A 72,089-nucleotide genomic window follows, 5' to 3' on the forward strand; every position below is an offset into this window, starting at 1 on the left:
ACCCACGCATACGGTGTCTGTCTACCACAAAGCTCACTTGGCGCGAGCTGGGGTCGAACCAAGAACCCCATACGCTAGAGGTGAACGTTCTACCACTGAGCCATCGGGGACGAATCTTTGGATGTGAGTGATTGAGGTTAGGACACATAATAATAATAATAATAATAATAATAATAATAATAATAATAATAATAATAATAATAATAATAATAATAATAATAATAATAATAATAATAATAATAACTTTATTTTAAGTGCTATGAACAGCTCATAAGCAAAAATACAGCACTATGTTGAAATCATTATATAATCATTTTAAACAGACCAGAAATTATATAACGTAAAATGACTATTAGAGCAGGTTAAAGCCTTTGTCAGAAGATTAATGTATTAAAATTATAAGGTTCAAACTGATATATAAAACAAAAAATAAAAGAAAGCTGTCAGTCTCAAAATATACGATTAAAAGAACTATGCAAATTAAAGTCTTATTTAACTACCATTTGAAATAATAAAACAACCTTACTTAAAATTTGACCTTGACATGCAAAAATCTCTTTCACTTATTGTCATATTTTAACGTAAAAGACTGGTTCTTTGAATAAAAGATTATAACATAAAAATACGCTGAATATACACAATAACAATAAAATAAAGATAAGCAGCTAGAACCCTTGTCATAAAGTTAAAACAGTTTAATTTTGTAAGAAATGCTCTGATATTTATCCCAACATTTGTTCATTTTAAATTGTAAGACATTGTCATCCTTCTTAGTATTTCACGTTTTAAGTTTAATGCAACCAATGTCGATTGATTCCTAACACTATAAGTCGACACTCTTATTCCTATATTTTCTAAGCAATATTCGCTACTATATTTATTTTCCAACACCATTTGAATAAATAATTTATCAGTAACTTTCCTCCTTTCCGATAGTTCTTGAAGCCCCCAAAATGTTAACCAATATCCATATTCATGTGCATAGTAATCTTTTTTCATTTTATAACACAGTAGCCTTACGAAACATTTCTGTACAGCTTCGATTTTGTTAACAAGTGTGTTGGATAAACTATTCCAGACAACTGAACCAAATTCTAATTTAGATCTAACAAGTGTCTTATACAAGTATACATACGAACTACCATTTATAAAATCAGGCCATTGATAAAATATAAAACCTATTTTTTTTTCTTCCTGATTGCACAACGTCATTTATGTGAATAGCAAATTTTAATTGTCTGTCATACAAAATACCGAGATCTTTAATTTGCTGAACTTTGTCTATTGTTACTCCATTGATTTTATACTTGCTAACAAAATATTGAGTTTTATTAGTGAATGTCATATGCTTAGTTTTCTCAGAGTTGATCATTAATAAATTATTTTCACACCAATGATTTACTGTATCTAAATCTTTCTGCAGCAGATAATTATCATACTCGTTATTAACTACTCTAAAAAGCTTTATGTCATCTGCGTATAAAATATTTTTGAGTATTCGACTTTTCTGGAAAATCATTGATAAATAGAGAAAAAAGAAGTGGCCCATAGGGAAGATCCCTGAGGTATCCCCTTCCCTATTTGACCTTGACTAGATTTTACATTCCCTATCTTTACTTTAAAAGTTCTATTTGATAAGTAACTTTGAAACCAACTAATATATGATAATGATAGGCCAATGTTTGATAACTTACTTAGAAGTAATTTGTGATCAATGGAATCAAAAGCCTTTGACATATCGATATATATAACATCTACCTGCAGATTACTTTTTAGTGCAAAGTATGTATAATCAGTAAAATGGATAAGATTTGTTGCAATTGATCTACCTTTATAGAAACCATGTTGCATATCACTTAATATATTCTCTACATTAAAATATAAATATTTGTGCACAATTATTTCAAAAATCTTAGAGAAAACACTTACTAAACTTATAGGCCTATAATTTTTAACGTCGTTTTGATCACCATGTTTTATATTGGCACTACGTATGACTGCTTCCATTTTGAAGGAAATATTCCCATTTTTAACGACCCGTTATATATGTTTACTAAATTTGACGCTACTTCATTGCTACAGCCTTTAATTACATAATATGGAACGTTATCAGGTCCAGGTGTAGTACTCCCTTTAATTTTACTAATTGTTTCAATTACATCTTTTTGCAGAACAGTAATTTCTAACAATGATGTATCATTATACTTCATCTGTTTTGGTATTTGTTTATTGTGTGATTTTTTGAAAGATCTCCAGAAGTACACACTGTCTTTACAAATACTGTTCTCCAATGATAAGAAGTAAACTTTTCTAGCCTCTAGATATTTCTTTCTGACCACCTTTCTTAAATCGGAGTACCTCTGATACCAAATTTTATTATTTGATTGTCTAGCCTTTACAAAATATTTTGTTTTTTTATTTATCAATGATTTAAGATCTCTAGTCATCCACGGGTCTCTATATGTTGTATAATAATAATAATAATAATAATAATAATAATAATAATAATAATAATAATAATAATAATAATAATAATAATAATAATAATAATAATAATAATAATATGGAAATGAAACTTATGTATGTCGCCTATTATTTTTCAATCTCTGGGGGAATTATAAATAAATATCAATCTTCTACATGTTAAAATAGTTTGTGAATAACTATTTTTCTTAATCGAGGACAAGTATTGTTATGTTGTTAGAAATGTAGTTTACATCATTGTATCATGACTTTATACTGAACTGAATTATACTAGACCCTGTCTATTCTATCTGTGCCCTCGGAAAATATGCGAAACGTACTTCGGCCCCACCTCCGCCAACCTCTGACGGAGGAATTCCTCCCTTTGTTTACGGAAAGGAAGTGAATGACCTCCGCTGTGTTGCCAATTTGTCATTCAGTCGTTTGCTCTTGACGAATGAAGATCGTATGCTACTTAGAATATCTAACAAGACAGAGGACAGCGAAGTCCGTGAAATAATTCATTTTGGTAACGCTTCCGCATCCAACAATTGAAAGATCTCGGGTGCAAGAACTTGTCCCTCCTCTTTCAAAGGAGGTACAGAAAAATACACATCAACAGCAGCGCCAGAAGGGGCACAGTTGAAATAGAACGGCTTCTAGAAAAGTTTTGTTTTCCATACATTTCGTGTGGATTGATTGCAAATTGATTGTATCTTGTTTCATTTTTAACCTCCTTTTTTCCCGTTGTATTTTTCTTCTTTCTTCAAGTAACAGAACTCAAATTTCGTTTCTTAGTACTTGATTTTTAGGAATCACATATAATAAAATCACTCCTCACAAGCACGGACTTCACAAATGACAAAGAGAAACTTCTGACTAAAAGCTGATAACACACTTATTGATGATTCATTATGCCTATTTCCCGCTCATAGAGAATTTTTTAGCGTGGATTATACATATAGCGAAAAATTCCATATGTTTCCAATTTCCACGAAAATTCCCCTTATCCCATTCCGAAGAATGAACATTAAAAAATCCCACTAAATGAGATTTTTCCACGGGGTGGCATCACTAATTGTGCCGCGCACTCTGCGTATTTTGTCATTGGTTGTAAATGTTTTTCTTTAAATTTTGATTTTAGATCAAGATTTCGATCACATATACAGATATGCTTTTAGTTTTATCCGAAACGTTCTTGCTATACCTTAACAAAGCGTTCATTACTAGAATATATTGCGTCTGTTGTCTGTTGTGGACTATTTGCTGATGAAGCTTTTACAGAAAAAAAAAAAAGAATAGCAGAGCATGGTTTCGTTCCACGGACCTCTGGGTTATGGGCCCAGCACGCTTCAACTGCGCCACTCTGCTACACTCCAGGCTAATTACCATAGTATACTCATGAGTACATGTGATATCCGCTCTTGCGTAACATGAAAGATATCAAGTTGTAAATAATAAATAGCTTTCGAAGAATGAATTTTATGCTTATTAAACATTTGCTTCGTTTAGTATTCTACTTTTTATAACTGAATGTTAGCCGTCATGTCAAATGGATGTTCTTTGATAATTGATTTCCAATGGCGTCAGTAGAAGTAAACTCAATAGTATTCAGCTTTATAAAAGTTAATATATAATTGCTTTTCAAAAACACTCGCTCGCCGGTAAAGTATAAGGAGCTCAATATTTTTCATGGAAACGACGAGTACAAATGCACAAGTTTTTAGATCTGAACTCCTTCATAGCTATATGGTTAGCGCACGCGCTGTATGCGCGGAGACACGGATTCGATTCCTGGGGCGAGTTTATGTGCCTGTTAGGCTGTAGATACACGCTTCATATAGCTTCGCTGCTGAAAAGGAAGCTAAGGCTAAACTTTAATTCATCCTTCCAGCCATAGATTTGCTAGTCGGGTCATTAAGCCAACATGTAAGGGGGATTCTGAATCCAACATTTTATGTTGGTACGCAGCCAAGGGCGCCAATCCTTGGGACGAGGGGGCTCGGCCCCCCAAAAAAAGATGTGGGCCCCCTTATTTTACTTAAGAATATACAATATTTAGCATAATTTGAATGCAATTTGTGCCTTCTGCATCTGAATGCCCCCCTTCCAAATTTACAGAGAAATCGGTGCCCTTGTACTCAGCAAAATCATTAGAAGTAGGCATAATAAAGTTTAGTTGTGACAATCGGTAGCTTTTGGGCTATTAACGTTAATTCTTTGATATAGCCTATAGAGGACGAAGGATTATGGCCGGTCACAATTAGCTGTAATTTACACTAGTAGAAGATGTGTAACGTGTCTTCTGCCCTTTTTCCTACTTTTGCGTGTCTACATTTATATACTAGTTCGAAGATTCAGGAGAGCATGGTGTACCCGAGTAAGTTTTCGGGGATTTTTACCCCTGTTGAGCAAGATCCCCAGTAGCACAGTTGATGGGCCGATGTCGATCAACATGGGAATTTTTGGTGGGATCGATGTCGCTGTCGATGACGATCGATGCAGAATGGCAAACATTTTTTCGACATTGGCCAATATCGGCAAATCTATGTCGATCGACATCGGCGTCGATGTTGATCTATGTGGGTCCCATGTGGATTCTTCCAGATCAATGTTGGCCCCACATTAATCCATGTAGCCCCATCTAGATCTGCCTTATATCAACATAATCGATCTTGGTCCCTGGTTGAACAATACCGGCCTATGTGGGATCAATGTCGGCCCATCTAGATCTGCCCCATACCCACATCGTCGTTCGAGCTCCCTAGTTGACCTATGTGGGATCTATGTTGAACCACCCAGATCTTCACTGAACCCATATCTTCGTTCTAGCTCCCATAGTTGATCGATGTGGATCTATGTGGGATCCATGTCGGCCCATCTAGACCTTCCCTATACCCACATCGTCGTTCTAGCTCCCTGGTTGACCGATGTGGAATCTATGTTGAACCACCCATATCTCCTCCATACCCACATCGTCGTTCTAGCTCCCATGGTTAACCGATGTAGCTCTATATGTTCATTGTAAAAAGAACGGAGCTATTCAAATGTATTTGAATCGCCCAGTACTTTTCACAAGGAACATAGAATAGGCGACATTTCTGATCGTCCAGCTTCTATACACAATTGCGAAACGTACGAGCTCAGCCTATTTCTTTTCACACTAAATGATTAAATATGAAAAGTTTTATTCAAACCTGAGTGCGGATATGTTCTTTTGTATTGCATGTTGTAGATCTGGGTTGGACCCATATAGAGCTACATCGGTTAACCATGGAAGCTAAAATGACAATGTGGGTATGGGGAAGATCTGGGTGGGAGATCCCACCCACATCGGTAAACCAGATGTGACCATATAATTTTTACAGATTTAACACCAGATGGATATGTCACCATATCAGATTTGAATAGGGCCATGTACTGCATCTCTGGCGCACGCTACATGCTTGTCCACCATTTTGGATTCAAGTTATGTTTTTCTAATGAAAATAATAGAAAATGACATCGGATACATCTGACATTTTTTCAAAATGTCACTGGTGCAAGTAGTTTTGCCGCACTTCTATCTATGGCGGATCCAAGAGGGCGGTCGGACATTTAGCGTGTTTCAGAGATGCAGTATTTAGACTAAACAAAACAGTATATAATAAAAACATTTTCAGATTGAAGTATTCACATTTTTATTTTTTAAAAAAATAATTAAAATAAAATTTACACAAAACATATTCCCTAACTTTTTTTTTTTTTATCGTGAACTTCACTCATTGCATAGAGGTATATATTGTACAATTGTTTTGCTGTTTCCAACATAACGAATGGAAATAAATACTTTTAAACACGTAACTTATTATCATTAATATAGAAACAACATAAAAAATGAGTGAATCTTCTCTTGCATCAACTTAATAGTTACCAAACGTTGACACTGTCTTCACCATTTTGTTTCATTCCATATGAAGAGTTCGCAGGAAGGACTATGAAGGGCACGTTTTAAAATGCTCAGAAAATTCTTTCTCAGCACCAAAATGTATAATTAAGATGGTGAAAACACGTCGTAATTCGCTCACGTGTACATTCGCGAGTGGACTACGCCCTGTTTTCACCAACTATTTTGCATCTTTTGGTGTGGAGAAAATATTTTTTGAGCATATTCAAAATGTGACCTTCACTGTTCTTAACGCGTACTCTTCATATACATCATTGTTTCCTTCCACTGAAGAAGGAACCAGCTCTTGTTCCGCGACGTGTGGAAACTATTTAGTTTATTCAAAAAAGGGTTCACTGATAAGTGGCTATTTTCCTGACCCTTATGTCAATATATCATATGTATAATAAAATTAAACACGTAAAAATCATATACACTCTACGTCAACAAAAGCCACTGTAAATAAATTTATTTCAAACATTGAATTTTTCCGCTACACATCCCGACTAGGGAAACTAATATATAATTAAAGAAACTATGCAGATAATATTTATCTTTCTACTTAACCTGAAATAATTTAGAGAAAATTTAGGAAGTTCTTTTCTTCTGTAAATTATTAGTTTCCCATAAATTTTAACTTCTCAAAAGTTTTTTTTTTTTTTAATCCCACTGTAAAATATCCGTTAATTCGCACACTGGTCTGTAGTGTGGACTCATCCCTTACACTTACACAGACAGCACGGAAGTTCGGAAAGCTCATTATATTCAGTAAAATATGCATGCCACTATAAAGTTTTAATTTGGATAGGTTCTTTGCAGTAAAATACAACATAAAACTTATAAAAATGTATCACTAGGAAATATTTCTGCAAATTAGCGAACTGAAAGTTACTATGATAAATTAAAAAAAAAAAACTATTAATAACGGTTACTTTCATGAAGTTTATAATTCTCTTGTACTTTAACATATTATTGTCTACTATTTTATTTACAATAAGACATTTCGTTCATATAAGTTTGTTTATATCGGACACGCTGCTGAGGGTTGACCACAACTAGCCGCGGGACCGATCACCCCACGGCTTTCTCTCCGGGGCGACTCTGCAAGGTGAATTCAAGTGGTCCTTGGACCCTTGCGGGTTCCCCGCGGAACGACTGTGCATCTTCCCCTAAGTCTTGAGCCTGTTCTCTTCTCCGATTACATCTATAGCCATCCCAATCTCGTGAACCACTTAAGACTTTCCCAATCCGTCGGACAATGTCGCTAGTTTGTATATCAGGAAATCGGAGTTGTACTGCTCCTGAAGAAGAAAAAATGGTAAAAACTCAATGCAATAATACTGTATCACCAGAAGGGACTACACATTTAAATAGCAAATGTCATCATTGAGAAATAACAGATTAATTTTGAAGTTACATAAATAAAATTCGAACGAAAATATAACTTTCTCCTAAAATAGAAAGAAACCTTTTATACATTGCACAAAAAACATCCATTGTACGCATGAGCGCATTATTACGTGCTCGAAAGGCTAATCTAACAGGACATTGTCGTTCGGTGTCAAACAGAGGAAGTAGGGAGTGGAAAACGATATGTGGATGGCTCAGAATATCCACTCGTTTCAAGTCAAAAATTGAAAATTCACTTGCACGGTGCGATTGACAGAAAATTACAACTTCTTTCAGAGGCATAAACAAGGAAAACAATGATACCAGAGTTACGAGGACGGGGTATGGGAGATATTACCGCAAGCTTTACTTTTACTAGGATAATGCGAGAATGGCACCTAAACAAAGGATTTCACTGGTAGTAATCCCCCTCCAAAATCCCTAAAAATATATACTAAAAAACGCCATACATCCGAAAGATGAAATTAGACTCTAGTATATATATATATATATATATATATATATATATATATATATATATATATATATATATATATATATAACAAAATTCTTTAGGAACTCAGATCCTGCACAGGCGAATCAGCGACACCATCGCGAATAGGGCTTTTCCTCAGTCTCATCCGTGAACGGCAGAATGCTAGGACCTAAAATTATTAGGGGCCCCGAACTACATCGTGGCGTGAATCTAGTGCACATATCTTGAAGTGAGGTCACTTTACTACCTGTTTAAACCATTCCATATTCGTCGCACGACAAAAATCGAAGGATAAATGTGTTGTTTCGACTTCATTAGACTTTTATACGACGCATAGAAATTATATTTACAGTAAAATTTCTAACGGACATCTCAAAATAACGGACAGTTTTCAATTTCCTGGCAGAAATACATTGGGTGCAATGTGAAAATTACTTCTGAATAGCTGACATTCTCAATAACGGACGCGGATACTGAAAACTATTCCCCAGCGTCTATGTAGAACTTCCAACTAACGGACAGCCTGAAATAAAGCTTTGTTATTTTCTTGAATTTCAAGCAATAATAGGCAGGATCGTTAATGTACCGCGCATTGTTGGATGTGATAATCGAACGCAAATGTCTCCATTTATTTGTTTTCAACATGCATTTAGTTTAGTATCCATTCTCAGCAAAAGTTTATTTAATCTTTGTCTATTTGCCTTGCTGCAAGTTGTTAATTTCGAAGAGAGAAAGAGTATTCTGTCCGAACATAATACTATAGAAAAAAAAAAAACTGTATTAGCTCATTATTAAACAGAAAGACATTTTGCCTACGTTATGTTGCTTATACGAGTAGTACGTTAAGTTTATACTGTAATTTTTTTTTAATAGCGGACATTTCCCAATAATAGGACAGTTATATTCCCTATTTGTGTCCGCTATACAAAAGTTTCACTGAACTAAATCAAACTTAGTAATTCTTCTGTCAGTCTCGTTCGATACCTAATCGTAATCAAATGCACAGGAACAGGCTGATTTAAATCATTGTATAACCATGTCGTATGTCTATTATCGAGCGATAAAAATCGAATGGTGTATTCAGGCACTTATACCGTACTTTCTCAATAAAAAAATAAATAAATAAATAAATAAATAAAAACGCCTGGGCCCACGTAGACTAGGACTTTTCATTAAATACACATTCCTAATGAGACTTTTCCAGCGATTTTACTCTTACACAAAGAAATCCTGGGATACTACTTTTAAAACTAGACCTGGATGACTTTTGCCCAATGAAATACAATTTGTACATGACGTACCTATAACTACATGGAACAGTTGTAATCCACAAAATTTTTCCTTCCCACGTAATCCGTCAATGCTAAATTTCATTGCGGCGTCCCTCGAAAATACTGTCTTCAGAATGGACAATGTCAGTTTTTTGTAGTCCTCTCCACGCCCATTGGAAAGATAATGACACTAAAAAAAAAAAAAAAAAAAAAAAAAAAAAACATAGTTAGTACATTACCATATGAAATACAACAGCAATATGAAATAAAATTTTATTTTGTCATCAAGCATTAAAAATTATGTAACATTCGTTCATGCAGTTCTCCATTCTGAACAATCTTCTATATTTTCTGCACAGGTCACTAAAATACACTAAGACTACTTTAAATGATTGCAGATGAAGTCGAGAATTGCTGAGATCGTATTGCCCGTTTGTCTTACAAGTTCGCTTCCTGCAAAACCGTGACATCATCATAGTCACTGATTCCACTTACCAAGGTGGAGATGGGTGCTAGAGAACTTCAAAGAAAGTATCCAGGACTTCCCGAATTCCCGAAAAGTGAAGGGACTTCTCAATTATTTGCAAAGCGAAGGCTTGGAGAATCCATGCACCTGTGGAAGTTGCCCTTCAGCACTTAATTTTTATGAGAACCCGCGGATGGTTGGAAAGGTTGTAGAAGATGGTACCGGTATTGCCAAACAAGGCATAACTGTAGACATGTCTACGACACGAGGAAACCGTATACCATCCTACCTTATGATTTTGTTGTTGAAACACGAAGGTGCTATACAGTGAAAGCAAGATTTTCGAACTAGTATTGGATTGCATTATTATTGGTAGTAGTAGTAGTATTTAAGATCCAATATGGACACCTAAATTATAAGTCCTAAGAATTCACAGTCCAAACTGCTACCGCTAGAGAAATAGTTGATTCGATTTTATTTGATTTGAAAGTGTATTATTAAGAATACGTCACAATCAGCTTTGGATTAAAAAATAAATAAAATACATAAAAATAAAAAAAATACGTCATCTCCAATCCAGTTTGGCTGATGTACCGTACATGTACGCAGCAATGTTATAGGCTCATGACATATCTCATAAAAGAAGTCATACCTGTTCTATATAAAAATGCATGTTAAAAGAATGTGCATTGCGTGCGAAAGGACTCTTCAAAGGCACCGAAAAGCCGAAGTGTAAGTCATTGTCGGCTTACCATCACCTTGTAAAATTAATTTTGTATGCATTGCTGAATTTTGAAACATTCATTTTTGCAATAGAACACCAACGACTTCCTTTATGAGATATGAAGCTGCACTCTCTACGTTGATTGGACAGTGTTTGAATTTTAGGCTTCTGAAATTTATTTTCCCACGCTTTCGACGGCCTGCATCTCCCAACCTATTGATCGGTATGCACATGTCACAAAGCATTTTCTTGTTTCCATGTCAGGTACCCACCCCTACATTGTTTGGTACGCATAATTTTAACAACCTGTACATCCGAAAAAGCATCTGGCCACGAGATCTATTTTTAAAGAATAAAAGTTTTCTTTTTCAAACAATACCTGAAGGATATTTACAAATACTTCGTGTCAATACGAACTTAAGAATACCACTCACCAATTTTGAAGCCATCTCTCTGTCTTTTAAATCTTCTTCTAAATTGTGAACCATAGACAAACTGCGTAAAGGGAGCTTGTCAGCTAGCAGGTTTGCATTTTCTATAGATTGCAAAGCTTCTTTACCACTACAGGGAACTTGGTGCAGCTCATGTATTTTGGCTTCCATTTTATCAACTTTACATTTGAGATATTTCATATCTAGCTGGATTCTCTGCAGTAACTGGAATATTTTTTCAACGGCTGAAATATCAAAAGAAAGAAAAAAAAGTAAATTAATACAAGACCAAGGAGGCAATGGTACACATTGTTTGAAATATTTTTTATTCTACATTAAGATAGTGTGTGCCGCAACTACCATTAACAAAAGTCATCTAGGTTCTGACCGGCACATAGCTCATATTGACCCTGAAGTCGATACCCACAGCAACATACGGGATGAATTTTAAATCACATATTGATAAAAGCTTCATAATCAATGCATAAACAGTTTTATTTTTATTTTATTTTTTTTAAGTCTATTGCAAGAAAACTACTAATTGCTATTTGAGGGCTTTCCTAATCATTACACCACATTTGGGTCAATTTTATATGTCTGTAGAGCATTTCAAGTGTCTTAATGGAATAAAATAGCCTGCTCGTGTCAATATCTAGGCATTCTACCGTATACGGAAGTTCTGCTGAAAAAGGTTACTGCAAAAACTCCTGTTGCGAGAGAATGCAGTTACATTTGATATTTCAACTTTCAACTTAATGTAGTATAAGAATGATATGCTCCAATGTTTCTCTGCAGAGCCTCCGTATATGGAACAATGTCTAAATATCGATACTAGCAGAGTAACGGTTTCAAATGGGGTGCGAGGAATGCTTAACATTCAAAGAACGTTGATCGCGTCTCTGTGGTGTGACAATTAAGACACCTGAACGGAATTTGCCTAATTTGGGTTCCTTCGAATCTCAGCCAGAGCAACAATAAAAACTTGAGTGTGTGTTGGTAAGCAAGCGAAGAAACCAGGAGCGCCACGAGAGGGCGTATCAGTGTTGCCAGACCGATCAGTTGATAAAGCAGAAGACTCGAAGATAAAAAAACAGGAGAAAGCAGTAGACAAATAAAGCGGCGGCATTTGAGTTCAAATCCAGGGAGAGAAAAATTTTGTCATTATTAAGGGGACAGTGGTCAAAACAAGCAGTCCAGAATTCATTATTACTTCCATTTCAAAATAAAACAATACATGCAAAACATAAATATGAATTGTAATTACTTCAAAATGTTTTCCAATGATAAGGTAATCTTTTGGAGATAGAAAGACCCTCATGCCCCCTTTAGATATATTAATAATGTTTGATACAAACGTGTGTGAAGTAAGACGTAGTGTAAGAACAAAGTGGGGTGGGAAAATGTCTTATCATACACCTAACTATAGTATAGCTATATGATACAGTCACACGTAAACGTAACATAAGACGGTGTTTCGCTGACGATCGTGGAGAGGTGATCTAAGCTACTTTTCCAACCAGGGGTAAAAGTGGTTCTGAAAAGGTAGGGTGACGCACCATCCCTTGTGCCTATCTTTGCCTATTATAATTTTTTTAGGAAATGGGGGGACGCTATAGATATTTTTTGGAATTGGAGTAACGACGTTCAAACACTTCCAACCCAAGTACCAATCTAAACAGCACGTACTCGTAAATCTTACAGTAAGAATTAAAGAACGCCTACCATCATGCATATAGAAGATGAGCAAAGCCCAATAACTATATGCTCAACAGAGCTTTGTGGATGCATACAGAAAAATTTCCTCCTTTCATATAAGGAAAAAAATGAAAATTCTATATTAATAATAATATATTTCTTTAACTTCTCGAAATAAGGAAAAAGCAGGAGATTGTTCACTTTTAATTTTCTTTCGCAGTAGATCAGTAGAACGTAGAAAAAGCAGGAGATCTCCTGCAAAATCAGTAACTCTGGCAACACTGCTTTGTTATTTTCTTGAATTTCAAGCAATAATAGGCAGGATCGTTAATGTACCGCGCATTGTTGGATGTGATAATCGAACGCAAATGTCTCCATTTATTTGTTTTCAACATGCATTTAGTTTAGTATCCATTCTCAGCAAAAGTTTATTTAATCTTTGTCTATTTGCCTTGCTGCAAGTTGTTAATTTCGAAGAGAGAAAGAGTATTCTGTCCGAACATAATACTATAGAAAAAAAAAAAAAAACTGTATTAGCTCATTATTAAACAGAAAGACATTTTGCCTACGTTATGTTGCTTATACGAGTAGTACGTTAAGTTTATACTGTAATTTTTTTTTAATAGCGGACATTTCCCAATAATAGGACAGTTATATTCCCTATTTGTGTCCGCTATACAAAAGTTTCACTGAACTAAATCAAACTTAGTAATTCTTCTGTCAGTCTCGTTCGATACCTAATCGTAATCAAATGCACAGGAACAGGCTGATTTAAATCATTGTATAACCATGTCGTATGTCTATTATCGAGCGATAAAAATCGAATGGTGTATTCAGGCACTTATACCGTACTTTCTCAATAAAAAAATAAATAAATAAATAAATAAATAAAAACGCCTGGGCCCACGTAGACTAGGACTTTTCATTAAATACACATTCCTAATGAGACTTTTCCAGCGATTTTACTCTTACACAAAGAAATCCTGGGATACTACTTTTAAAACTAGACCTGGATGACTTTTGCCCAATGAAATACAATTTGTACATGACGTACCTATAACTACATGGAACAGTTGTAATCCACAAAATTTTTCCTTCCCACGTAATCCGTCAATGCTAAATTTCATTGCGGCGTCCCTCGAAAATACTGTCTTCAGAATGGACAATGTCAGTTTTTTGTAGTCCTCTCCACGCCCATTGGAAAGATAATGACACTAAAAAAAAAAAAAAAAAAAAAAAAAAAAAAAAAAACATAGTTAGTACATTACCATATGAAATACAACAGCAATATGAAATAAAATTTTATTTTGTCATCAAGCATTAAAAATTATGTAACATTCGTTCATGCAGTTCTCCATTCTGAACAATCTTCTATATTTTCTGCACAGGTCACTAAAATACACTAAGACTACTTTAAATGATTGCAGATGAAGTCGAGAATTGCTGAGATCGTATTGCCCGTTTGTCTTACAAGTTCGCTTCCTGCAAAACCGTGACATCATCATAGTCACTGATTCCACTTACCAAGGTGGAGATGGGTGCTAGAGAACTTCAAAGAAAGTATCCAGGACTTCCCGAATTCCCGAAAAGTGAAGGGACTTCTCAATTATTTGCAAAGCGAAGGCTTGGAGAATCCATGCACCTGTGGAAGTTGCCCTTCAGCACTTAATTTTTATGAGAACCCGCGGATGGTTGGAAAGGTTGTAGAAGATGGTACCGGTATTGCCAAACAAGGCATAACTGTAGACATGTCTACGACACGAGGAAACCGTATACCATCCTACCTTATGATTTTGTTGTTGAAACACGAAGGTGCTATACAGTGAAAGCAAGATTTTCGAACTAGTATTGGATTGCATTATTATTGGTAGTAGTAGTAGTATTTAAGATCCAATATGGACACCTAAATTATAAGTCCTAAGAATTCACAGTCCAAACTGCTACCGCTAGAGAAATAGTTGATTCGATTTTATTTGATTTGAAAGTGTATTATTAAGAATACGTCACAATCAGCTTTGGATTAAAAAATAAATAAAATACATAAAAATAAAAAAAAATACGTCATCTCCAATCCAGTTTGGCTGATGTACCGTACATGTACGCAGCAATGTTATAGGCTCATGACATATCTCATAAAAGAAGTCATACCTGTTCTATATAAAAATGCATGTTAAAAGAATGTGCATTGCGTGCGAAAGGACTCTTCAAAGGCACCGAAAAGCCGAAGTGTAAGTCATTGTCGGCTTACCATCACCTTGTAAAATTAATTTTGTATGCATTGCTGAATTTTGAAACATTCATTTTTGCAATAGAACACCAACGACTTCCTTTATGAGATATGAAGCTGCACTCTCTACGTTGATTGGACAGTGTTTGAATTTTAGGCTTCTGAAATTTATTTTCCCACGCTTTCGACGGCCTGCATCTCCCAACCTATTGATCGGTATGCACATGTCACAAAGCATTTTCTTGTTTCCATGTCAGGTACCCACCCCTACATTGTTTGGTACGCATAATTTTAACAACCTGTACATCCGAAAAAGCATCTGGCCACGAGATCTATTTTTAAAGAATAAAAGTTTTCTTTTTCAAACAATACCTGAAGGATATTTACAAATACTTCGTGTCAATACGAACTTAAGAATACCACTCACCAATTTTGAAGCCATCTCTCTGTCTTTTAAATCTTCTTCTAAATTGTGAACCATAGACAAACTGCGTAAAGGGAGCTTGTCAGCTAGCAGGTTTGCATTTTCTATAGATTGCAAAGCTTCTTTACCACTACAGGGAACTTGGTGCAGCTCATGTATTTTGGCTTCCATTTTATCAACTTTACATTTGAGATATTTCATATCTAGCTGGATTCTCTGCAGTAACTGGAATATTTTTTCAACGGCTGAAATATCAAAAGAAAGAAAAAAAAGTAAATTAATACAAGACCAAGGAGGCAATGGTACACATTGTTTGAAATATTTTTTATTCTACATTAAGATAGTGTGTGCCGCAACTACCATTAACAAAAGTCATCTAGGTTCTGACCGGCACATAGCTCATATTGACCCTGAAGTCGATACCCACAGCAACATACGGGATGAATTTTAAATCACATATTGATAAAAGCTTCATAATCAATGCATAAACAGTTTTATTTTTATTTTATTTTTTTTAAGTCTATTGCAAGAAAACTACTAATTGCTATTTGAGGGCTTTCCTAATCATTACACCACATTTGGGTCAATTTTATATGTCTGTAGAGCATTTCAAGTGTCTTAATGGAATAAAATAGCCTGCTCGTGTCAATATCTAGGCATTCTACCGTATACGGAAGTTCTGCTGAAAAAGGTTACTGCAAAAACTCCTGTTGCGAGAGAATGCAGTTACATTTGATATTTCAACTTTCAACTTAATGTAGTATAAGAATGATATGCTCCAATGTTTCTCTGCAGAGCCTCCGTATATGGAACAATGTCTAAATATCGATACTAGCAGAGTAACGGTTTCAAATGGGGTGCGAGGAATGCTTAACATTCAAAGAACGTTGATCGCGTCTCTGTGGTGTGACAATTAAGACACCTGAACGGAATTTGCCTAATTTGGGTTCCTTCGAATCTCAGCCAGAGCAACAATAAAAACTTGAGTGTGTGTTGGTAAGCAAGCGAAGAAACCAGGAGCGCCACGAGAGGGCGTATCAGTGTTGCCAGACCGATCAGTTGATAAAGCAGAAGACTCGAAGATAAAAAAACAGGAGAAAGCAGTAGACAAATAAAGCGGCGGCATTTGAGTTCAAATCCAGGGAGAGAAAAATTTTGTCATTATTAAGGGGACAGTGGTCAAAACAAGCAGTCCAGAATTCATTATTACTTCCATTTCAAAATAAAACAATACATGCAAAACATAAATATGAATTGTAATTACTTCAAAATGTTTTCCAATGATAAGGTAATCTTTTGGAGATAGAAAGACCCTCATGCCCCCTTTAGATATATTAATAATGTTTGATACAAACGTGTGTGAAGTAAGACGTAGTGTAAGAACAAAGTGGGGTGGGAAAATGTCTTATCATACACCTAACTATAGTATAGCTATATGATACAGTCACACGTAAACGTAACATAAGACGGTGTTTCGCTGACGATCGTGGAGAGGTGATCTAAGCTACTTTTCCAACCAGGGGTAAAAGTGGTTCTGAAAAGGTAGGGTGACGCACCATCCCTTGTGCCTATCTTTGCCTATTATAATTTTTTTAGGAAATGGGGGGACGCTATAGATATTTTTTGGAATTGGAGTAACGACGTTCAAACACTTCCAACCCAAGTACCAATCTAAACAGCACGTACTCGTAAATCTTACAGTAAGAATTAAAGAACGCCTACCATCATGCATATAGAAGATGAGCAAAGCCCAATAACTATATGCTCAACAGAGCTTTGTGGATGCATACAGAAAAATTTCCTCCTTTCATATAAGGAAAAAAATGAAAATTCTATATTAATAATAATATATTTCTTTAACTTCTCGAAATAAGGAAAAAGCAGGAGATTGTTCACTTTTAATTTTCTTTCGCAGTAGATCAGTAGAACGTAGAAAAAGCAGGAGATCTCCTGCAAAATCAGTAACTCTGGCAACACTGGGGCGTATCGGTGTCGACTTGACAATTTTGTCTGCTACCTGCGCACAGGCAGTAAGAAAAAACAAATGACTAACAAGACGCTGTTTTGTACAAAAATATAAATTTTTCTGTTTCATAGTACAAACTTTATATCGTCAGCCCGTCGGTTTAGCATTCAAAAGGTTGGGAGTTTAATCGCTCCTAACATACGCTTGCCCACAAGCCTCCTCTAATATGGAACAGAATAGTTCCAAAGCAACCATTCCAACAGGATGCGCTGCAAAACAAAATGTGATAAAACTAGAATTACAGATTATATGTTCTGAATTTTAAAGCCAAGAAGTACTTCCATTACGAAAGGAACGCCGGATCTAGAAATACTTTCGGAGGAGATCTTAAACACTAAAGGTTTCACTGTAAAAAGTAAATCTTATTATGATATATATGTTTTAAAATGTAATTAGTACGAAATTTATATTAGTTACACAAAAATCTATTTTTGAGGAAGAGAAGGGTCCGGACTCTCCCCCCCCCCCCCCTTCCTTCGCACGGCTTGGAACATAACAATTTCAATTTCCAAGCATAAGTTTTACCATAATTTCGTTTTTCATTAACAAAAATTGGTGATAATCTCGGAGACTACTAGGTCAAGGCGGCCACACTAAGTGGTCGGAGAATATCGATGCATTGACTACGTGCTACCACACTCTCGAGCTAGCAGGGTTCAAAATGTCTCTAAAGAAGCAATATAGTCTTCATTTTGTTTGGTTATTTAATAATGACGACACACGTAACTAAGCTTAGCAATACAGTTTAATCTTTGGATACTTACTACTGCCAATTCCTAAACGAGCTGATGTGAAGGTACTGTCTGTATCTGCACATGAAGTAGTGGCAACTGACGACGCTGACATTCTGCATGGAGTTTGGATTTGGGAGTGGGATGGTGAAGGTCCGTTTGGACTTTTACGATGTGATGCAGACGAGCAACCTCCGTTTGAATTGTGCACCATAGATGATATGTTTACCTCCGCAGTTCCTCCTATAGATACTCCAAGCGACTCTGAAAGCAAGTAATGAAATTATACAAACATCCAGTTTTTACTAGACTGTTAGGTATACAATAAGCAGGTGACAACTTATGGTTTTAAAAGCATGTTTAAAATGTTACAATGATTACATCCAGTATTCTATCTGTAGGGGGATGGCTGGAACTTCCTCCTCTCTGTTTCTCGAAATACCTCTCAACCTTGGATATGGTGGAAATAAAACCCACTTTTTTGAGCTATTGACGAATTTATCCCCCTCTCCGGAAATCGCAGAAATCGTACATTGATTACATTAACTCACAACGTTAAAAGATACTAACGCTGTTTATCTGCTTGTTTGATCTTGTCCTAAATAGACTCCCTATCATAATTAAATGAATATTTAATGTGTACGTTATTTTTCATTTATTTATTTATTTATTGATGTATACTCATAATAGAACCAATTTAACGACACAGTTTGCATTACGAGCCCGGTTTTTCTGTAGTTAACCATCATGAGAAGATAGCATTTATCCGATAAAAGGGGAAAGTATTAACAACCTCGTTAAAAAAAAAAAAAAAGAACAAAAACAACTAGCAAGCCTTTTCATAGAAATAAATTACTTGAGACTAGATCTGAGTCTGAATGATTTGTTACGTAAGACTTGCTTGAATATAGCAAGTAGCCAATTTTGGACGCCAAATTGAAAAACTTGTTTATAAAAATAAACAAACTAGACATCTTATTTTTAGTTGTTAGGGCTTCTCACTCCAAGCTTGTTGTACACATTACAACAACTACTCTGCACATCTAACGAATAAATTGTTTTCAAGAGGTTCATAAAACATTGTAGGTTACTTCTATCTGTCTACTATTTCAGCCAGCCTTACTTTTGAATGTTTTTCAGACGAAGTAGCAATAAACTTTCTCCAAAATAGTATATAGTTTCACATTTAAGTAACGTCTGCACTGGCATAGTAATACGAAAGAACAGTGTTTCTTTCAGGCCTGTTTTTTTTTTGCCCCCCCCCCCGGACGAAATGGTTAAAACGTACTGGAATAGAACCAGCAGAGGGAAATATATGGTTTCAGTCCCTCCGAATACTAAGAGTAACCCCCGGAACATTTTTTTCTGAAACAAACACTGCGAAAGAAGGTCAACTCTCTGGCAATAAAGAATCGCCCACGAAATCTTGATAATTTTAACTTTCACACATTTAAAAAAATATATATTTAAAACGCGATTCAATACATAGTCCTATGAAACAAATCAGCTACGAGCTAAACTTTTAATTTGCGTTGAAATTACTATCAAGAGAGATATATATATGAGGAGACAAGCAGTGTTCTTGAACGAAATTATGAATATAAAATATATTTAGCATGAATATAAAATATAATTATCTTTCCGAATAGGTGCTGGGGGACTTGGAACACTACATTCGTTAAAAGTTTCATATGGTCTTTTCTTAGTTCCTGGATATGAGTCATCACTGTCCTCTTCAGACAAATATCTTTGTGGCTTTCTGCGACATCTTCTTGAATAAATTTCTTCGTCAGAAGAATCACTACTAACGTTTGAAGTCAGTAAAGCTTTGTCAGCCTTTGCTGCAGCTTTTTGAAATGAATCTGAAATGTTAAAAAATACATATATTCTACAGTTACTGATAAGGGAAAGTAGCTGCGAAATTATTCTTGGCATGAAAACCATACACGATAAGAAAGCAACATGGTTATGGATCTACCCTCAGTTGTGATTTCTTTGCTAACTGTAAAACATTAAATATTAGAATATCCCAAATAAAACAAATCTGTTTACGAACTAAATACTCTTGTTTATGTAAAGTTATTCACGACTGAAATTCGAGAGTAAGAAAGCCTGTAACAGAACTAAGAATAGAAGGCCTAAGAATACTAGCATTTTTATTTTATTTATTTATTTTTTAACTTTATTTAACGTACCTTTGACATTTCCTGCTCACGATAAGATAGTGCAAGGCTGGATTTGGAGAGAGTTATCCAGGCCTTGTCTTTAAGGTACTATATTCAGCATTTGCCTGATTTGACTGAGTATAAGATCCCGGAAAAAACTCTAGCATAGTTAACACAAACACAAACACATACACACACACACACACACACAAAGAAAAAATCCTTCTTATTTCTCTGACTGGAGTTGCTACTTTTCCCTGACTTCTTTATTTTCTTCCATATACTATTTACTTTATTTAACGTTATTTCAAAAGCACTTTGGGAATCCTATAAGAAACGTCATGGATTCTAAAAGCTAATTTAGTATATAAGGTCCTAACATAAAAAGTTCATTTTAGGTCATACAAATATATATCAACTCATACCAACTTGTAATGTAGAGGACACCATTTTTTCTTTTTTCTTCAATAAGACTGTATTCCAGCAATGTATTAAAATAGAAGACATTTTTTAAGCATATTTGTCACGAAACAACTGGTGACAGGAAGCTATGAATTTGAACAAGCTTACTTTATGAGTTTTATTTACCAACTAAGCTTCTCGAACTGTAGTCACAAGTATACAAATTACAATGGAATTAAACCTTTAAACTTTTCCTTGTTTTGACGAAAATATCCTCACAAATTTCGACCTGTAACGCTGGAGCGTCGAACAGGTGAGTTCACCGTTAGTAACCGTTATAAACGAATAAAACAGGAACAAACGTAATCCGAAACAACCTCTTGCAATTTCCCTGGCATTTATGTTTATTTCTTGTTTTCCTGATTTTCCAGAATGCGGACATGGTGTCTAGTCAGGATGGCCAGCCACCGGGCTGAAATCTGCGACCTACCAAATACTAAGATAACGCGCTACCAACTGAATCACGGCTGCTCCGTATGATAGATCTTGCTATTCAATGCAGAAAATAGTGAAATAATATTACATTTTGACTCAAAATTGAGGTATAAATACTCAAAAACACAACGAGACAGATAAAAAGAAAATACAAATAGTACTCACTGGATTGTCCATAGATTTTTATGTTCACAACTGTCCAATCAGCAGATGGCTCCTTACAGTCCCTGATAAAATTTTGAATACGCGTAACGGATGATGTCTTAGGCCAAAGGCATTCATTTTCGTTTTTAAGCCATTTACTAGGTATAACTTCTAATGCTCCGTCCTCGTCAGTGAAAGCTGCTACGCAAAACTTTTTTCTTCCTGAGCTCATGTTGATTCTGTCCACAGATATGCTCTTAAAAAAAAAAAAAAACTGAATGAGAAAACACTGCAGCGTATTTCTCTTCCAAACACACAATACATTTTGATGTCACAGAGGTAAGGGAAGCACGGGATATCTTATTCGACAGTTTGCCACACATAAACAAATATCAACTGCGAACTGCATGGGAAGGAATAATAGTCACCTTCTATCGGAACATCCAAATATATCAACCAAATGGATGGGTGATCATTCGAACTATTTGTCTCAATAATATTAGTAACTTTGCCTATTTTCCCTGTAGTGACTTGAACAAAACTGTCCTTATCAACAGAGATACCAATCATGAATCCACTGTAACTCACTGCTCTATATTCTTCACCCACAACCGCTAAACATATGGTCCTCCGCTATACGGTTTTTTCAAAGCTAATTTGCGGTATTCCTGGAAGTGAACTCACGAATAGATCAGGGTTGGCAAAAACCATGGTTTTTATTGAAAAAAAATGTTTTTTTTTTTTTGGTTTAAACCAGTTTTTTTTATTTAAACCAGGTTTTTTGGTTTAAATAATTTGCTCCATATATTCATATCATATATGGACAGAAATAAGTTTGTTTCGCCTTGATGTTATTATGCAACAACCGGGTTATACTGGAAGGGGTCACATAAGCTTAAAGCGGAATAAAAACCGCTTCTCGAGTTACATCCGAGAGAAATTGTCCTCCATTTGAACTCGGAACCAGGATTAATTGGCCACAAATGCAATACGTCTGCCGACGCACTCACGAAGGAATCCTGATAAAAATACGTTGTACTGATCTTTACATGCTTCTTAATATAACTGTCAAGAGTCATTTCAGAAGAACAAAAAGATAAACAGTTGCACAAGTGAAACCATTATACAGAATTACATATGGACAATTTCAAAGTAGTACGGAGTACAGTAATTTAGTTCAAGTTAGTTAACAACGACTTTTATTGGTCGAAATTAAAGAAATACAACGACTTAATTTGCATATCAGTAAGAAAAGTGATTAAAGATACGAATTATTTGAGTCCACTTTGGCTCAGACTCATTTATACATAAATAGATATCAAAGATACTTCTCATTTCACTAAATGCCTCTCGTGAGGTCTGTATGACCCCCCTCCCACACACACACACAAAGTACGGCATTTCGATGTATTTTATCAATAGTAAACATTGAAACGAAACAATATTTAGAATTTTTCTTTGATTGCAATTACATAACAATAACAACAACTACAAAAAAAATCACAAAACAAACATACATAAACTTACTTTAAAAAAGTTGCTTTTGTAGTATAATCTTTTTGAGTAATGAATGGGGAATTTAGGTCTGAATATAATACGAATAATATACGGGAGTGAAACGTAATAACCCACAAATGTGTGTTTATCAAGATTTTACGAACACTTACACTTTTACGAACATTTTTCGTTTTTTGGTTTAAACCAGTTGGTTTTTTTGAAAAAGAAAAAAAACAGCTAGTTTAAACCTTGGTTTAAACCAGCCAACCCTGGAATAGACACAATCATATTATCTTCGTAGCTTTCGCTTAAACATCCGCAGCGTTGTGGACGGAAAATGCACATAGATGAAACAGTAAAAAAAAAAAAAAAAAAAAAAAGTCACGTTTGTTTTTCTTCTCTACTGTTTCATCTATGTGCATTTTCCAATCATAACGTCGAGGATGCTTATTATTTAAGATAATCTGATTGTCTATTCGTGAGTACATTTCCTATTTTCCTTATTTTGGACCATTTTTGTCATTAGGCTCCGTTTTTATCCATGTGATATATCCACTCTACTCCTTATCTTCCCTTCTTAGGCAATGAAGTAAATTTTAATTCAACGACATCGAACGTCTAAAATTGTTATGACCAGACTTGCCCCGCTTTTTATTCGCATAAAAAATATAGCATCTCTAGTATCTAACCCTTATACACTATATTAACTGTGTTTCGACCTTAACAATGTATTTATACGGCCTACTGTTTCTCTCATACAATATCTGGAATATGTTTGCTACCTGTACATGATGTATAAAAGGTTTGCGGTAACCACTGAAGCACCGTAGCTCAATGGTAGAGCGTGGGTAGCATTCAGGAGGTTCTGGGCTTGATCCCAGGGGTTGTTCCCCGTAGATAAGTGGTAACACTTGCTACCTTATAATCCATGATTCCGGGTTAGATTCCTGTGGGGATAAAGGTAATTTGTATCCCACGTAAAACTGTAGGTCCCGTCCTTGGAAGCTCAACAACTCGTTCAAAACGTTAACTTGAATCCACTCACACTCAATTACCATGGTCCACTATTCAAACAGTTTTCTCACTTATTTGCCAAGATCAAATTCAATGACTTTTCCAAGTTTTACACGTCACTACCCAGAACTTCACTGTACTGTTTCCTTAACTTGTTTCATGGTTGGCACATCATCCTGTAAGTTATTTCAGAAGAGATCTAACCAACCTAGCTAGTTTTTAGGCAAATCTAGTTTCTGAGTGACAATCATAGGCTAAGTAACCTACGTGTGAATCTGTATTTTCATGGCCAATTCTAGTTTTCAAATGGCGGTTATAGGCAAACCAACGTAGTGGCAGACATAAACTAACCTAATATGACCTAATCGGCAAGACCTTATTTTGATTATTTATTTACTCATGGGAAGGACAAAAAGGGATCGATCCTTCAGGTAAAACTAGGATTTGGACAGGAAGTGGCCCTGGCCTTTCAAGAGAACGTACTTCGCATTGTGGGAGGGAGGAAAGCCTCAGGCAGGCCTGCGCAGGATTCCAACCCACGTTCGAACTACCCAAGTGCTGCGTGACAGGCGGATGCTCTTCCCCTAGACCAACAGCTGGGTTCAAGATCTTACGTTGCGCAGAACAGCGAAAGTATGCGCTCACCTAAAGTTTATTAAGTACAAGGAGCAAAATAGTAAATTAACTTACTTAAAATTGAGTTACAAGTTATATTTATCAACACTGTGTCCCTTGTACTTAACACAAATCAGTTGTGATGCGTGTGCATCTACCACTGTTTTATACAAAGTAAAATCTTGCTGATCTTAACCTAACCTGAAACTATGCGAAAATGTGCCAATTCGGTAGTGAATAACTCGATAGTACCTCCATTTGTCATAATCTCTCAATTTAAAGTACTTTTTAACGCATTTTTAAGTAGTAAATAAACTTGTTCCAATATTTGGCCGTCTCGGCCTGAGCCTCCTATGCCTGAAGACTATAAATCAAAATTATTCACGACTAAGTATAGTGATATCTACACATGTTTGCACCTGTAACAACAAAACCAGTACCAGATTTGTTGCATCGAGCGCGGACTATAAACTAACCAAAATTTATTTGGAACAGTTTATGTGGATCTCTTAATCTATAGTCGACATCGTTCATGCAAATCAAAGATAAAATATGCATTCTATTAATGGAAGAAAAATAATTTTAATACTCACCTTCAATAATAAATACGAATTGATGGTAAAACCACAACAAACAACAGTCATTCCTGCTTTTCCCTCGCTTCGCACCGCTTGTGGCGCCATACGGTGTTATGGTTTTAAAACTGTGAACAGTTGACAAACAATCTGCGTACTCCGATCGACATCGATTCGACATAGATCGAGGCCGAATCGAAAAATTACTTTTTCAAATAATTGCCACAGAACCATCAAAATGTTAATTTCATGTGTTTCAAATTTATTCATTGTAAAAAGGAAATGTTTCCATGCTTTTTTCTTTTTGGTGGGCAAGCCTATTTATATCCCACGTGGGACCTATATCGGTAAATCAACATCGGCAAGCCCACCAAATTCCCACGTGGGACCCATATCAGTAAATCAACCTCGGCAAGCCCACCAAGTTCCCATGTGGGACCCATATGAGAACTTGGTGGGTTATTGTGGGCCAGTTTAGATCCACGACGCCGACATTGGCCGATGTCGCACAAATATGGGTCCCACGTCGGCGTGCTACTGGGGATGATATCTAGAAATTAAAATTTACCATATTGATATACGTATATACACACCTGAAATTATAGGAATTTGGGAGGTTGAACCCCTTCCTCTTGACAAAGTTCTTTATACGCCACTACAAGTGAGAGAAAATGGCTCCTAGTCCTGCTATCACAAGCCCATTCCACTTCAGTGTTAATCTCCTTGTTTCCCCTTTTAGTTTGTTTCTGCATTTCTAAGCACGAGATTACGTATAAATATTCTTCTATCTAATTATTTGCAGACTGCATTCTTTACGACGACTGCAAAGCTTTGCGAAAACCAATTTAGCACTGCTCAATGCATAGATAGTATCTACATGTTTCTTACAAAATTTGTTTCAGGCAACTTATAAGGGAAGAAAGGAGCTGGGAAATATATTTTACCAGTTTTACAAAGGACATGTGCATAATCGAAATTTTTCTCACCGTCCTTTATATTATTAATAGACAAAAATAAAAGGAGCTAGCAGAGCGTGGTTTCGATCCACGGACCTCTGGGTTATGGGCCCAGCACGCTTCCACTGCGCCACTCTGCTACACTGTATATTTGTTGCCCAAATAATAGCCATAACGTGAGTGCATGCTATATCTGCTCTTGCGTAACACAAAACAAGATATCAAGTTGCAATATAGTAAATGGCTTTTCAAGAATAAGGAATTTTATGCTTATTAAACATTTGCTTCGTTTAGTACTCTGTTCTTTATAATTGAATGTTAGCTTTCTTAGCAAATCAGGGGCGTAAATAAGGGCCCCGCATTGCGGGGGTCCCCAAGCCGTAAGTGGGCCCCAAATCGTGAAGTGGGACGTAGAGAAGAGGGCCCAATCCACACTGTCTGCGGGGAGGCCCCCAAGCCTTTAGTTACGACACTGTGCCAAATGGATGTTCTTTGATAATTGATTTTCCGTGGCGTCGCTAGGTGAACTTACAAAGAGCATAGACAGGGGTAGACTGTCTTCATGAAAAGGGATATTGGGAGGGTGCCAATTTATCGGAGAGGGGACTATTAAGTCATTTGTATATTAAAAACTCAATTTCAAGAACCATAATAATAGTTTAAAGAATAAAGTAGAATGCTCTTCTTATTCTAACACTTTAACCGAAGCATTAGTTTCAGAAACGTTATTAGAAACACAAGATCTCAGAAACCCATAAGTCAATTTCGTATCATATTTATTTTGAAATGAATTTAAGGTATGTTTCGGTTAAGGTGTTAAAAGAAAAATATGTCATTCTCTGTGTTACGCTCGCAAGAGTTCAGTGATCATGCTGAGACTAAATATTTACCTTTTATTTCATTAATGAGTATATTTGCATTTACAGGAGATTTATTCGAGTTTGTGTTGGAGGCAAGCACTCCAGTTGTAACCAAACGCAGAGCTGTCAGCATGTCTGGCGCGAGAGACCTGGATTCCTTTCTGGTAAGAACTCGTGTTTCGGACCCCATACTAAGCTGTAGGTCTACGCCTCATATAGCCTTGCTGACACGGAAGAAACTCAAATCCAAAGTTAATTTATCGAAGTGCCATCAGTCCTTTAATGCATTGTTGTATCTTATCAAACGTTTTCACTGTATTCATTCTTCAACTTTACTGAAGTAACCTGTCACTGGAATCAAGGTATTTATAGATTGATTTGGTCTTTAACAATAATGATCTCGACATTAATTTCTTTAAAGTGAAAATTTAATCTTGGAACCCAGTGTACAATTACGAATCACATTCATTTTAAGTACACCGTGTCCCAGAATTATCTATACAACTTTACGACGTTATATTTAAAGAAGTTAAGGTGATATTTACATGCGGTTTGTTGCATTCAATGCAGAAAGTCTTAAAAGTTTTTTTTTTTCTTTCTTTTACAGGCAGTTTTGTGCATTCAACGCAGAAAGTCTTACAGGTTCTTCTTTTTGTCTTTTACAGGTTAGCAAACAATAAATGATGTGGACACCACAAGAAAAAGCACAGTGTGTTGCCTGGTACATAGAAACGAAGTCGGAGACTCAGGTGCAGCAGAATGTAAGGACCAAGTATGCACGTGATCCTCCAACCAGAGCTACAATTAAAGCTTGGTATAAACAATTCATGGAAACGCGAAGTGTTCTGCACCAGAAGGGAGCTGGAAGACCAAGTACCAGTCAGGAAGATGTGGAAAGACTGAAACAGGCCTTTGTGCGTAGTCCAACAAAATCTGTTCGCAAAGCGACGAGAGAATTGAATATGCCCAGGGCTACGGTTCATGATGTTCTTCATAAACGGCTGAAGCTGCACGCCTACAAGGTACATCTCTTTCAGGCCTTATTGCCAACAGACGAACAAAGACGTACTGACTTTGCTTGTCACATGCTGAACCGCATTGAGCACGATAACCAGTTCCTGCAAAAGATTTGTTTCAGTGACGAGGCAACATTCCATGTGTCTGGGAAGTTGAACAGGCACAATGTTCGCATATGGGGATCCGAGAACCCTCATGTAACACGTGAGATGGAGCGCTGTCATAAACTCATTTATTCATTATTTTGGCAATGTGCAGTTCAAGCAGTTTAATTCTCTTTTTAATTTAAAAGGACTAGCGCATCCTAGCAGACGATGTGTATGTGTGTGTGTTCTCTCACTCCGAAGATGCATGTGGGCGTTGTGACCTTGATCAACACTTTTTCAGCCAATCACAGCTTTGTCTGCTCTTACGTCATTTAACGCGTGAAACCCACGCGAACAGCGAGAGCTGAAGAGATTTAGCGGGAGAAAAACTATTCGGCGCGCGAAAGCAACTAAAAGGACAGCTTCTAACATAACGCTGCACAGAAATAAAGTATAAAAAAAGGTAACTTCTAAGTATCTTCGCCTATTTAGTTATTTACATATAATCCATATAAGTTCAGTATTGTAACCGATATCCCACATCGGATTTGTAAGTATTATTATTAACGTATTATTAAATTATCAAATCAATTGATGAGTATTTTCTGCGATTGTGCATGTCATCTCCCACGCCTCGTGGCTGTCTATTGAGTACATGGTGCAAAATTTACTTTACTTATTATGTGTGTAATTCGTTAATTTCTGAATTTAATTTCGTTAATCTTTAGTGTCTTTAAAAGTTGTAAGTAGAATTTTTGCTTATGTGTAGTTGTCGTTGAAAGGAGCTTTCTTCGGATAACTTGTTTCATCGTCAACGCTCGAGCAAACGTCCTATTTACGACTATCAAATATAATGCTTGCTCTATCTGGATCACCATCCTATGGAGTAAACATTATAGCGCGATAGCCCTAAGGTAAATGTCTGGTGTGGGTTAATGCATAATCGCATTATTGGACCATTCTTTTTCGCTGAAAATTCAATCACAGGTCAGGTCTATCTGGATTTGCTCCAGCTTTATGTGATTCCTCAGTTGGAGGATCTGCAACCAAACATTCTGTTTCAACACGATGGAGCTCCACCACACTGGTCTTTAGAAGTTCGAGAATACCTGGATGAGGTGTTTCCCAATAGGTGGAATGGTCGCGACGGTCCGATATCATGGCCTCCGCGGTCGCCGGATCTGCCACCACTGGACTTCTTCCTGTGGGGGTACCTTAAGGACATCGTCTTCGCTACGAAGGTAGCAAACCTTGAACAGCTAAAGCAGCGTATCCTTGCTGCTTTTCAGACAGTAACTGATGATTTGCTGCAGCGCACATGGGCTGAAATTGATTTTCGTCTGGATGTGCTTCGTATCACACATGATGCCCACATAGAGGTGTACTGAACAGGTAAAAAAAACTTTAAGACTTTCTGTATTGAATGCAAAAAACCGCATGTAAATATCACATTGACTTCTTTTAATATAACGTCGTAAGTTGTATAGATAATTCTCGGACACCCTGTATATCGTGTAAGCAATAATCCTGAATAGTGATGATAGGCTGTAGCCCTGAGGGAAATTTTTGCCTCCGGAGCAAAGATCCTTATAATCGGACAAAATGAATTTACTAATTCCATTCACAGTTTATAATCACGGGCGCAGTTTAAATCAATGTAACGCACAATTAACCATAATCGATTTTTAAAATTGTACGCAGAAATTTTGCGAAAAGGTACGAAAGGACCTCCCTCCCATATTACAATCCACCTGGGGAGAAACCACACCATGCACAATTGCCAATATTATTGTATATCATGATATCCAAATAACCAGGGATGCAAATAACCACTCGCCCGGGTCATGATTCATCGGTGCGGACGAGTATTTATCACACTGAAGGTAAGTAAATTATTTGTATTGTGGGATGTGAGCTAGTAGCTTTTTCTTTCTTCAGCTAGTAATATTTTGTTGCTTATTTGCATCCCTATACAATACTAAGCTGTTCGGTAAAAATCTTGTTGCGGATTTTCGTCTAGCATATCGGAACTTACGTCAAGTTGCACATGCTTTAAAAAAAAAAATCTCCAACGCACTTGCTCATGTAACAGATTTGTTCATCCTCGATTTATTTATTTACCCACACATCATTTACAATATAAGATTGCAACCTACATCATCTTCTGTCCACATTTTTCACTTTAGTTTACTTAACCGTTCAGTGTGAAACCACAGTTTTAACTCTTTCCTCCATGCAGCGTACTGGATTTACAAGGAAACCATCTGTTAGTATGAAGTTTGCAAGGCATCTAGGGACAGGAGTTTAAAATAATTTCCGGGATTTTCATTCGCGCTGAAACTGTATAGCCAATTGACATTCAGAGTGTGTTTTCTTTCTTCATCTTCATAAATTCATTCTTTGGGAAGCAAAGGGTTAACTGGAATCCAAATACCACACTATATACTTGAAGTGTCAGCCTCAGTATGTCGAAAAAAAAAAAAAAAATCATCCGAGGGTAGAAAAGCTAGACGATTTCCTATGTTCAGGGATCATTTTTCACAGAAAGTGAAGTACAGCCATCATCTTTAGTTAACTTCATAGCGTAGCGCAATAGGAAAATTACTACAAATGAAGAATACGAGCAATCGATTGCAAATGAAAATTAAATCTTTCAGTTTGACGTCCCACAATATACCCTTCAGGCTAAGGGAGACCTGTTTTTCCCAGTGTTCCAATAAATGAACAAAAAAGCTGTGTTCACTTTTCCTCAAGTAAATCTGTCTCGACAATGGAAATCCTTGTTCTTTCGATTTTGAAGTTGAAACTAGATATCACTGTAGTAGTAGCATTTGCTAGAAAACAAGGTGTGCGCTTCGGGATATCTTTCTGCTTCGCCATGGGAAGGAAAAGGTGGATACAACTTTTGTATTCTCATTCAGAACTTCTCTTACTTTTAATATGAGGTTGTTGAATCTCAAAATATTTGGTTGAAAGTTCATGCAAATCAAACTTAGGATATTACGTCAAAAGTTTAGATGTTCCAAGAATGGAACACCAGGCTCAAGTGGGGGTACGCATTAACTGTATTCTCTATTGAAAGATCTGGTATTTTGAGCAGGTTTACATTGATGCTTAGAACTTTATGTACAGTTTAAGGTATACAGAATTGACCTAACGTGTATCACCCCCATTTCTATCTGTCCGCTGAATATACTATACTATTGAAAGAGTGAGTTTCATTTCTCGTTTCATTCATATATTTTCACAAGGTTTCTTTGCATATCAATCAGATAAAACGTAGTATTTGTTTACAATATGTGCATGCACCTTTGTAAATATTTTAGAACAGACTCTCATGCAAATAAATGAGAACTGTGTAGGTAAACTGACCTACAACACACAACGTTAGATTAGTGTGCTTTAGAAATAGTTCGATACGAGGAATGGTATTTAGTAACTTTTGTTTTAACAATACGTTACACAGATAGCCTAGTGGTCCAGTTATCGATTCCACTGCTGCACAAGTGATATATAAAGCACAATAGTGATTATTCAGATTTTGAGTTCCTTGTAATATTTTTAGAAATAGTCCGGCAGTTACTTGAATAAAGTGTTTTTTTTTTTATTTATAGAGTTAACTGTAGAGATCTTGGCTTCTTTGGAGGACGACTATTTTACTAAAGCTTATACCTATATTACTCATTGCTCTTCCTGAAAATGGTACTGATAGTGCTGAGGGTAGCGCAGATGGAACTGGGTTGCCAAGGTGCCAGTAGTACGGCCAAACATTGGTGCCCAACAATAAACATATGGAAGGAATAGGTCGAATGAAATAGAACCTTGATCTGTACAGAATATCAGAGAGGTCTAAGAAGTGGTGGTAGCTGCCGACATTTCCTTTCTGCATAGATCCTACTCTCCACAATGTTTGGTAATTATACAGAAAGTTTGAAAGAATGAGTATGTGCATTTTTGAAGGGAAATAATGGGTGTAAACATACCCACGGATATGTGGAAATGTAACTACAGTTGGTAGAAAACCGAAAATATGGAAGGAACCTCTTGGAAAAAAAAAAAAAAAAACACCTAAGTCAATCAAATTTGATCCTGAAGACTTGGGTTACAGCTAGCAGTAAAACACTTTGCAATTTGCAAAATATTACTACGCAAGCAAAATATTACTACGCAAATGAATGGGAAGTGCAAAGCACGTCTTGATTAAGCTTGTTTCAGGATGCACATAGGAGCAGTGGACTGTAGTGAGCAAGGAGATACTTAGTTATTTTATATTAAATTTTGCACCAAACATTTTAAAGTCGCCGTGTTTTCCCTCGTTAGTAGGTTTATATGAAGTTTAGATAGGTGAAAATAATATAAGTTATGCCAGCCACATTTGTATCTCAAGTGATTTTTTTTTTTTTTTTTAAATAATATTTCTATCTCATAATGTTTCAACAACACCCTCACCTTAGCCTGGTGTTCCAATGGAAAATGTATTATTTTCAAGATCAACAACATTACATGTCAAAGAACTATACTGTGGGTGTTTTTTCATCCTAAGGATCAAAATAATTGTGGTTTAAATATCGAAGAACAGAAACTTGGGTAAAAGAGGGTTAAAGTGAATGGAAGAATTGGTGCCATGGGAAAATGGGTTAAAAAAAAAACAAAAAAAAAACACTGGAGTATCCCGAGAAAACCCACGGACACGTCCACTACAAAGTTAATTGGTCGGGGATCGAATCAGGGACCCTACGCACCAGAGGTAAGCACTAGCACTAAGCCACCGTGGATCTCCAGCAAACAATTGCACCAGGAGACTTTTTCCCAAATCCCTAAATACTAATGCTGAGAACTATCACGATTTTATGGTATATGCAATTGTAAAATAATGTAATATACGGACGTTTCAACACAACTATCATTAAAACATTGTGTTGAAACTTCCGTATATTATATTAACTATCATCAGACTTCCACTCCTCCTCTGATGACAGTTATTGTGTTGAAACTTACGTGATTGTTTATATATGGTATATTATCACACAGCCTTGCTCAGTGTGTTTAGTTTGACAAAATGGAAATAAGGCTTGATAGAAAATGAAATGAAATCTTTGAGTTTTACGTCCCACGGTTATGCCGGTTAGGCTAAAGGAGACGGTGGTGAGTGAAATGGTGGAATGAAGAAAGTGGGAGGAAACGGGAGAACCCCGAGAAAACCCACGCACACGGTGTTTGTCCACCACAAAGTTCACTTGGCGGGGGCTGGGATCGAACCCGGGACCCCAAGCACCAGAGGTGAACGCTCTACCACTGAGCCACCGCGGCCCCAAGGCTTGATAGAATAGTTGTAAAATGTTCGACCTTGGTAATTGTTACACTACTAGTTTTGAGAAAGACTCCTCCCCCCCTCAAGAGACAACCCTGGGTAACTAGCAGCTGTATACTACAGGCGAATTTTGATGTGAGAAAATTGAAAATTACTCTTCGTGCCACACAAAATGAGTCAACCAGTGCTTTCAAGAACTGCTATATATCAAATTCACGGTAACAGGAGCGAAGGTCCAAAAAATTAGTGCCTGGTTTTGCGTCCTAGGGTCTTATTTACATACGCTCTAACCACGACTAGTGACACTGAATACGTAGCCGCTGTCAGATTGAAAGATCACCGTGCAAGATGTACACAGAACACTAACTGCCTTATGAAGAGTCGTTCTGGCGTATGATTAACATCATACTAAAGGCCTCATTTCTGCAGGAAATATATGCTAGTCGAACTCTGTAGTACGACACAAATCACGCGTCAGTGTGACCCTGCATAAGGCCCTAAATATTTTGCCTGAGAGCCGGATTACAGAATCATACAATCTTCACGAGAAATTTTCCAACTCATGAGGAAGATCTTTCAAATAGCCCAGACGAAAAAAAGATCCCAATCTACGCCGCCTCCCGCTAATTTTGAATTAAGAACTAAAAGAAGAGTTTTAGCAACTGTTACACCTCACCCAAATTCATTTAATTTACTCCTACTTTCTATTTATGATATGGGTCCGAACTGAAAAAAAAAAAAAAAAAAAAATTGTACATTTTATGGTAATCCAAAGAAGGAATGTGTAAAGCCAAGATTTCCGCAATTTGAGGAAACTATGCCAATAGCACTGAACTTAAAAGATACAGGGGAACAGCACGTCGAACTTCATCTAACAAAATGTTAGCACTGAACTTGCACAAAAGGCAAAACATTTACTGTGCGTTCTTCCTGTAAGCTTTTATCTAGTGTCGTGAAGGATTTAAGATATGCTGACGGCAAAGACACCCCAAAAACAAAATTAGTTAAAATATACGGAAGTAATAAGGCGATTATGTGCTTTAAAAAAGAAAAATCATTACTATGTACACACACACTGAAATTCCTTAATTAATTTACGGATCCTACCAATCAAGTGCTAACACTAACAACAGACATGACATATGACACTCTCCCAATTCAATACGCATTTTGTGTTTAAAATGACTGTTATGTTTACACTTAGTCGATTTGCGTTCGATTCAGTTGAATTGACGTCACTTTCAACTTAATCGACCGTGTAAACGGGACTTCAACTTAATCGCTTGTTGATCGAAGGCGACTAATCGACTGGCAACTGAATTAAAAGAGTTCTATTTTCTGTGGTTGAAATAATTGAACACATCCATCAATCTGATTCGGCCTAGTTGCTTCGATTTAGTGGCAAATGCAGCGAGTCGATTTAGTCGTGCGACTAAATCGGCTAAGTGTAAACGCCCCATTAGTTTCACCAACGTCTTAATCGACACGTTATAATCAAACAGGTGACACTTCAAATTCCTAAAGGGTGCTAATTAGCTTGCCTTCTTTTCACCTCCAACTTTCATCAGTTAGCACAACTGAAGGGTATTTCAATTAAGACGTCGCAAGCTTAGATGAACTGGGCAAGAATGTTATATTTACTACATTAAGAAATATTTCTGAAAAAGAAAGAAAAAAAAAAAAACCTAGACAACATATCCTTGTGTTTTAACGCGTTGGTGAAACTGACGGTAGAAACTACTACAACAATTACATTAAACTCAGAATAGGGTATTATTATCAATCAGCACGACAGAAATGCATTCAATCCCCACACCCATACGAAAGAGGCCGCTAACAAGTGGAAGCCCAGCACAGATATCGTGTTTAAATATTCTTGCTCTGATTACAACTTTACTATTTGTGCTTTAATAAATGAGCACATACATGGTGGATCATTTATCTTCATACGCCCTTGTTACTTAGTAACAGATTCAAAATTCAAATTTCGGACCATGCCAATATTGATAGGGGGCTAACAGCGTGTGTTTCAGCCCAATATATTTTTAATGACACTATGTCTGTTTGTTGTGCATTTCGAATCTACATGTAAAACAAATTTATACACATTTGTGACGCGGTGTTTCAAACTAACGACGCTACAGTATAATTGAAAAACAATTTTTGGTGTTCAACAGCAATAATGCGAGCGAGACGGACGTTGTAATGCACAAAGTACCTTAAGGGAATACTACGATCCTCACTATGATGTATTTCGAACAAACAGAAAGTTACGAAAGTGTGATTTGACTTTAACTACCTTATTAAGTACATCAAATTATGTAAACAGTTTCCGAAATACAGAGAGATCATGAGAGCAAGCTGATATATCAAACTATTCAGGATATGAAAAAATGGTAAAATTTTATATATATTGTTTAAATAATGTATTTGAGAGACCTTGTTTAAAACTATTTTTATTTTGCTTTTGTAATACTGTAATTGTTTCTTTGGTAGGTGTAATTACGAGTATCCAGAATTACGTATCTTTAAGCAATGTTACAAACTTTACCAGTGTTTATCATGTCTCCAAACCGCTTTGATGTATCTCATCTATCTCACTTGCTTATTATTGCTGTACAGGCCACCAATATGTCACAAGGTCTTCCCTGTCGATATTTGAATGGTACAAAACTCGCATTCTTCTGCCAGGTAGTTTAAAAGTTAGGTAAATGATCCATATACTAATCCTGTTAAGTGAAGTTAATAAGAATGCAAATACGGAAAAGTTCTGCTCCGAGAAGTCTGAAAATATGCTGAGTAAAGAAATCAATGGAGCAAGAGGTACTGCCAAATATTGCTTCGTATCTGGGGAACTTTTTTTTTTGAGAATTTGTGTTCTTCCTCACGCCCATACGTAATCCAAATACTTCTTGAAGCAAATACATTAGAACGGGTTCTTCAAACTCGCTCGTTTTCACATATACACCAATAAGTGTCTAAAATAAATTATATATATAAAAGTGGCATACCACCGTTACTACCTGACCAGGATATTAGTGCGGTTTTTGAGGGAGGACGCTGCTGTTGAGTTTACATGTTGGTAAGCGCGGTGGGACATGGGAGCGGAGAGCGTCACTCTGCAGTGTGTCCAACGATTTCTAAAAGTTGCAATTCACATGTTAAAGTAGCCTAATCTGTTTGCGCTTAATAAAGAACGCCATAAATTCTAATGTTACTGAATGCAGTAGTATTGTGCATAATGGCATATGCATGGAAATTACCAATTTAAGAACCACGTAACACGCGAGTTTCTAGCTTGCATTAAGCAGTGTATATTAAAAAAAGGTTCGTTATAAAACAGGAGCAACCCATAAAGCACAGCAATGACGATGTCAATTACTAAAAGATTACATTAGGGTTGATAGACTTGCGCAATACCTTTTAACTAAGTTTAAATCAAGGTTAAGGCTCACGATGCTTGTTTGTGTTTTAAGTATATGTTTATCGGTTGACAAGTTTTTTTTCTCTCTCTTCGAGTTTGTCAAGGAAGAATTCCCATAGGTTTCCACTCGAGAACTGTGGAAGTCGTCTCCGTTGGTCTATTGGCTAGCGCATGTGCCTTCGCTGTACGTGGTTCTGGGTTGAAATCCCAAAAATTAATCTTACAATCCTTCATTTTCATTAATCATCTGTCTCCTCTAGCATAAAAAGCATATTCATGGGACGTTAAACTAAAGGATTTTTTTTTTTTTTTTTTTTTTTTGATGAAGCTAAACCCTTTTTGGGGGAAAGGAAGCGAAAAACAACTTCTACTTTTTTTTTTTTATTTAAGTGCTATGGGATTAAATAGATTGCCTTTTGGGATTGACTCGTAAAATCTGATCACAGTGCATCCCAGCCTTTTGGTAAATATGGAATAAAAGAATTGATAAAACATCAGCGCATGGGTAATGTAAGCGTAAGTATCATTGCTTCAACACAATAAATTCACAACTTATGAGTACAGAAATTCCTCTGGAACCCCCCTCTGAATTTCTTTCAGACTAGGTCTCAGGGGACAAAGACTTAATTCTTTAACTGTTTTCACAAACTTGGGAGCCTAATGTTATCTGTTTGTAATACATAATCATTTGTCGACTAACTTCAGAGGACAGTTCAGTCCGTAAGCACAAGTTGCACATAGTTCAAACATATATGTACGGTCTTGTTTAAAATTCCTACCCTCTTCATGTGTCTGAAAAGCCCTACATTGTTTTCCACATGTGGAATTTCAAGACAAAGGCAAGTCTCTAACCAGCTGTATTTTTATTTCAAGTCCAAGTATTAAAATGTGCTGTATACGGTTGCAAGAGGTTTCTGTTAATACTGAACTTAGGTATACTCATGTCCAAAATTGTCGCATATCTATAAATATGTTGTTGTAGGAACACAATTTGGTAACTAATTCGCCCGGTATTTCTTATGTTAGTATGTGTATAATCGGGAAAGACATGTATGTGGCAAATTTCATGTCAAAGGAGCAGTAAATAAGAATAAAACGAAAATAAAACTTCTCTTTTCCATTTAGCAACGTTTTCTTTTACTCATTCTAATTTTCGTATTTAATTCTTTTCCTATGAAATTTACCACAAACATATATTTCCCGATTGTACACATAGTATCAGTAATAAAAATGTCCTGCAAAATCATTATCAAATTATATTCTTACAAGAAGACAGTTATAGATATGCGACAATCATTTTGGACATGAGTGTACCTAACATTGGCACTCATCTTTTTCTTCATGAATTGATGTAAGAAGCGGCCGCGTGATTTCCGGCCAATTGTTTCACTACCGGTATCTTTGAACAATGAGAACCGTGGAAGACACTTAGTTCTTAAATTCGAAACACTGAAAAATTTATGCAAGTGTTTTTTTCTTATTCAAATACATATCTATTCACTCTGAGGAGTTTTAGAAGTAGCATTAATTTTATAATAAATACCTGAAAGAATTACCCTGAAAATTTTGCATGTTTTTTTTTTTAATACTATTTTTTTTTTCTGAATTTCACTGGAGTTATAAGGAACCTTCAATTGTCAGGCACCCCACTTTAAGCTTTAATCACCCCATACCGCCCCCAATGCACTATTGGGTATATTTCTTAGTGTTTTCAAAATATGGCAGAAATACTTACTGGATTTTTAAAAATTACTAAAGCATGCTAAATGACAGGTTAGACATCAGAGAAAGTTATCTTTACCATCTCAGAGGCGGATCCGTGTCTCCTACGACAACTGTTAGGAGTGTGGCGGTGGTTTCTCTCTGACCGTACTTTTGCAGCACATCCGAAAAATTATCTCAATGCAAAAGAATTTTGTTACTCAAGACATTGCTTAGACAATAGATTGGAGATCACATGGTTCAACTTGATCGCAATTTCGAAGAAGTCTTATCTCAAAACTACAAAATAGAACTTGCTTTAAACAATGAAAGCGCAGTTGCCAAAGTATAACTGTTTCCCAAAGATGAACTTCGAGGTTTTAGTAATAGAAGAAATGAATTCCTTACACAAATGCTACGACGTTCTTAATGTTTCTTTGTACAACACAAATTAGTTTATTCAAGTTATTGCCAAATTAACTTTTTTTAGTCCCTTAAAATGTTCTGGAAATAACTTTTGTAATTGTTTGTGTCCGAACTTTAACATGTCTGAAATGGTTTCTTATGAACAGGACAAAAATAACAGTGAGATTAATTACAAGTAATTAGGTTAGAAACACTATTAGTGTTCCAAAACCGGCCGCCCGCACTCATTCGCTGGTCAGGTAATACTAAGTCCCTGCAGGACGTAAATAGTCATACAGAGATGAAAGTATTGCAAAAGTAAAATTATGATTAACAATTAAATTTTCCAGCTACACTGAACACACTTAAATTCTAAATGTAAGGGAAAATGAGTTCCGGAGAAAAATGCCCTTCCAAGAGACGATCACTACTTTCTGCAGCTGAGCCTTTTTTTTTTTTTTTTTTTTTTTCAATTTTATTTGTTGGTCTAGCGCCCATTTTCAGCACCACTTTAGACACACGTGAACTCACAGTTTAAAGGTAAAATTCTGACCAAGGTAATGTTTACAAATTTCACCGAGAACCGAACCCAGGAGGTGCACGTGCTAGCTACACAAGCGAGGAAAGCTCAGATTTTACTAGTTTACAATTTTATATATAAACTGCAGAATTAATAGTATCAAACTTCCCTTGCCCCGGAATTCAATTTCGCCAGCAGTAGTAACGAGTGCACTCATCTGAAAATACACTTCACTTTCAGCAATACCTTCATCTGAAAATTTGTAGTTTTTCAGCGACCTGTATACTAATATATATGCTTTTATAAATAAATAGAAAAAAAAAAAAATCAGCATATGTAAACTTCAAAGACTACAAACAGGCGACTCACAATACCGCGCACATCGAAATAACAGGTCAGTCAGGTGGAATACCAACACTCCTGAACTTCTTTGGTTCCAATGATTTAACCATCAGGTTTCAAGTGTACATGCTATAGAAAGGCAAAGAAACGAAGGACACATTTATTTTGTCTTTTATATTCAATGCAATCTAGGTCACCAAATACATTAAAACAAGGCTGTGGAGGAAGTACCACCTATCCAGGAGGTTTTTCAAGATAATCAAGGGAGAGAAATATTCCCTCCTCCAACAGTCTTTTCTGATACAGTCCTCTTCGAAGTGTTTCGTTTTTTTTTTTTTAAATATATTTTCTTAACTTTTTCTTTTTTGGTGTCATGTCAAACCACATTAAGGTAGACAAGCTGCAGAGCACAAGATGAAGTTGCATATCCCTCGATGTCTTCATAATGAACCCCGGCTGCCTGGCAAGAACCTTGTCCTGGTAATGTGTTCCTCCAAGCACAAGACACCTTGCACAGTACGTATTTGCAACAACTTTATTTTTCAAACTTTTGTACAGGTTGAAGGAATGTTACCGTTTTCCCTCCCTGCTCCCCACAAAGCTAATCATCTGACAGCAAATTAAGCTGTTCTGTTAAGTGATCCTATTTTTCAATAAACAGGAAAACAAGGGCTGCCAAAAAATGGCATCACTGGAAAAAGGCCTCCTGTGACATCAACACTGCTTGACAGGAAAGAAGTAGGAGGAAATAAAAATGGGAGCACAAAGTATTTTTTAACAGCTACACAGCACAAAATCCACTCCTAAAATTTACATACACAATTTGACACAATGAAAGATAATAAAATCACATCAAACTTCATGCCTGGAAATATTTTACAAAAAAATTTACATAAACTTTCACCCCTTGATTCACTTATCATACAACCACTTAAATTACATCAAACTGAAACAAGTTCCATTCCAATTTAGTTATTTTGGTTTTCCAATTCAAGTGAACATTAGAATGGAAAGCAGAAATGCAGGCTCTTCTTTCATGTTGATAACGTATCCTCTCCAAACTTCACATTATCACTTGCTTCACTTTGATGTCATCATGGTGACAAATTCTGAAAATAAGCAAGAAAGTTATATTTAATTTTTGGAAGAACTTATACGTGAATCTTATATTAATGTTCGATGTAAAAAAGAATCAGCACAAAAATCCTGTGAACTTTTAAGACTACGCTATACATATTTAAAAAAAAAAATAAATAACATGCAATCGGCTAAATAAAATAAAAATACAAGTAGCACTTTCACTTCCACTCTTATCTGTAACCCAAATAGATCTTAATTCTGTGTACAAATAACTAACACATGCAAATAACATGCATTACCAAATCAGCATTACAGGCACTCAACTACGAATTGTTGAATATGTGAAGTTTGAGAAGCTCCTACGCAATAGAAAATCAAGCTTCCCCTAGACTGTCAATATAATTTAAGTACAAAAAATAAATTATTTCCAATTTGGCTGCTGTTAATCATTCACTGCAAAAGACTAGCTAAACAAAAATCACAAAATTAAGATCCACAAGTTAATTTAAATTTGTTTCAGCGATTAACTCAAATTCACTCACTAAAAATTCACAAACTGCCAGCTGGATGAGCAAACATTTAGACTGACTCGCGGAAGAACTTATACAATAATTAAATGATTTTTAAAACTATTGCAGCCAGAGAAAATACATGCAAAGAATTTCAGGCGCTCTTATGTACACGCAATTCTAGAACTTTAAATAAACTATTTATAGATTTGTTGTTCTCGTAAGTGTTAATGCTTTTAAAGCTTATTTCTACACTCTTTACAAATAATGCACGAAAAATTATATACTTTTCTTAGGTTCTGGAGATGGGGCCAAACGAATAGTCAAATGCCGGGAACATAGCGGTTGAATGATACAGAGCTCACTTCATGCGGAGTTCAGTTCAATTCACGTGAGTATGATGGGCATGTGTCGGTGGGTTTTGTGGAATTTTCCAATTTCACCCCATTTTCTCATTTTACCAAGTATTATTCATTCACATTAATCAATCATCCGCCTCCTTTGGCTTAAAGGTATAACCATGGGATGCCAAGTACTCCCAACAAATTCACATCACATCAAGACCGTTTATGTAGCACGTCGGTCATGCATACGCATAGTGAAAGATTCTGAATTTACTAAAACCTTGAGCAGATACAGATACCCGCATCAATACAGCTTTTTCGTAAGTAATTTATATTTTCTTTGAAGATGAAATTGTGCATATTCGTACAAGTTTTCGTGATTAATTTTGTTTTTCGAAGCAATATAGACTTCTTGCACTTAAATGGCAACTCTTGGGATAAATAACATTCACATCAAAATCATCTTCCAGTTTGATTTCTACCTGCTGTAACTTAACTGATTTTACGACTTTTTCAAGGATCTTTTATTTTGTCTGAGTTTTGAGCATTCCCTATGAGCAATAGAAAAATAGAATCCGATGGGATTACATTTTTGTTTAGCTTTCATATACCTAGTTATTTCATAAATATTGTCAGATTCTGACCGCCGTTTGACCACGAAGTATGAGCGGTGTGGTCATCGGAGTATTGTGAGCAAAGTCCCTGAGTTGTGAGGCGCTGCAGTGGGGCGACTACGAAAATCGTGTTGCACCCGTAGCGCTACATAAGATCTTCGCAATCCTGAACCCCCTGCAAATTACATTAATCTACCACACCACCCAGAGCGTTACAATGAAACAGCAAGTGACAATGACCGGTATAGTGGCAAACCGCGCACAGTGAGAACGCTGGAGGCAAGTAAAGCTGCAAGGATTCGACGAAATACCCCTCAGGACTAATATCACGAGAATTGTCCATTTCGAAACTAAATGTGTCACGGGTTTAATCAGGACCTTGGACAGCCTATAGAAACGTACATATCACTTTCTGACTGATGCGTTACACTAGTAGAATTGTGAAAACTAAACGTACCGCCAAGTGTTACACACAGGAAATGGTCTATTTTCTTTTTATACGAGTAGTTATTCCCAGTTGAGCAGTTCTTTAATGCTCAAAATGACCGTGTGTACGAATCATAAGTGCAAGCTGTTGAACGTGTTTCCAGGCTGCAAAGAAACCATCCCTCAGCATTAGTCAAGGAGGGCTGTGAACTTCACCCCACAATACGATTCAATGTTTGTGAACAGGGGGATGAAGACTGTCTACCGTACCAAACCTGTGTTGGAGCCCGCAGTGGAAACAATGAGTACCACCTTGTTCCCCGGCCAACAATGGACCCTCCAATAGGATTCTTCTCCCGCGCACAAGGCACGGTTAACACAGGAGGTGCCTTACGGACCAACGTCCCAGTCCATTTCCGTATCAAAGACTATCAAGCACGGATCAACTCGCTTGACTACAAACTAGCCAGTGTTTATCAATGGCCTGGAAGAAGGGTCACCCCAATACGAACTTCCTGAAGCTTGCTCTGCTCAAGGGAGCCAGCCACTTCCTCTAAGACATGGTTCGTATTGACGCGTGGTCAGCCACTCCGGGCCTGCAACCAGGCTCAAGGTAGGAATTTTGAAAACTGATTGGTGCTCTTCATGCTCCACACTTCCGTGTACCACCTTGCAACAAAGATATCAATACATCCTTGACACTGCACTTTCAAACCTTTCATACTATCTTCGAAGTAACTAGTTACATTATCATGGAATTCACGAAACTGGAAGAGTGGTATTCAAAATTGCCAAACATTTGGAAGCTTAATCTGCTGACTTTTTCTTTCTTTTCTTATATTCGCACAGAACTATTGGCAGGTTAATACATTCGTACATAAAAAAAATAAAAAAAAAAAATAAAATAAAAAAAAAAAAGTTAACTGAAATGCCAGTTTTCGGGAGTTAAGTACTGAACTCTGAACTCTGCGTCAACAAAACTTATGACCTATGGGCAACAGTGAGCAGTACTTCCAAAGCATGGTATATCAAATTTAAACAAGGTAATATGCACAAGGTTTCGCTGGAACATTTTTTAACATTGGACTCGCTAATAAAAAATAAACATGAATAGTCTTTAGGAAGGACTCCCAATATGAAAGCCTATATCCAACTATTAAATTATATTTTTCAACAATCAAAATACTGATTCCATTTCCGATGTTCAATAATAAATATCTATATTAAGACCCATATGAAATATAGTTGGGTCAAAAATTTCTAAATACGAATCGAGCAGCAGGGCAATAGCTTTTTAGCATCAAATTTACAAATTATCGGGTAGATTCAAGTGAAACGTCCGCTTTTCGTCTGAGTGGAAACTACCCAACACAATGGATGAACCAATAACACATTGCACGTACGTTACAAACCACGCACATGTTAAACACGATTGCCCAGTCAGAAGGCAGTCGTGTGGAAATCTATATACACACACCGTGCATTATTTTCCTTTACAAGTTTAGAACATTCTGTAAAGAAAGAAAAAAAAGCAATGCATAATTTGGGGCAGGATTGATGAATGTATGTACCATACGCAGTTTGTGAGATTTCACGCCGGTGACAACGCTGAGAACAGCCACATGGCCACCGAACCACAGCATGTTTTGATGAGGGAAAGAACACTTCGGCATATACACTGTTGTTCACTGGTTTCGCGCAGCTCGGTAAGATGAAAATGTTAGACTCAAGGGTGCCACAGTTAACAAGGATCAAGTCTGAATATGTGAAATTGATTTGAGGAGCATTGGATTGTCGCATCTAAATATGGATCTACTACGGCAGGACAGTGATGGGATCATGATCAAAGTTCAAAACTGTTTCCAAAACTATCCTTCCAACCCAGAAATTTGTATTGCCGGTATGGTAACCCATCGTGTGAATGATTCATCAGGGTTAAAAAAAAAAAAAAAAAAAAAAAAAAAAAAAAAAAAAAATGCAGATAGTTTCATTGCTTAACTCCGTGATATGCACCAGAAACTTGTCGGCAGGCATCCAGCAATGATCCTTGTGCCTGCACGACGAAAATGCATGCCCTCGCTCAAAAGAAACTGTACAAGTTTGGCTCCAATATGGAACCCCTCCTGACCACTATATTCTCCTGATTTCTTCAACTAGCGCCCCTTCCAGCATCTCGTACGAAAGAACTATGTCCGGGAAGTGCAACGTGGGTTGAGGATGACTTCGCGTTGCCGACTCCAGACGTTTGTCAGAATCCAACTATTGGCTAACAATGATAAAAGTATGGCTGCAAAAAGAAACTACTTTGATTAACCAAGTATTGTAGGTTCATTTCTCTAGGCTTAAGAAGTGACGCAAATTGGAAATTTTCACTGCACCAAGCCAACACTAACCTTACGTGACGTAAGACTTACAACTGTAGTGACAATCAGGTAAAAATTTGGTAACGTGATTTGCCTTAAAAATGAAATACTTAAATTAGAAAATTAATTCTGGTGACAAAATGTGTCAACAAGGATCAAGTAGTCAAAATTTATTATCGAAGTAAAACCACGCTGCAGCTTTAATCTTTTTCCTCTCCTGTTTTTCAAATTACAAACTACTAAAAATATTCAAAAATTCAGCTGGAGTTTATGCAAAACTACTTCACTTTCTGAATTCTGTGAACTATGACTAACTAATGGAAGTGAAAGTACTCCCATTAATTGCATTAACTGTACGTCGTGGAGCATGCTGAATTAAAAAAAATCATGGTAAACATGGCTTACTACTTCCTTTCTACCCTTCTACACTAAATTGTGCCCATAAAACAAAAAACACCACTGCTAAAAATAATTAACAGCAACACCCAAAAGTAAAAACACTTCGACTGAAGCGCAAAAAAATTAACAAAAAAGGCCATGCTAATCAATTTAATTGACCCATAATTTAGAAATGATTTCGCATATTCGAACGATTAAGCCAATTATTACAAAACCGCATAGCTACTGTTGAGGCATCTTGAAATTCAAAGTGCAAATACCGAAATGTGCAAGCACGTTAATACCGGAGTCAAAATAAAAATGATGGAATCCACCACAAGATTCTACAAGTGCTTTGGTGCAGACATGCTTAAACGTGAGCTTATCTTCTAGATTACTACGCAGAGATAGATTTTATATTATATGTATATTTTATATCGACAACTGTTCTTACATAAACAATCTCAGCACCAATTAGGCAGTATTACATTTTACTTTACACTTACCACACAATATCAATACACTTAAGTCTTTGCTACTAGAATAAGGGTTTCCACTTGAAGCGCCAAGAAAAAGGCCAATACTTACGAAATCAACAATAAATGTAGATCAACTTTACCCCAAGATCTACTAATTATAACGATGGGTCTATCAGTTGGATGAATGGGACTATTAGCATATTAAATATGTTATGAAAAATCAATTATGGATATAACACGTCTACTGTACTTCCTGAATGTTTTCATATTCGCAAACTTAAATGGAGAAATAAAGAACAAGTATACATTGCTCCTACGGAAAATTATCACGAATGCATTTGGAGCGCAGGTGTCAGGTTAAGATTTTTTAACTGCACAGAACAAATAGTCTGCATCAAGAAAACTCGGAAGCTACTACAATAACGAGGCTCTTAATTACTCGACAAATCTAAACAGCAGCTGAATATGCTATTCACTTATCACAAGATGCAAATCACCTGGAAGTAACCTTAGCTCCAGCAGTCAACATTTCACTCCGAGGAACAGTACATACTACGTGCCTTGCTCAGAACTACCAATGCCACAATAATTGATAACTATACCTTGTGATATATGCCTAGATATTAACCCATGTACTAAATTTTAATATTCATTCATCGAGGAAAACATCTATGACAAAGTATTCCTTTTCTGTACCTGCGTACTGAGGAATTTACACAAAGCATACTTATCCCAACTGCATTAATATACTGAAAATAAACTTAAAACCGGTACAAGCTTCTCACTACACTCTTTTCAACTAATACAAACAGGATTTGCTAAATTACTTTCAAATATATACCTAACCAGGATTCAAATCAAAACTACGTAACGCCATCTCACTAACATTTGAAAATGTTCAGTTATTACTACTACTATCTACAGAGCAAACCTTTCAACGTCACTAATGATTGAGCTTAATTCAGTTGTATGGACAAACTAAATTCACACTTCAGCGAATTTCAGTGGTCTCTGAATATATTTCTGCACTAGGTTTTCACGATTCTCTTTAACAGTATCTCAAGGAATGAAACAAAGAAATACCGGAAACTTACTCCCGGAATTTGCAAATATTAGATCCATTTACAGCAAAATAATGGGAAAATTAGCCTTAATTAGAATTAAAAACTGACTTTCTACAAAAGGAAAATGCAGAAACTAGCACTGTTACAACGCTGATAAGTAGAAGGAATCTGATCTCTCCCCACAGATCAATGAAATTTGGAGTGGAAAAATTCGGCTGAAATTACGCTACTCATGGCCCGAATGAAAGCTCAGCCAGTGCAACGGCATGGTAAGACGGGAGATCTGATTTCGATTTCTGACCGACATTTTCACAGAACTATATCAGGGTGTCTACTAGAATTCCAAAATGAAAATTCATGTCCTTTCCTTTACCAAACCATACAATTTTGTAACATTCTCAAGAGCAAATTTTCATGCACGCGACAGAAGCGTGCTTTGTAATTTGGTAGCGTCAAAAGCCGACCGGACATATTTTGTGATGAATTTCGACATATTACACAAAATTTTTCAGTCCCCTTATATTTGTACAGATTTTTAAAAATCGTGACCCAAAAGCTAAATTTCGTGGCTTTTCCTTGACTTTCATGACAGTTTTCTGATTTCGTGACTTTCATGCCTCGTGACCGATAAGATTCTGTACACTAACAATTTTTCGGAGTTCTATTACAAGATATATATATATATATATATATATATATATATATATATATATATATATATATATATAATCAAATAATGCTACAAAGTTTGGAGTGACGCTGTAGACATCCGGAGTGGCACAGTGCTGCCATCTGTGTATAAAGCGGAACATGCATGTAGTGTGTGACTGTTCATGACATGCGTTGATATTGTAATGAGTTCTGATGGAGTGGGGCGATTACGAAAATCGTGTAGCAGTAATTGCACTACACAAGGTCGGGAAGACAGCAGGTGACATTTTTAACCTCCTGAAACCCCCACAAATCAACAAGAGATTCGTGTGTCGCGCCATACAGCGATACACCTAGACTGGAAAGGCAACTGACCGCGCAAGGAGTGGCAGACCACGAACGGTAGAACCCCGCAGGTCCAGAAAGCAGTCGCAGCAACAATTCGAAGAAATCCTGAAGACACTTTCCAGCAGGTTCCACTCCAGGCCACAAAGCGAAAACAACCCACGACTGGCTGGCACGGAACGTCCCCGACTTCATTTCTACCGCTGACTGGCCTTCTAGCAGCCCGGACCTTAACCCACTGGACTACAATCGTTGGGCAGTCCTTCAGGCACAGGTCTGCCATAAACGGCGTCCATCTATCGACATTCTGAAACTATCCTTGACCCGAGCAGTGAACAATTTTCCCATGGACGTGGTGCGTAATGCCATTGACCAGTGGCCGGACAGACTTCGTGCCTGCATCAAGGCCAAGGGGTGACATTTCGAAAAATTATTCGTGCGTCAGATGTACAACATATCAATGTAAAACATAACCAAAATAAATTGCCTTGGTGTTAATACTCTAAGTTATTCACATTCAAACTCGTGACGGTATTTATGATATATGTGAATTTTAATTCACTACAGGAAAATAAAACAATGATGGGATACGAGATTATTTCTAATGTGTGTGGATTAGTTTGAGATTGGAAGCTACGCAGTAACAATTTTATGTCATGAAAGTCTGTATCCTTCAATCTACATTATCTTTGTAACCTCGAAATGGTTAGAACTTCTCGAACATATACTCAACTTAAACCCCCGTTTCACAATTTTTCCACTTTCATAATATTACTACAATTGACCCTTCCACTCTACTACATATGTATTACTTTAAATCAGAACTTATAGATCGAGAAGCAAAAGATGGGGTCAAAATAGAATACACGCTGATAGTCTTAAGGCGGTCGTACACATATTACGTAACGCGGTAAAGGGGGAGAGGGTGTTCGGCCTTGCCTTACAAATGTGACAAGAGGGAAGGACGGGGTAAAATTTGGTCAAAAATAGAGTTACGTAATATGTGGGCAGCCCCTAAGCCCAGAATATCTCAACTTTCAAACATTACACAAAAAATTTCACTGATGGTAGGTATCACTTTCAAAAAGTGATGTCATCTTGCCTAGCGAATCCCCTATGATACTGTACACGAAACAAACTGTGCAAGGTAGGTGGGGTCAAATTAGACTAACGTTTTCTCCTTCCCTCAATCCTTGAATTCACTTACCCCACAAATCGAAGCGAACCAATGTCTTCCACCCCGAAATGCTCAATTGCGACAAATCTGGAATCCTTACGTCCCTACACTTGCCCCTCATACTATGGGGCATCTATAACCTCAGAACTGCATTTTATTTTAAATCTCCAAAGGACCTTAATTTTTTACTGATCATGCAAGAACCACGAATACCTTACCAAGTCACACTTAAAATCAGTTAACAGTAGCTCCACACATAGCACGGATACCTCCAAGATATCCTACGTGGCTACATGGCTTGGAGACCCAGGCTCGATAACAGACGGAAGGTCGTGTGGTTCGGTTCCCATGTTAGCCTGTAGGTCCACGACTCAGCCCCTCTGCTGAAAGAAATACTAAACTAAAAGGAAATCCGAAAAAGTACCTTCTACCTAGAAACAGGGGAAAAAAATTGGAGTATGTACTATTGTGAACAGTCTTATTCCTTACTTTATTGTCTACGCCGTAATGTTTTAACCAAATGAATTGGTACAATTGATTCTATCTACAATCAAATGCAAAGACATACTGAAAGGCAACATCTACATAAAGGGAAAGATTGTACACACATGTATACAATAAGACAAGAATTTACTTTGGACCCAATCTTTCTATACAACAACGAAAATTACCTTTAAGTTACATGCAACAGAAACTTTGAAAGCATGCACTTATGTAAAACGATGAAACTGCCATCTACATACAGTTGATTGTAGACAGCATACCAATAAAAGTGCTTCGTCCAACAACATATACATGATTAAAAATCTATAGCACAATTCGTTTTCCCTTAGAGTCTTCACTAGCCACGAAATCAATTCCACATTTTCCACAATATTGGAAACTATTTTTCAAATTTCCATAAATCAAAGCCAAAATTTGAAAAGTAAATTGGTCAAGTTTTCTTTTTCAAGTGTTTAATATGCGGTACGCAAGCTCCATCCTCATAATAGGCCTCTACAAATCTCAATACGTATTTTAACAATACTGACCAGTTTACTTATCAGAACTACACACACACACACACACACACACACACACACACACACACACACACATACTTCACCACTAAGACTGCTGAAATTGAGTTTTCGGCAATATTCTGCAAAATGTGGAAGGACTAGCGTACTCCTTGAAATTTTTAATTTACGCAGCTGACACGTAGTGCAACGTACGTACATCATGTGCTGACATATAATAATACATCATAGGCGATGCCTCAAGATACCGTAGTTTTCTATCACGCACATACAAGAGCAGCAGCTTGTATGTATCTGCCAACAGAACACCGAGAACCGAACGAAACAAGCCGGCTTTGCACACAGCAGCAAGCCCACACCTACCGAACATGCAGTCTCCAAACTTTATAACTGGACTCCCGTTTGAGACCCTTACATCAATGCAATGAAGGAGCATTTTGTTCTAAGTTATCAAATTAGTATAACAAGAGTATGTATTTCCTGCTCCATTCTGTTAGATTCAGCTCAGTAGTCTATATAGATTCCAAACAACTCAGGTTAGCTTCCTTCTATGTCTATCAGAACAGAAGGGTAGTGAAGGTTAGCAGTAGGCTATGCCTGCCAGTTTAGTTCCTGTAATGCTATGCGACTGTAAACTGGTTGCAGGATTTTAATAACTAAAAGGTCACGCTACAGAGCATTATATTGGGTGCTGACTGACAACATTCCATAAAGCATTAAAGCACTGACCACCTACAGCTTTTTCTGATCATCTAAGAATGGGCACTAGTAGTCCCTGAACACCGACTGAAAATTATTTGAGCAAGAGCATGGAAATCTGTAAAGGAGAAATTGCATGATCATGGTAAGTACCGTACCTTACCATTAGTACACACAAAATAAAATTAATTTACATCTCATAAACTAGACTGCAAACAGAACTCAAGAGGTTGTAACTGCGCCTTACAGCCTCTGGATAATCTACTGCTCTTTCCTCTTCAGCGCCAGTGCCCTTGGAGTACCTTATGCTGCAATTTGGATTTTAGCTAATACGCGCCACCCCAGCTGTTAATTACTCGTAAACATCCTCCAAGTGCTCTGCTATAGCATTTCCTTAAACTTGTCAGTGGCACAAGGACAATTGTTATTCAGTCATACTAGCAATAAACATTACACAAGTCTACGCTGAACAAATGTCAAGCATATACGTGGAAACAACATATTAGAAACTGGAAATAGTAAATACTACTACACAAGCATCTAACAGATTTTTCACTTGACAGTTAAGTGGAATACAATTTATTATCAACACGCTCATCCGTACATACTGAAACCGGTTCGGTACATACTGAAAAAACCGAAGTATATTAAAAACCAATCAGCTTCCGACTGCATTATAACAATTTTCTGTATCTACATAAAAAGAACATGAAATTAACGATAAAAATTAAAAGCAGTCCTACTGAATAAAACGAACACCCGCCTTGTTTCGGAGCCTATTATAGAATATTTTACCAATGGATGATTCGAGAACCACGAAAAACATTTATAACTACAATGTACGATTCACTTCAGTCCGCGCCATAATCTACATTTTAAAAAACTGGTTCATTGTTTTCACTGTGCTTGCAGTGACATCAAATTACACGTGGAAAAGCAGTGGAAGTGACGCTTCTGGAAGCATCAAGTAACAATCCCTCTCGTTTGAAACAATATGAGCGAGAAAATAAAGGATAAAAATTCCCTAAAGTACACAACAGTTACTGTATGGCTGCACACGCCTAGTAGTACCATAGGGATATTAAACGGAACTATTAAAATTATTGTAAAAACTATACCGAGAAGTACAAAATGTTGCTCGTTTTAAGATTAAAGGCTCTGCCTTCTGATAATTTTCGCGCCAGATGCTCCTCGATCTGGCGCGACCAGTATCAACTAATAGACTAATTTCGAGACTTCATTCTCATATAACATGGCAACGAATTTCTAAAAACTAAATTTTAAAATCTCTACGCACTTCTCTTCCCCAAACTCAGCCGTTCTTGTTAGTATCAGGACTAACAAGACTGCAGTATTTTTCTGCCACAAAGAAAAATTACAGAATGAGAAAACTTATTGTTTAGTTTTATGCTTCCCTATGCAGTAGTTTCAAGCATTTTAAAGCGAATTCAGCTTCCCTAGAAATGATATTACACCACTGCTCGTGGTTTTTCTTTTTCCGTTTAGAAGCTAATTACAAATATACTAGGAACGATTCAGAGATTATTGCTTGGTTCCCGGAGCGAAAAGGCACATACTCCTCTAATGTGTTAGCATAATTAACAACCACTAACTTTTCACGCGCTCCACAACTCTCATCCTGATTATTTTCCTGGTATTCCAGTAACAAATCCTGTGCCATCATCTGCAAGACAGCATCCTCAATTAGTCTGGTAGATTATAACAGGATTTGTTACCGAAACAGAAAATTAACCATTAGGATAGGCATCGCAAGAGCATGTTAGTGATAATTTCAATGTGCCACACTATATAAATATTACCATGTTAAGATTGTGGTTTGTGTAATTTCCTTTAAAAAATTATCCGAGACTAAATAAAGCCGTACGAAGGAATGGAAATAAATCATTACCTAAAAAAGACTTTCTTATTGTCAATTTCTTATTCTTACAGGTACTTGATATGAAACTGTAGAGCTGGTGTTGTTTTCTGGTAATGAAAACTAAAATTTACTTCTCTCCATCATTAACTTACACTCGCACATGACAATTTTAATACAGCACCGCGTAGCAAACAGACTAAAATATCTAATTACCTTAACATAATGCTGGGTCACAAATATTTATGATACAAGGGGAATTTGAAAACTTTCAGGAATGATGTCGAAAGAAATTCTTAAGCAACGAAATTTTTTTCAATAACGTCACAAAAAAATCTGAGCAATCCGTTAATTTGTATTACAACTGACCAAATATGACACTACCGAGTTAGGATCGAGCATGAAGCCTGTGACTATTAATTTGGCACGATAGAATTACTGTAGAGCATTTAAAACGAACAAGTGCAATGAATATTAAGAACTGTGCGAAACAATGCCAAATTAAAGTCTTCCTATAGATCAATAAAGAAGCAGATTGGAGACTCCTAAAGAGACCTTTCACCGAAAAATAAAAACAGACCCGAAGAAACAAACTTCTCTTGAAACTGGCTTGGTGAATGAACTAATTTGCGCAGATAGGATCAACCACACATCACTCAGGAGTTCGGCTATTAATGGAATAGGTGTACCACATTGCTAACGTTGAATTCGGTATGAAAAAGCTTACCAAAATTGGTCTGGTCCTATGTCAGTAAAACTGGAAATTTACGAACAGATGAATTCTAACATATCCAAGCCCACTTTTCCCGACTTACTTCATCTGTTCGTTACACTCAAAGCATACCTTAGGGTTCATATTCATAACCCCTTCCCCCCCTCTTTCACTCTCCAGGAGTTTGAAAAATTAACCCCGTCGCAGGAAACTAAGTACCTCTTTCCTTGCCATGTTACGCCTCAAATTGCAAAATAACTTTATTTTCACATTATTGCAAGCTCAAGCTCGTGTATCGTAGGGCTACCTAGTGTGTCACTCATCAACGACCACATCAATATATCTAGAAACGCAGAATTGTAAAAGTACTCTTATCACTGTAATAAGAGAAATATATTGAATGAGGAGGAGGGGGTTGATAGTTCCCTTCCCCTAAAGAACAGTACATCATAAAGAAAAAAAACTTTATGAACATAACCGAAAAAATCTTGCAAAGCTTTCGGAGACTTCGTTTCCAGGAGGAAGTAATTTTTTTATTTCCAAATCCATGTTCCTAAAATGCACAATGTTAGGATTACTACGTTGAGATGTAAAACATGTTATAAATATATATTAAAAAAAAAAAAAAAAAAAAAAAAAAAAAAAAAAAAAAGTGCACGCAGACGGTACACCTATTATCGTAGCCAATAAACTGACCATTATTGAATCTTGTTGGCTGTTACTCAGTTGTGTAATCTTTCACTTAGATGACTTGTGTTTCCTTGAGAGTGTGAAAAGTTTAGAACTATTTTGTGAATTCATCTAACAAAAAGCTGCACCAAAAATATGAAAACAAGTATTTAGTAATTTCCTAACCTCTGTCAACCTATCACGATATAATTATCAACTAAAAACAGATCAACAGTTTTTGAAAGTATTGTACCTCATCCCACGGTTTGTTTCGCTACTCAGTACATCAGTACCTAGAATACTAGAAGAGCGTAAGCTAGAAACTTTCATGTCTCGCATAAAACATTTCTTTACAAGTAGAAGAGATATTCAAATCTTAGAACTAAACCTTACTACAAAATATAGAATATCGCGCCTAATCTTTGTTCTATTTCCCATATTGCGCAACAGTCACATCGCACTTCTGAACTGCGTAAGGTTACACAATGTTATTTACATGATTCAAGTCCTGTACGGATACTAACTGGAAGAACGGACATGCTATTCTCCCACAGTTATTATGTAACTTGCTTCATTCACAAACTCGCAAGACCTAACCATGGGCATGCACGTGCAATACCACACCAATTCAAGAACTGTTTCGAAATCTTGCACAAACTGATAGGCAACGATGAACAAAAACATTCGCAGGCATGATCCTAACAACTTCATAAATATGAAATAGATGAATAGAATTAAATCCCTGACTTTCAAGAATGCTGAGTAAGTTTGTGAACAAAGCTTCACATCAACCGTCAAAAAAAAAAAATCTCCCATGCCTTTTTCTAAGCTCCCCCCACCCCCAGTTAGCTGGGGTATACTTTTCGGATCGCTGTCCTTCCTAATGTCTCTCATTTTTCATGTTCTTTTGTTAAAGATAGCAAATATTTACATACAAATTATTCCGCTGATATGTTTTATGGCCATTCACAATAAAACTGTACACTAACAGTGACAAAATTACATCAAAATGTGACCGGTACACCCAAGCATACTTGAAAACTGCAAGATGTGATTTCTTCCATTCTGACGGAGCACTTTGCTATGATTTACATGCATGAGAGTTAAGGCCTTCATTACGAAGTAAACCCCAAGCTATTTACAGTGCTATATGAAGCCAATGAATGTTATATAACGTTACTCTTGATATAACTTCATCACTTTCAATTTTCACCTAGAACACAATCAAATCGAATCAAGTTTTTTCCATGTAATATCCCGCAGCAACTATACAGCACTTAGGCTCAACCATGCCTATCTTTTGTTTTTGTTTCTTCTTTACTTTTTAAATCTGATGCGAATAAAAGAACTGGCACACTACGTTGAGAAGTCAACGTCTTATATCATTCCCAAAGTCATTAATTCGTAATTACAAAAGCAACAAGAAACAATTCTAACAAATCAGAGGTCAAACAGGTCGATCTGGCGTGGAAAAAGTATCGAATTGCATTGTTTCATAAAGCACCAGTTTTCAAATACCGTACCAACAATAGCAAGAAAAAGTTGGAATTTTTCGATGAACTGGTAGAATGCCTTGTAAACGAGTAAACCAGGTGCAACTGCTTGACTACAGAATCTATTATGGTTTTAGAGATTACTTTCCTCAAATATAGTATCTTTGAAGTACCATAAGTTCTCCCCGCCATTGTACATTAAATCATTAGAAATTACAATTCATGTAAGACATTTTTAAATATGCCTTTAGCCAAGAAGCCACTAATGATTGTATATATTTTGATGATCACGTCAGTATCGAAATCACTTGTCCCTCACGATATGCTCAATGGCAGACATTCTTTTCGAAAGAACTCCTCTTATTACTAAAAGCATTACTCAGCCTACGCTGGAAGGTTCCCTTCCACTTTCAGTGGTAATATTAGCTACGAACAATTAATGGCAAGCTCTTTATTCAAGGAGTACTGCATAATACACAAACTTGACCCGTAGATTCAACGCTTGCATACTTCGTGTGTAACCGCTGAAAACCCGCATATTAAAAATACGCTGAAAGGCAGAAGGCGTAAATACAATAGTGACTTAAACAGTCCCATGTTACACATTAACTATACAACTCCAGGTATAAGAAAAAACACCCGCTCCACTTACAAGACAATATATTTGATAGTTCGTCATAACTAGCAGGCAGATATAAACAAAACCAATGGCGAAGTCCACCGTTTCGTGATCCAAACTAATGAACGTTTCGTCTCCTAATTTTGAACTCCTTAAACGATCTACTAGTACCTTCTATGAAGATGCATTATATTAAACCAAGAAGTACTAGAAGAAAAAAAAAAACACCCTAACAAGTTTCGCGTATTTTACAGGAAAAAAAAAAAAAAACCTTCATCCTACTTACCTTCGTAATTTACTTGTCCGTCGCCATCAATATCTGCTTCCCTGATCATTTCATCGACTTCTTCGTCTGTTAACTTCTCACCCAAATTGGTCATTACATGCCTAAGCTCAGCTGCACTAATAAAACCATTACCGTCCTTATCAAAAACTCTGAATGCCTCTCTAATTTCTTCTTCACTGTCTGTGTCCTTCATTTTTCTTGCCATCATTGTTAGAAACTCGGGGAAGTCAATTGTGCCGTTACCTGAAATTACAACGATCAAGATAAAAATATGAATAAGAATTTCACAAATCATGTAACTGCCTGATAGTTCTAATCCAGTTAAAACTCAGCCATTTCACACTGGCACTATTAACGAAGATTTGATTTTAGTTATAATCCCTTTCACAGCCGAGAGGCTATGAGACGTAGCCCTACAGCTTGAAGTGGGATCCGAACCATACGAGTTCCGGGAGGTACCGGGAATCGAACCCGGGCCTCCCACGCCAAAGATAAGTAATCAAGGCATATATTTAATGCTATATCCACGAAACTACTACTGCAATAAGAATAAAAAATTTTCGTATAGTGTAACGGCGTGCTCAAAACACTTCAAAAGCCTATGTTCCATCAGTTTTCAATATCTTAGTTCTACATTATGTTTGAATACGTTCAGCGGCAAAGAAACTGACTGTAGTTGTTACCTAGTAACGGAGAATCACCCCCCCCCCCTCTCTTGTCTCTTTACCGTTCTCATATTGAGCGTGTTATATACAAATCTCAAACAATGAACCGGAACACTACGAGATCCTTCAATTAGTCGCTACTGTAAAATAAAATTTTAAAAAAAATATATATATATATCGAGAATTCAGTGGTAATTCTTACTTGATTAGCATTAGTATTCCTGTTCTTAGTTTGTAGTACATATTTTGGAATAACTTTCGTACTTCTGTACGACGAAATTAAGCCTTTATAAAAGCCTTCACCTTAATAGCTTCCTCACAGAAATATATATATGTTCAGTGACTGCACGTGAACATATACAGGGTATTAATGAATTATTCCGACAAACTGTAAGAAGATTCCTTACGTCAAAATAAGAGTTCATATGGACCTGTGGGGAAAAGTGTATAGTTTCAGAGCAGAGCTATCCAAAATCGCGATAAACCCAAGTTTCAACAGGCCTATTTCGAGTTCCAGAAACTGTGGATAGTGGTCCTTAGCGTACACGAAGTCACGCATACGCAATCCAAACATGCATATTTCATTAATGTTCAATGAGTGTACAGAATATTCCATGTAGGGTGGAATTCCCAGACATGCCATCAACCGAAATTTGAGATGCTCCGACTTCCTCCGAAGTATTGGGTGTCCATTGACGTCAACGCTTGCCTCCTGCCTACTATTTACTTTGGACCCTCTTTGAAATCAGGGTATATCTGAAAACTATTGAGAGCTTATCTGAGAATTACACCCTGTAGGAAATATTCTGCACACCTATTGAAAATTGACGAAATATGCACTTTTGGATTGCGTATGGGTGGCTTCCTTTACGCTGATAAGGACCACCATCCACAGCTTCTGGAACTCGAAATATGGCGCTGAAATTTGGCTTTTTCGCGATTTTGGACAACCCTAGCTCTGAAACTATGCACTTTTAGCCATAGAACCATATTTTGTTGTGAGGAATCAGTTTATAGTTTATCGGTATAGTTCATTAACACCCTATATAAATAAAATTTTACTTCCTTCTGTCACTGAAAGTTAGCAACAGGATAAAGAAAGACATGACATCATAAAATTCCAAATAGCTGTTCTCCGAACAAAAATCTATGATGCTAAGCAGGGTGTTGAATTTGAATATGCTCTGAAATACGAAACGCGAGATCTAGTCCGTACCCCCCATGATAAAGAATTAGTCTGTTCCACCGCTACCCGGGCTTGTCCTGCATTACGGACTCTCCTTAACATATTAATCCTACTCAGAGCGAGTTTCTGCAAGCTCAATTTTATTTCACAAACTAATTAGAACCTTTTAATTCATACGTAATTCATAATTACAAAGAATTATTACACATGATAAATTTCTCAACACATGTTTGAACTCACGCTCTTTGGTTAGATCCATCTCCCCCATTTCTCAACTAACCTAACTGCTATCGTTCATCTTCGCTTGGTAAGTATATAAGATTTTATCTAACGAATTTCCTGTGCTCGCAACTGCCATTTTCATGCAAATAATTAGACATATCGGCATGCTGCTGATGTGTCTTTGCAAATACCATTGTTCCTTGAAGAAAGAAGAAAAAAAAAAAAGCCATTTGATTTTCGCAGTTCAAGTCTTAACTTCTCCAAACCCTAGTAAACTGCCTTCTTATTAATGTTGATATTCGAAAAATGATCCTACTTTGGCCTCTTGCTTAAATTTCTTTAAGTTAATAGGACCAAAAATTAAAAGCAAGCTGCCATAATTACGATATTACAGCAATGATTCCCAACCGATGTGTCGCGCAGTTCCATACGATGTGTTTCGACATTCTAGAACAAATATTATTGAAGTCTTTTGACAGATTGTACCAGCCAACGCCTTCAGCGCCGGCAACAATGCTTAGTACTACTGCAACACTACTTTATATGAACATTAGTATATTACAATTTACATTATAAATTTAAATCAAAAAGATCGTTGCGCTGTCATGGGGATTCAGCAAAGCAGTGGTTCCCAACCGATGTCGCTACACACACTACGTCTTGAATTTTAAATTTAAAAATCATGAAGCATTTAATTAGCTGAAATCAATTTCGAGAGACCAGTCAACGCAACGCTTCTAGCAGCATAGCACTACGTAGTGCTACTTTATAGAAAGAGGCTTCACTAATCCGTATTATCAATAGAAAATCAAACAAGTACGCCGCGACGACATGTGGGCTTAGTAATATGTGTCGTCAATCCAAGGTTGGGAACCACTGCAGTACACCGTGATTCCTATAATATGCGTGTAGATTCCTTCTGCACATCCTGTAATATTTCGCATATCAGAACCTTTAATATTTCACATATCAGAAAGAATTGAAAATGAGCTTTGATTCAAATTTAACCAATAAGACTGAAAAAATTGATCACATGGAAACTAAGTACAATCAAACTTATATCCGTACACTCCACTACTGGATATCCACAAGCCAATAATGGATGTGTTACGTGTAGTTGACTACTAAAGTGGCATACGGTGTGTAATATTTGCCCAATGATCCTACTTCAAGCCCAAAAAGCCAGCTTCGACTACAGTGATATATGATGCTACTTTGTAAGCTGTGTATCTAAAATACTATACAGAATCAACACTACGCTGACATACATCTTTCAAATGATACAGTGGAAACTGTAAAAAGGGGATAAAGTATTTATCCAAGACTTATGGTCGTAGATCGCAAACTGTTCTTTTAAACTTAAAAGATCCATGCACGTCCTTCCAACGAATTCGATTAAATGGCACCTACCGCCGCCTACAAAAGAAAGGGAAAGTTACATTAATCTGTAATATTTAACCTAGCCTCAATGCAACGTTTGTATCTTCAACGCGAAATTTACACCAATTCCATAATATATGAGTCGTTTCTTAAGATGTCAATTCCTTATTGCAATACAGTATTTGTACTATTAACGTCCAACACTTTTTTTTTTTTATATATATATATATATATATATAGAGAGAGAGAGAGAGAGAGAGAGAGAGAGAAATCAATTATGTTGAAAAAACCTAGCTCACAACAAATACGAATGAACATAAAAAAAAAAAAAAAAAAAAAAACTCCCCACTGGCTGCTACCCTATATTAACATGAAAAATGCAAATTTTGTGGGTGACTAAGAAATGAGAGAGTTTCCACTGCGTAAGTATTAATCACTTACATACGAAGTAGTTAAAATGGGTTACTATAAATCCGCTAAGAGCCGCTTACTACTTATCCGTACATATCTAACTGTAAAAATATTAAGAAGCAGATTAACAATTTTCTTATATCTCAATAATCGAAATAAGCAACGCGATATTTGTATAGTGTTATACCACACAGTTGGAATTACATTTAGAACAAGAAACCCCGATGCCCACTAATCATTAATAAATCTAAGATCTCCGATCAACAGTGCAAATACATCATGTAAGAAAACTAAACTATACTTTCAGTTTTATCCGAAGTCGCTAGAAACATGCGTAAGCCGCAACAACAAAGAGTAAAGGGGAACAGGGAACTAAGAATCTAAAGATAAAACTGTAATACAATGATTTCCAACAATGTGCGAACAAACAAAAAGAAATGTAGCTGGCTAATGATAAATATCAAAATATTGAAGTATCAACAAGACCATACTAAGATTCACTATGAAAATCTGGTCTGTGTGTAACTACTAAACTAAAATCCAACAAACTGTTTAATACACTATTTTAAAAAGAAAAACATTATCCCTAGTTCGAGTATTTAGCTACTACTTAATGGTTTGTTTCTTTGGTAACTTCCAAAAGAAATGCCACATTGGATCCACTCTTCCCACCGACATCTTTTATTGGAATATCAGTTGAAAAACAATGACGAAATACCAATAAGACTTAATTTTTCTGGGATTTTGTCATTGTTTTTAAACCAATATCCAACAAAAGATGTTTTATCTATTTGTCCAAGACTTCTGTAGATGACAGGCAATAGGCTCAATGTTAAGTTACAGACTACCGACATTCAAAAACTAAACACCGCAACTGCGGATACAAGACCCTTCCTGCTGTTTTAGTGGCTAGCGTGAGTGGTGCACATGGACTCGGGTTCTATTCCCAGTGGAACAAAAAATTTAGGTTCACAAATAACGCTAAGGAGTTTGGTGAAATACAACTAAAACTGGAAGAAAACATGTGACCCTATTGCTAAGATAACTGCATTTTTTCTTAAATCAAACGCAAACTTAGGACTACAAACACGAGAAATCTCAATACTAATGACTGAAAACCAAAATAAGTTAGTAGACAGATCTTTAAAAACTAAGAACACAAGTTAGCACGCTAACAGATCTACGAACTTACCATCTGCATCAACTTCATTAATCATATCTTGAAGTTCTGCTTCTGTAGGATTCTGTCCCAACGACCTCATAACCGTCCCGAGTTCTTTTGTCGTAATTGTGCCATCGCCATCTTTGTCGAACAAAGAAAAGGCTTCTTTGAATTCTGCAATCTGCTCCTCTGTTAGCTGATCAGCCTGAAATAAAAACCATTGTTTAATGTCTATGTAAATGCTCCAAAGGAAAATTTGTTCTAAACGTGGCTCAATACATACCGGTAGCACTATTTTACCCGGTACGCATACCGCATCCTTGCTTCGAACATTAGGAAACTAGTAAATTACAAATTACTTTATATATATATTATAATATATATATATATATATGATCGAATTCGAAAATACCAAAAAACAAGTTTCAATCACCAACTGTTGCAAATAAATTTTCTACACTAGTTTGATCAGATTAAAGCACTGCCCTGTGAACTTATCTCCCTTTTAATTTGACACTGCTGTTTTACCTAAGATTTTTTCCTACCCTGCTACCAAGCATGCAACTTCAAACGTGATTTAAATACTCCTTCTGCCCAGAACAGATTGACAGCTAATCCCCTACAGAGTGACATTCGTACACAAAATATCTTCTACCGAGACATTTTTGCTCAGAGTAGATTTATTAAATTACGGTATCTATGATGCACAAGGACAAGCCATTGTCCCCACTCTTCTGGAACGTAATTAACCAGATATTTTAAAGTATGCTACAGTAATAAAATAGTAATACACTAAGTGTAGACAAAGGAGGCCCAATACACTAGTAAATCTCAAAGGGTCAAAGAGGCGATGCAAGGGGAGCCCCTTTTACCTTTAGACAAGCTGGAAGGGCGTTAGCAATCCAATAAAATTTGAGTGATATTTTCAATTGTATGCATTTCATAGAGGTCTGACGCCTGAGCACTTTACCAAAGTAGTTTTGTCTATATGCCAGTAGAAAGGAGGTAGTCGCATGCTGGAAGAATGAAGACGTAAGCGACAAAGATGCGGATCCAATGAGATGGATGTGAAGACTACAAATATCCTACACATTGTGATTAGGATGTTACTAGTAAGTAGAAATATATGGCCAATGCGATCTACATATTTTAGGAAGACAGAAAATGGACCAAAGAAAGCAATATTCACACCAAATCTAGAAATACCGTGTGATATTTTCTGCATCTGCAGAGGGATAACCTCGGACTACGAACCTCAGATAGCAATAAAGGTATGTCTATCCTCCCAATCTGTACTTAACCAGTACCGAACCAAGTTAATGAAATCACCACAATGTAAACAGGAACTAAATACACAAAGATTTGAAATAGATCGAATTACGATATGGAATAAGTTAGTCATTCTATACAATAAAGGAGATATTCACAATCTTACTACTCGTGTCGAAGAAAAGTACAATCAGCGACTACCAGTTGTTCACATGTTAGGGTCAATGCGTCTATCCGACTCAATGTTACCACTTACAGGGTTAAGAGAAATGTTTTTAACCTTAAATGCAATTCAAACCGGTATCAATGGCGCAATCGAAAGAGAAAATCCGGAAACAATGGATAATATCTTCCTAATAAACCAATGAAAATTATCATTCAAAACAAGACTTTTCGAAGTACCTGAAACTTCGTGCCCTGGCAGGTACTACATTGAAAATTCATCCTCAAAACTAAAACAGTTGAACTGGTAGTAAATATAATCTATTTAGAAAAGATGAACAATACGCTCACTAGTTCAAAAAATAATTTCAACTTTTACCACCTTCATTACTTTTTTTTTTTAATCAGTATTCGTTGCACTAAACTTTCCGCAAAAACTTCTAGCAGCTTGCATTTCAAGGACCTGTTCGTCTTTTTTTTTTTTTTTTTTTCCACAATTTGTACAGCCTAAATTTTGCTTTACAATCTGCGTCTCATTATGTTAAGTCAGACTGAATCAAGATATTTTGTGAAAAAAAAAGTTACAAAAAAAAAGTAACTGAAGTACTGATACGCTTTATAGTGCCATCTATGCGGAAACTAATTACAACTAGCTTCGAACGTTCCCAATCTGGTTCAACATGCATTAGCAACTACACACCGTTACGTAGGAAAGCACAGATTATTTACCACTATGACCCATATCTGTTCCACTCAACTATAACTCTTAATTATAGAGTTAATTATGACCTCAACAACAGAAGGTGGAAACCTCGACTACTTGATTAACATTTTAGAAAATCAACCTCGCCTGAGAGTAAATGCGTCAGAGACTTAGGTTCTTAAACAGTGAACAGACCAAGTGCACAGACACGCTATATTTCTTTTTTTCAAAAGAACGCCAATATTTATATTTCAGAGTATCCCAATAGTTTGTGATTCCTACACAACAACACACAAGTTGAACAAAGATCCTTGAGCTTTAAAACTCACAAGTAATCACTAAAATACGAAATGATAGTTTTCACCACTAAAAGTGCAACTTCCCTCATTTGTGTTCAAAGTGAACTAAGAAATTGCAAAGTGGGGGAGGATGAACCCGAATATAGAATTTCCAGAATTCGAAGCGAGAATATTATAACCTGCTCCATTTAGCTGGTACAGAAATCTTCCGAAGGAACAACAACAATGGCAGGTATTCGCACCACTGGTCAGGGTAACAATGTTCCTATCTGGCTGAATGCCTAACACGTGTGACACTACTGCGCATGGAGTTTCGATTTGATTCCTGGTGAGAGCACAGCCGCAGATGCGTAATCCAAGTAGTGGTCCGCATTCAATTTTTGAACTATTTCGCGGGCTTATACAGTCGCGCTGCTGACAACACAAGTCACAAATATGTTTATAAAACAGTTGAGAGGCTGTAATTTTGACACCTATGCCTCCCATTAAGAACTCCAATTTATCTTCTGTAGTTAATCAATTTCAATTTCAGCTGTGAAATCAGGAGTAAGGATTACTTTAAATAAAAAATATTTCCAAATTTATAAGTTCAAAAATTTCACACTTTACTGAAACATTACATTTAACAGGAGACTGCCGTACACAGGGAGGGAAGTCCATAGTTGTTGTTATATATATAAACTCCTACCGCGGTAAATCTTCCTAAATGTTACTTTACACTACCGTACTAGGAATCTATACTGTTACGTATTAAAAATAAAATAATAATAATAATAAAAAAAGGTTATAGTTAAGGAGCCGTACTTCCCATTTAGGGAAGGACGAGAAACTCCATACTTTCAGGAATTATTCATTGACTATCTAGGATGTTAAAAAGTAGGTAATAGACTGAGTTCTTGCCCTTGTACTTAGGGTGTTTAGGTAGTGCAACAGTAAGATGTATCCTCGTACACGGGAGATGAGAAGTAGCTGTTCTTAACTATTACAAAAAAAAAAAAAAAAAAAAAAAAAAAAAAAAAAAAAAAAGCAAATACAAAACTCCGAACCAGAAGTGAACGCCAAAATAACCTCTCAACCAACATACTTTCCAAAAATGCACTAGCGGTTGGAAAAACGCAGTTAGAAATCGGGAATGTAATGAAAATCAATCTTACTATTTAGTTAGCTAGCTTAACTTGTATAGGTTAATTAGTACAAATTAACTGAGGCTGTTTTCTACGCCATTAGAACAAATCTTTCAACTGTGGATATATTTCAGTACTAAATAATCCTCATATTTTTTTGCGCGTGTGTGTTTCAATACTAAGAATGAAAGCTCAATGTGTACTCAGAACTACATTTCAGTCATGGCCATTCTATGATAGTCATAAAATTTATGGTCTAGAAGCAAGGTAAGATCCTTCAAACTAAGAAATTTAATAAGCATCTTAAATAGTAATTAATTAAAAAGGTAATGGAAAATATATTGCTGATACCCTGTAAGATTTCCTGAACGATTTCGGCCTTGTACACCAGGCTGTTACATGAAATTCGAATTACCCTATATACACAATTTGCACTTTCGGTTCAAGGGTTCAAATCGGAAAGACTTTGTTAATTCTACTGTCACTGTCAGGGCGTAAAATTTCAAAGTACGACACACTCGCTAATCCAAAAATGATTGTTGCCAGTCCGCCCCCTCCCCCTAGCCATGGTTTGACAAAGAGGGCATAACATTTCAAAAGCAGACTATTAGATTCAGAATAATCAGTTCTGAATCGAACAATTCATATACACATTAAAAATAAATCTTACTTTAAGACAAGAATTACAACGTTGTGAAGACTTCGCATTCCGTTTTCTGTCACTATTTTCGTGCGAAACAAACTGCACAGCCCTAAGGGTTTAAGCACTGGCCTAACAATAATAATCACTTTAATAAGCAGGGCTTGAATAATCTTGCTTGCACGAATTTGCCAACCCAAAAATCAACTAGGTAGACTAATCTGGTGCCACAGTATTTATACTCGCCAATTAAAAAAAAAAAAAAAAAAAAAAAAAAAACTCGCTACTCGCGAGCAGGGGGGGGGGAATTTTCAAGCCCTGCCAATAAGAGACTTCAAATTCTGAACCTTTATACCACAAGTGTAAGAAGTATTTAAAATAATTCCATCTACACGAGAATAACCATATAAACAAGGCTAAGGGGCTGAAATTGTTCAGGAAAAGTGTTAGCCCTTCAAGCGCAATCAATCGAGTCAGGTCTTTCGCTAATAAAACTTCTGTATTACGAGTATCATTACCGGTACTAGAGAGAGACACTGTAGCTGGTACTGAAGAATTATTATGTACCGGTATATTAACTGTGCATGTAACTATACAACCCTGCTTTGAAAATATTGATGTAACCCTAACTATCGGTTCATCAGAAAGAATGCCCAAACAGTTCAAGTTTGCACTACCACAAAAACAAGTACATTTGTAAGAATATGCTTTTGCAAGATGACAAACAATTCAACTAGCTATTATTTGAGCAACACTCACTGTAGAGTATTTTCAGTAAATTCATAAATATGACAGTTGACAAACTTCCGAATACCGGTAAGCATTTTAATGAACATTCTAGAACTCCATTCCAAATACCAAATGTTTGCAATAATACAGCATTTTCACACGCTTGTCCTAACGCTTACTATGACTGCCAGCTCATCTATGTTATCAATAAACTTATTTCAAAACAAAACAAAGAAAAAAAAAAGTTTCAAATCAAAATCATTCAAAAGGTTATAGCAGAATAGCACCAGTTCTGGCTCATGATCATATATTTACATTAATTTTACTTTGAGCGATTTCAGTACAAAATTACATCTTCCGCAACTTTCCGTATTTGTTACTGACAGTATGTTAAACTATACTTTCGCTGGTCATCTGCAGAACAGACCCTACACACATGTGCACCCCTGGGCCCTCCCAAGCATACATTTAACATTACTGTTTTAAAACCAATCCAGTAACCATTATCGAAACACTTGGGGAAAAATGCCTACGTGGGCAAGAAAATGCTTAAATGCATTTCAACACATCGTTCATCTCTCCATACTTGTTACGATCTAATTTCTAAAAATTCTGGCTCATCGGTTTAGTTCCAACGTTTCTGGCAGAGGCTACACTTTCAACCCTCAAATCAAGGTTACGTGTCCAGCTCAGATCTAGAAACTAGTTAAACACCCGGATTATAACAGTATCTAATTTTGGATACTACAGCCTACATTTCGTTCCGACACCTTCATAAGCGTATTTCGGACATGTTTAATCGTGAAAATAACAATTTAACATTGCTGAATACTACATTCCCCCTAATAAGCCAAAAATATCCGCAATACAGTTGCCAATAAAACTGTACTCTATTGCTTAGCCAAATACCCATAATAAGACATACGTTATTCTGATTTAGTATTACGCTTATCATGCCAATATTAACATTTTTAGAAACTACAAACATTACACATGCATTTCTAGCATAGGATGATTTAATTTGTTTACTTACCATCGTTGATTCTTTGAGGATTCCACTACTTTCGGGAACTCTCCAGCACCGCTAAATGTTACACTACGGCCTTCACAACACGAACTACTTCGTATAGACCGGATCACGTTAAACACAGTTCAGTATTTATCCGCCAATAGCAACGTCCTTGTTGAGAATATTACATTACCTCTTTTAATAATTTGCACCCACCAAATTTAAACCAAAACACTGCATTAATGCTTTTACACACAAAACCTTTACAGTTTCGCTTGCACCGAATTTGAACTCAGGGAGAGGACTACTTTTGCCCTGCGTAAGTGAATAGGCTTTATAGGTGCTGGGTGCGGTCGTGTTTACTAGACTTCCGTGTAGGTTCCTCTTGCGCTGTAAGTAAGCCTGCCTGTGATTGGCTGCTACGCACCTGCAATGCGTCAAGCTTTCGAATGTATCGTCTCTTCAATCTGAAGTCAGATACGACTTCTGCGCCGGCAAGACATCATGAGGAGGACGTGGAGAAATGGGAGGGGATAGTAATCAACTGCCGAGGTGATTATTTTTTTTTTTCTAAAATGTATAAACTATACACGTGGAAAGAAACAAATCAACCAATTGTTTCGAATTTGTGAATTTGCTAACAAAGCATATTGCATGCACTTCACGGGATAACATTCAAAGAAGGGGAATAAGTCACGTCAGAAGTTGTTAGAAAGCGATCGAAAGATGCGTCTGAGTGAATACTTTCACAGTTTGACAGTTGATGTTTAGTGTATCCCACAATTGAACTTTTTGCAGTTTTACAAGTGCCTTACTTGCTTCCCATGATGGCAATCAATCTTTTTTTTTTTTTTTTAATGGGTCATGGTCACTAATTTTTTGCGTTCTTGCATAAATATTTGTCGTAGTATTTTCCCCAAACACATATTCAAGCATTTTTTGTTAGGCTAATAACATTTCGCCGGTGCCGTCCAACCTTTCCTTTGGCTGGACACACAATGACACTATAATGAGATTTCCTCTTCTGAAATCCTTTAGCGTGGGAGCGGGTTCGACTTCCGGCGGGAGCTCATGTTCGGATCCCACATTAACCTGAGGTCCACGTCTCCTGTAGCCTCGTTGATGGAAGGGACGCTAGAGACTCGAAATCAAATCTGAAATCCTCTTATTGACTTCGTGACAACTGACAAGTGTGCGCCTCTGAGCCGTGGTCCCGGATTTCATTCCCCGTGGAGCACAGTAATGCGGATTCCACCGTAAATTGAGTCCACTTTTAACGTAGCCTTGGAACTGAAAAGGAACAAATTGGTCTACTGGCTATCGCGAGTGCCTTTATTGCGTGAAATTTCAGATTGGATTCCCGGTGGGGAAAAAATGAGAAGCACTGCAGTAGGTCGGGCTTCACAGATGGGGGTATGGTGGCTCAGTAATAGAGCGCTTACTTCTGTGGCTAGGGTCCCAGGTTCGATCACGGCCAAGTATGTTCGTAATGGACAACTTCGTGGGTTTTCTCGAATTTTTCCTCCCACATTCTCATTCCGCAAATTCTATCATCATTCACTTGCTTTAATCATGTCTCCCTTAGCCTAACGAGCTAATTCTGGTACGTACATTAGAATGAAAAATTTAATTTTTCCACTTTAAACTATCTTGTCTCCCTTCATAACCTTGCTGCTGACAAGGGAATAAAACAGCGTTTCCCTACCGATGTGTCGCTAAATTTTAGAATTTTAAAATTCATGAAGCATTTACTAGTCGACACTTTCAGTGGAAGCGACAATGCTCAGTAATGAACCAAACAAGTGTATCGGCAGTTAAGACGTTTGGAACCATCCGACTAAAATACGAATCAAAATAGGCCTGCCATCAAGTCTCGTAATCCTTTCTCGTAGAGAATATTGGAAAACTGGGTGTGCTATTTTTTTATTATTATTATTATTATTATTTTTAAGCAGTAATTGCTTTGTAGGCAAAAGCTGAGTGTTTTGTACCCGAACAAAGATTGATTGCAATGGCATCTGTCCAAAATTTCGTTTCGTTTCGAAGCACAATAGCTTAATGTTTACCTCTATTGTCAGGTGGTTCTGGTTTGATCCCAGGTCACCGTCCTGCAAAATTGCTATAGACTACTCTGTATGGTTATGTTCCCTCAAAATGCGGAATGGCAGATTGTCAATTACCGCAGAAACAATGATAAATGACAATGTAAAATATAATTACAAATATATCAGGGAAATCATCGATAATCTTCTACCATTCTTTGAAGTTCATTAGTAATTATAAGCCATATTTCTTATTCACAATTCCTAAGTTTATATTCCATTTAAAATCCCACGGTAGTGTTGGTAAATGTCTACTTCTTTCCAGGTACTTATGCTCCGTCCTAAAAGTGCTTACCTGTTTTTCTTCCAAAAATAACTTCCGGGGGAACTTTGACTCCTAGAACTAAGGTAAACTAAATTGTGAAGACGTGTCGATCTTGCGAAAGAAACGCAGCAAAGTGTGTCCCAGACAGTGGCGTACACAAAGGAGTTTTCGTTTTTTAACCTTCCCCTTGAGCAAGGTTAAATGCATTTAGAAGTTTCACCCCTTAACGAAATTCTGCGTACGCAACTGACTCCAGTACGAATCCTTACATATTGTTCCCTTAGATTTTTTTTTGGGGGGGGGGGGGTCAGAAGAAAATGTACTGCGGCGTTCGATTAATTTGGATGGTTTTTCTTTTTTCAATCGAGCTTCTGCCATTTGAATCAATTGACATTGGTGTGTGTATCTGTTCCATGATAACAGTCGTAAAACTTGTCCAACTTTAATGAAATTGGATATGTATCTTAATTCGATTTCCGAAAGAATCCTATTATCTGGCGTTGCTATCCATCAAGAATAAAGGTAAAGTAAAATCCATCCATGTTGCAAGTTAGCCCGTACATACACAACAATTTTTCGGAATAACCCACGTAAAAACTATTGATTTCGACCAAACATGGTGTATATTTCTGCTATTGATTTGCGGTTGAAATGGGATAAGTTTGCAATTAAAGTGCGTTGAAAAGGGGTAAATTTCCTCAAATTTGAAAGTTATTTAATTACTATGAAAATAATTTTCTTTCACGTTCTCCTGGGGTTTACTGTCGAGAATATAAGAGTGAATTTATTCCCTTCATATATATTTTCATACAGTTTTATTTATTTAGTTATTTTTTTAAAATAATTTCCACCACATCCAATACACCTCTCCATCCTAGGGAGTAAGGCACACTCGTTGCCACAAGCGCTTACAAGATCCTCTTCACTGGAAAACCGCATCGCTTTCAGCTTCATTTTCACATACGAGAACAGTGCAAAGTAGCAGGGAGCAAGGTCTGGATTGTAAGGAAGGTGCTCAAGAACTTTCAAGTCCTGTAGTGGTTAAATATGAGGTGCAGGCTTTCGCACAGTGAGCTGCAGCATTGTCATGATGGAGGAACCAGAAGGGCGCCTTAACAATAATGTTACGCACCCACCTCAACGCAATTGTCTACTGCAAATACAACGTTGAAATTCTACTCAATTTCAACCACCAATGACTGAAGCCAATAGACTCGTTAAAGGAATTATTAATTGAAGTTATTTACTTTTATTTTAATAATGTATATTATTATTATTATTAAACTTCCGCATTTTTTCGTATTGCTCTTTAATTTTTCGCTCAACGTGCGTCCCTAGGCCTCAGCTTTGTGGTAAATCTGGCCCTGCCTATGTGAATACATGGGGGAATCAATGGGATGGATCGCCTCCATCAACCAACTCGTTTTCTAACTTTTGACCTTCCACACCTTGGCCAAAATTCATGCTGATCCATCAGGTAGGTCTTGAGAATTTTTGTCTTCTGGATAGGCGGACACGCACACAGACAGTGTGTAAGTATATAAAGGGATTTTGGTAATTCAAGCTCCTTAAATATCATTACAGGAGCATTTTAAATGGAAAAATGAAACCAAAGAGAAAATGCCAAATAGTAGGTCTACTAATAATAATTCGTAAAGGTTACTGGACAGAGAAGTTTTCGTGGCCCCGAGTAGCGTTCGGTAGTCGCTAACACTCTCGTCTTTGGTGCGATGGGTTCCGTGATCGATTCCCGGAGGGGACACTCGGTCAAAAAAGTGTTAAAAGCTTTCCCAGGACATCCATTCTGGGTGAGGTTTTCTTCCTTCACACCAGCTAAATGCCGGGATAGTAATTACCTAACGTATAGTTCCCAGGCTGAGTCCTTCCTTTCCTTTCCTCGGATACAGTGTTCGCCGGGGGACGTCAGCTCTCATACGTGGTCATAGATACCGAAAGACCATAAATCTAAATCCTAAAGAGAAATTTCCTCCTTACATCAATTTATCTTTGTGCTTCTTGTAGACGATGAAAAACAGTGCGGAATGAAAGGAATATAAATTTAATATAGGCCTATATTTTAATAATAACCTATGGTTATTGTTTGCGAGTTTTTAATTTAAACCTCGCCAAAGTTAATGAGTGCTCTACTTTCTTTTCCTGT

The 72,089-nt window shown here is 36.6% G+C and overlaps 3 protein-coding genes and 1 non-coding gene across 6 annotated transcripts; all 4 read right to left on the reverse strand.

The window, feature by feature from the left end:
- Positions 1-5,838: 5,838 nt before the first annotated feature.
- LOC145685888 (uncharacterized) lies at positions 5,839-18,805 on the reverse strand. 2 transcript variants are annotated; one of them, XM_081758626.1, is made up of 6 exons: positions 18,302-18,796; positions 15,515-15,756; positions 13,915-14,074; positions 11,169-11,410; positions 9,575-9,734; positions 5,839-7,689 (listed from the first exon to the last, which is right to left on the reverse strand). In XM_081758626.1, the coding sequence occupies exons 1-6, from the start codon at positions 18,480-18,482 to the stop codon at positions 7,460-7,462; spliced, it is 1,215 nt and encodes a 404-aa protein (XP_081614752.1). In that variant the 5' UTR covers positions 18,483-18,796; the 3' UTR covers positions 5,839-7,459. The 2 variants fall into 2 exon arrangements, with proteins under 2 accessions (XP_081614752.1, XP_081614753.1); XM_081758627.1 differs by lacking the exon at positions 9,575-9,734 and having other exon boundaries at positions 7,469-7,689; positions 18,302-18,805.
- Positions 18,806-19,844: 1,039 nt separating this feature from the next.
- LOC145685890 (uncharacterized) lies at positions 19,845-25,607 on the reverse strand. Its single transcript, XM_081758629.1, has 3 exons — positions 25,194-25,607; positions 21,496-21,730; positions 19,845-20,130 (listed from the first exon to the last, which is right to left on the reverse strand). Exons 1-3 carry the CDS (start codon positions 25,281-25,283, stop codon positions 19,880-19,882), a joined length of 576 nt encoding a protein of 191 aa, XP_081614755.1. The 5' UTR covers positions 25,284-25,607; the 3' UTR covers positions 19,845-19,879.
- Positions 25,608-26,199: 592 nt separating this feature from the next.
- On the reverse strand, positions 26,200-26,271 carry TRNAM-CAU (transfer RNA methionine (anticodon CAU)). Its single transcript has one exon. It is a non-coding gene; the product is annotated as a tRNA-Met (tRNA).
- Positions 26,272-39,943: 13,672 nt separating this feature from the next.
- LOC145685891 (calmodulin) lies at positions 39,944-67,901 on the reverse strand. Of its 2 annotated transcripts, none has more exons than XM_081758631.1 (4): positions 67,586-67,901; positions 61,657-61,831; positions 56,601-56,843; positions 39,944-40,906 (listed from the first exon to the last, which is right to left on the reverse strand). In XM_081758631.1, the coding sequence occupies exons 1-4, from the start codon at positions 67,586-67,588 to the stop codon at positions 40,878-40,880; spliced, it is 450 nt and encodes a 149-aa protein (XP_081614757.1). In that variant the 5' UTR covers positions 67,589-67,901; the 3' UTR covers positions 39,944-40,877. The 2 variants fall into 2 exon arrangements, with proteins under 2 accessions (XP_081614757.1, XP_081614756.1); XM_081758630.1 differs by lacking the exon at positions 67,586-67,901 and adding an exon at positions 64,239-64,262.
- Positions 67,902-72,089: the final 4,188 nt, after the last annotated feature.

The sequence above is a fragment of the Thermobia domestica genome, chromosome 5, assembly GCF_964235325.1.
Source record: "Thermobia domestica chromosome 5, izTheDome1.hap1.1, whole genome shotgun sequence".
In the NCBI taxonomy this organism is placed as follows: Eukaryota; Metazoa; Arthropoda; class Insecta; order Zygentoma; family Lepismatidae; genus Thermobia; species Thermobia domestica.

Excerpts from the sequence above, each read along its gene's own strand:
- LOC145685888 (XM_081758626.1), bottom strand. The coding sequence starts at position 18,482 with ATGGTGCACAATTCAAACGGAGGTTGCTCGTCTGCATCACATCGTAAA. Across the intron at positions 11,411-13,914 it reads ACTGTTCCATGTAGTTATAG|CCGTTGAAAAAATATTCCAG; the intron begins GTACGTCATGTA and ends TTGATATTTCAG. Across the intron at positions 9,735-11,168 it reads GAGAGATGGCTTCAAAATTG|TGTCATTATCTTTCCAATGG; the intron begins GTGAGTGGTATT and ends TTTTTTTTTTAG.
- LOC145685890 (XM_081758629.1), bottom strand. The coding sequence starts at position 25,283 with ATGGCGCCACAAGCGGTGCGAAGCGAGGGAAAAGCAGGAATGACTGTT. Across the intron at positions 21,731-25,193 it reads ATTCGTATTTATTATTGAAG|AGCATATCTGTGGACAGAAT; the intron begins GTGAGTATTAAA and ends TTTTTTTTTAAG. Across the intron at positions 20,131-21,495 it reads AAAAATCTATGGACAATCCA|ATTCATTTCAAAAAGCTGCA; the intron begins GTGAGTACTATT and ends TTAACATTTCAG.
- LOC145685891 (XM_081758630.1), bottom strand. Across the intron at positions 56,844-61,656 it reads TAATGAAGTTGATGCAGATG|GTAACGGCACAATTGACTTC; the intron begins GTAAGTTCGTAG and ends TTGTAATTTCAG. Across the intron at positions 40,907-56,600 it reads CGGACAAGTAAATTACGAAG|AATTTGTCACCATGATGACA; the intron begins GTAAGTAGGATG and ends GCTTATTTTCAG.